The 72,089-nt window shown below is 40.0% G+C and overlaps 1 protein-coding gene and 1 pseudogene across 1 annotated transcript; one reads left to right on the top strand and one right to left on the bottom strand.

Annotated features, from left to right (window-relative positions):
• The first annotated feature begins 15,863 nt into the window (after positions 1–15,863).
• LOC121930189 lies at positions 15,864–16,018 on the top strand (annotated as a pseudogene).
• Positions 16,019–36,669: 20,651 nt separating this feature from the next.
• CTH (cystathionine gamma-lyase) lies at positions 36,670–66,218 on the bottom strand. The gene is made up of 12 exons (XM_042461954.1): positions 65,951–66,218; positions 59,719–59,800; positions 58,836–58,931; positions 54,531–54,640; positions 52,101–52,232; positions 49,019–49,076; positions 47,131–47,208; positions 45,048–45,200; positions 43,975–44,096; positions 41,614–41,666; positions 40,061–40,199; positions 36,670–38,060 (listed from the first exon to the last, which is right to left on the bottom strand). The coding sequence occupies exons 1-12, from the start codon at positions 66,122–66,124 to the stop codon at positions 38,034–38,036; spliced, it is 1,224 nt and encodes a 407-aa protein (XP_042317888.1). The 5' UTR covers positions 66,125–66,218; the 3' UTR covers positions 36,670–38,033.
• Between the last annotated feature and the right edge of the window lie 5,871 nt (positions 66,219–72,089).

Genomic DNA, 72,089 nt, shown 5'->3' with positions numbered 1-72,089 from the left:
CAGAGCTCTCTGAAAGAGAAGGCTAAGTGTCTCACAAAACTACAGTTCCCAGAATTCCATAGCATTGAGCCATGGCAGTTAAAGTGGTGTCGAACTAAATTATTTCTGCAGCATAGATGCAGCCCAAGAAAGAAGAGGAAAGTGATGACGAGGACTATCCCAACACATTTTGAGACCTGGGGTATTGCAACAAATGATACACAGTATGCACCCTATGCAAGACACATAGTATACCAAACCACCCAGGCTTTTTTGGAACATGAGGCTTTCTGCCCAGTACTGGTTTTCTTCAGTCCAGAGGCACTCTGAAGGACACACTTCATATCTATCACAGCTGCAGCATATAGCTGAGCCCATCCTGGCTTGAAGATCTGGTTGCATGGTGTGTGTATGTGTGTGTATCTTCAAGTCATCTTCGATTTAAGGTGATCCCATGAATTTCATTGGTTTTTCTTTCACAAGGAATATTCAGAGGTTGTTTTGTGAGTCATATCCTCTGAAATGTAGCCTACAATATTCATTGGCAGTCTCCACCCAAGTACTAATCAGAGCTGACCCTGCTTTGCTTCTAAAATCAGATAGGATCTGGTGTCATTTTAGGGTACTGTAGTTGCATTATAGTGTTTCGTTATTCCATTCTTTCTCACAATAACCATGTAGAAAATGCTTTTTTCCCATTACACAGACAGAGAGGGACTTCCCTTGATCCAAATCCAATATACTATTGGCTGGTTCTCACACGTGGCTTGTTTTTTTTCTCCGAAGCCTTTATTTACTGAAATATGTGTTTCTCTACCTATCTACAGCACAAAAGGTGAGCTGGAATTTCTGGATCTTAATTCACTTATGTTTTCACTGCAACCCACCCAAATTCCAGAGGGGCATATGCAGTTTTCCAGACTTTTGCATCCTGTGCTTTATCCAAACCTATTGTTTGATGTCCATGTTAAAGTTAATGTTCTGTGGTGTTCTTCAGTGATTGCCTTTATATTGCTCTGTTATATGCTGTTTGGAATTTATTGTGGCGTAGTTTTTATGGCTTTATTCTTGTGGCTTTATTTGTTTTTTGGTGTGTTGTTGCCTTTTTATCTTCACTGTAAGGTGTTCCTGAAAAGAATTTTTGAACAGAAACACAACAATATGTAAAAGGCCTTTATAAAATGACAGAAGATCAATACCCTCTGTTTTACTGCTAATAGTTGTACACGCACCCCTCCACATTTGTGGCTTTGACTTTTGCGGATTTGATTATTCAGGGATTTTATTAATATATTCTCTCTAGGAATATCTAGGTCCTCCAGCACAACTCTATGGCCAACTTAACTAAGAATCACACTGAAGGACCTAGAGATTACTAGAGAGAACACGCCACTAGGCATTTGTAGGTCCTCCAGCACAGTTCTGTCCCTCTGCTCAGAGCCCCAGACCACTAACGGGGAAGGAGGTAAGGGATTCCTGCCCCCCGGGACACACTGTTGGGGTGCCAAGGGAGACTGGGCCAGAGGGTGCAGCTTGGGATCTGCCTTCAGAGATACCCTGATGTCTCCTCTGGACCTTCTGGGCAGCCCAAGGGAAGAATTTCCCCTACCCCACCCTGGCCTGGAGGCCTCTGACAACCACAGACTGGACAGCCACTGATGGGATGATCCTGGACCTTGGATGACAGGAAGAAAGCAAAGGGGTGGGCATGATCCACCCCTTGTGCATTAACTTCTCCCTTCATCTGCTCTGAATCTAAACAATAGCAAGTTCCCATTGGCAGCTGGCAGAACCACTGATTCCCCGTTTCTGAAAAACACAGGTTAAGAGGGATTTACCCCAGTTGCCCCCCCCCAAAAAAATCAGGTCAGAAAAGTTCAGCACAAGTGTGAACGACTCCAGTTTAAACTAGTTCACAAACTGGTTCAAAACGTAGTGTGAACGACTGCACTATTTCAGTGTGCCCTCCTTCTCCATTCTTCCAGTATTAATGCTTGCTAAAAAAAAAACAAAAGCAAACAAAAACAGCTAGACAGAACAAGGAGAAATGAGCTTGGGAAAGTGTTGAAAGATGTTATAAAAAGGAGTTACTTTGTTAGAGGATTTGAAAAATGATGTATGCCTTTTGTTTTGTTGTTGTCATTGCTGTTTACTGCATTGGTCCTTGCAAGGGAATTTTCTACATGCATTGCATCTTCTGCTTCTTTTCTTATCTGCTGGTGATAGATTATCCAATTGAACAGAGCCAATATATGCTAGGTCTTTGGTTAGCAGACCTTCTTTCTGTTCTGAGCTAGTAAGAAAATTGTTCCTCACCATATTTTGTTATTTGTGGAAGACTCAACTAATGTTGTCACCACACTGTAACCAAGCTGGACTTCGTGTACTGTTCCAGGCTCCTTGACTAGATAAGGGTCTCCCTTCAAAGGTTTTGATGTCTTAGCATTGCAGCAATACCATGTCATTATTTTCCTAGTTTACTTGGTATATACTGCTGGACTCAGAACTCAACTGGTTTTCATCAGTGGTAAGATCCATTCCTGGTGCGTGCTACATTTGAAGCTGCTCAACACACATATTTCACATGTCTCAAAAAGCCAGTTTGCCAGTGATTCTGTGCATCATGCTTGTTTCCCTGTTGTAAAACCTCAACTGGTTTGAGTTCCCAAAGCATCTTCAGAATCATAAATGATCTCTAGAGGTGGCATCCTTAGCCTGGATGCCACAGTTCCTCCACCCATGAAACACTCCTTCACATAGGCAGGAGGCCAATGTATACCTTTGCTCAGTGATGCTAAAGGATTTCCACTCTTAACTCTGGTAGTGTTCCTCTTGTTCCAGACCCTGAATGGCTATTTTCATGGTTTATGTAATGCAGAACACTTTCTGTATCCAGTACAGAATGCTTTCCTTAATCAAAGATTTCTAGCTTTGTTTCATTATTGGCATCTTCCATTGGCTCTAGGCATTCCCAAATAATGCTTCTGGTTGCTCTACAGTGAATAGTAGTGACAGTTTTTATGCTAGTTGTTTTCTGTCTGTTAAAAAAAATAACTATACAAGGCAGATGACCGAAACTCAGGGTAAATCCTTTACAACTCTTCAGGTGATAAAAAGCATATCTTATAAGTTAATGTGAATTCTGCAAGAAAACATGACTCTGAGGGAATAAAATGTCCCATGTGACTGGATGATGGTTTTAAAAAAGTCTCTAGCCCTATCAGTTCTTTACATAAATAGAGCCAAAGCTGAAATGCAATGATTTAAAAATATAAAAATGTGAAATTAATGTGCTACAATTTCACATTATGTTAAGGTGCTTGTTTTATATGTTTGATTATTAATCAATATCTATTAACATAGTATGAAAATTAGGATACCTAGATTTGAGGAACTGGAATATGGCAAACCTACCAAACTTAATGGAGAATTGCCTTTGTCTTTGTAGAGGTTTGGACTGAAGTTTGATTAAGATAATCCTTTTTATTGAAGTTCATTATTTTTCTGCAAAGGCCTCAAGCAGGAGATTTGGGTATCATGAAGGCAGAAAAATGCTGCTTAATTATGATTATGTTTTACCACCAGGAATGCAAGGAGGTGTTTATGAGATTTTCTGCCTCAGGTGCCAAAATAACCTGAATGACCTTGTGTATTACTCATGCCACTTTAGAGACAGGAATCATCTTTTTGCTCCACCTCAGACATCCAAATACCTTGAGCCAGCTTTTTTTGTGACCTAATATATGCATAGAAACAGGCTAACACGTGTGCATGTTGAAAGTCTTCAAACAAATCCAAATAAATGACAAACTGGTAAAAGACATCAAATTACAGTATTAAACAAAAAGAATCTTCTTCATTTAGTGTGCAGAGAACAGAAAGCAGCTGAGAACCAAAAGATAAATGTTTATTTACCAGTCAATGAGGTATAATGAAGTAATTAAAGCTAGGTTCCTCAATATATGTTTGAGATGAACGTGGAGAAAATAACATGCAATTCAGAAGAATGTGAATGCCGTTTGGAGTAATTGAGAACATAATTCAGTACTTGTTTTAGAACAAACAGCACATATATCACAATGTATTTTTCCCCAGCATACTGTTTGGTAAACACAGCCTGCAAGTATATACTGGGAGAATGGCCAATTTGAAGCTAATTCTTTTGGACACCAGCCACTAAGCAATTTGAACAAATCCATTGCACAGTCTTGTTGTGTTATTTTTAAGGGAAGGGATGCCAGTATTGGACTGGTTTGGTGCCAGTTTCCAGAACTGGCACCTTGCTTGACAACAATCTGCAAACCTGTTCTATTTCTAATTAATTACTGGCTACACACACACTGTCTGCATACCTCACCTTTGCTTTCTGTTTGTCTCCTGCATTCAAAAAGAATGTTAGTCTGTGTCCAAACTATACACGTGCTTCCTCTTGCCTCCATCTACCTGTTGCTTTTCTTCTGGTGCCAGAAAGAAATGTGAGGAATATGAAATGATTCTGTTTGTCTGGAACCCATTCAGACCCATAGAGGCCATATTTCCTCTGGAGGATACCATCATAACTCCCTTTGCTTCCTTTCTCACTTATATGATTTTCTTTTTGAACTGCAGAAGCCATTGGACTATTTTACACAGGAGGCTTCTCATGAGTAAATTGCCATGAAATCATTAGAAATAGTAAAAGGAGTGTGATCAGGGTTCACACCACCACGTGTTTCTCCCATGAGTAAATTGTCATGGAGGCATTGGGGCTCGCTTCTCCCATCAGTAAATCATCCTTGGAGGTGCCATTTGGTAATAAAGGGATCTTCCATTATTGCCAAATCGCAACTCCATTATGATTTACTGATGGGAGAAGTGAACCCCAACACTTCCATGACTCACGGGACAAGCATACAGGGGTGTGAAGCATGATCACACTTCTTTTACCATTTCTAACGATTTCATGGCAGTTTACTCAGGGGAAGCCTCCCATATCAAAGAGTCCATTGTTGGTGCTGCTTCACCTACCACAACTCAGCAAACTTTGGCTGCCTGTGTTAAAAACATAACCAGAGATGTGATTGCTCAGACCAAAGACTACTTTGTCCAGACTCTTGTTTCCCACAACGGCTAACTCAGGCCTTTTCACACTACACAGTTATAGCATTATAATTCCACTTTAACTGTCATAGTTCCATCCTATGGAATCCTGGGATTTTCAGTTTAGTGCAAGGTGTTTTTCATTCTCAGCTACAGAGGCCTAGTGCCTCACCAAACTATAAACCCCATGATTTTATAGGATGCAGCCATGGCAGTTCAAGTGGAAACACAGTGCTATAATTTTGTAGCATGAAAGGGCCCCAGAGACTTAAATGGAAGCCAATAGCATATCACAAGGGCAATCATAGTTCTATCCTGGTGTGTCATGTTCCCTTCCTGCTGAAACTTGCATTCCAAGACCTGCTATCTCTGATTCTGGAGATAATATATGGCTATCTTGACTGGTCACCATTGATAGCCTCGTCCTCCATAAACTTGTCTAATTCCATTTTTCAGCTATATACACTGATGACCACTTCCCAGTCTTCTTGTAAATTCCAAGGTGAATTATAGGTTATGTGAAATCCTCCTTTTCTGGTTAACCCTGAATTTCACACCATTCATTCATTCAGGTTCACTATATGACCTCACATTCTAGTATTATATGAGAGAGAGAGAGAGAGAGAGAGAGAGAGAGAGAGATTTTTTCCCCAGACTGTACAATTTTGCTTATCAATGTTACTATTCCAGTTTGTACTCTGCCTTTCTTCATAAGAGCTCAGGAACATTTTATTTGATATATTTTATTACATTTATAATTTCTATTATTAATATGCCTTATTAAAATTTGTTCACATTATTCAGTTCAAAAATAGGAAACCTGTATGTGTGGCTAAGAGAAAGTAGAATATTTCTACTATATACTACTGATATTCATAAAGTATGTGCCCTCAGAGGAGAATGCCTAACCACAGCTTAACACAAACAATGACTTGTGTCCAGCATTCAAGTAAGAAGGATGAGTCCCTTGGAATACATGCCTAATTGAAGTAAAAAAGTTTAGTCTTCTGACAAATGGAAAACATAGTCTTAATAATCTGAAAAATCATTCTATCCTCTTCAGATTTTGCTCATGTAATGAATTAGATTTACTGAACTTCAGATCAAAATGTGTTAGTATTCCCCTCATCCACTCACCCACCCACCCATACATTTGTTTTTCATTCTTGGCACTTTCTATCTATATTTTTCCCTTACTCAGATTAATTTTGCACTTTAATATAATCTGATACTCTTTGAGTTTTTGCTCATATAACTTGTGCCTTCCTGAAAGAATGAAAGGAAGTATGAGAACCGCATGACTTATTAGTTTAACTGTCAGCTGAAATCAAGAATATTTTCCGTTAATAATAACCAATTAAGCTTAGTTAATTGGAAAACAGTAAGATAAAGCCTCTAGGGATCCTCAGTACATTGAAGTATTGTATCCCTTATGGACTGAGAACATTCTAAAAAGATCTACTTCTTAGCTATATCAATGAACATATTATCCTTGTTAGGAGACAAGAGAATATATCTGGAGCAAATCCACAGAATTCAGTAAGTCTAGTTACCCACTTTGTAAGTCCCACTGATTTCAGTGAGTGTACTCTACTTGAGACTAACATTGGATTTAGCCCAGACAGTGGTTCCACATGCCTGGTGTTGAACCTAGAGTTATTACTATATAATGTGTGAAATGGTCATAAGATATTTGATGCTCAAGGGATCCAATATTTTTATAATTTAATGTGTCACATGCGAGATTTCCATCATAGTGCTATCTCCCACAATGACAGTTTTTTAATGCTCCCATGAGACAAGAGGCTGCATTGATGGTGCCATTGCTACTGGTAGGGTCTCCCATGTCAGAAAGGCTTTTGCCAAACACCCCAGTTCTGTGAAGTGAAGCAGCAATACTGTAGGGGTAACCCTGGCAGAGGATGTCTGGAACAGCAATGGAACTTTAGTTAACTCTGTTTAGTGCTGCACAGATGGTTTTTAATTAATTAATTAATTAATTTGTTTTATTTATATACCGCTATTCCAAAGATCATAGCGGTGAACAGCAAGTAAGCTAATTAGCAAGTAAGCTAATTTGCCCCCAACAGTCTGGGTACTCATTTTAGCGACCTCGGAAGGATGCAAGCCTGAGTCGAGCTTGGGCCCTTTTGCTGGTCTTGAACTCGCAACCTTGTGGTCTTGAGTGAATGGCTGCAGTACAGGCATTAAACCACTGCGCCACCAGGGCTCCAGAGGTTTTACCAATGCCAGTTGGTCAAACCATTTCTGCATCTCATTTACCATGAAAACCCTATGATGAGATATTCCAAACCGAAACAGGAGACAGTGCCAGAAGATGAGACTCCCAGGTTGGAAGCTACTCAAGTAGCTACTGGAGCAGAGCAAAGGACAAGTCTGAATGGTGCCATTTCTTAATGACTCAAATGGACTCAGTCTGGAAGGACATTTGGCTGCTTACATGCTCAGCTATGAAAAAATCAAGCCTGAAGTTGCAGAAAGTGTAAACCACATCCTTGAGTTTGGAAGACCTGACTATTAATAATGGAGTTTTTTCAGGGGTTCCCATTAATAGGATCTCCATAAGTTGAAGCAAATTTGACAGCAATTAACAACAATATAGAAAGCGTGGAGCATTAGAGTGTGCAAGGCTGCAAAAGAAGTGAGCTACATGATAGTTCCAGTTTTTAAAAAGTAACTGTTTTCCTAGTTCCCAACTGTAACTAAAATAGATACTTTTTAGAGGTTGTCCTTACAGGCTGAAAGAAATACCTCACCCCATTTTGGAACATATCTGTTGAAACAATGTACATGGCCTAAATGAGAGCAAAACAGACCCAAACTGTGCTGAAGGGCTTGATACTGGAGCAAAATATATCCTGGTTTGCTCCTCTCGGGCCAGAAAGAATGAACTATTTCACCAGCATGCAGACTGTGTGCAAGTACGGAGATGGAGGAAGGGGTAAGTGGCTGGTAGAAGTGATCAGAAGCAGGTTCTCTGGGAAAGGCAAGCCATCGATGCCATTGCTGGCCATAATTTTTTTTGTCACCTGCCTGTGAATCAATCAAACAAGTGCACAAGTGGTCAGCTGCACCAGTGAACCATTGCACATCCTGTGAAATGAAATGATGACAGACATGTCAGATAACCAACAATACAATGGATTTAATAAACACATCAACAAACTGGCTGGTCCAACAGGGGGATTTGGGGGGCAGCAGGGAAGAAAGTGGTATATGCAGGGGAAGCACCATGATCATGCTGTGCCAATGTGTCACTGGGTGCACCAATGTGCAGGATAGGCAGGCAATAAATCATGCAGTCAAGCAGCCATTATATTCCCCATTACCATGTATGTCCAATGGGCCGATGGCTGGCCAAATGGAAGGAATTAGCAGTTGCTGGGAGAGCGTACCTGTGCTAGCATACATACATTTGCAGAAGAATGGGGGGGGGGAGATAATGGAGCAATGCAGCTTGTAGCCACAAATGCTCCATTATAACAGATCCTTCCTCACAATGGGAGGGATGTAGTACAGACTGCATGTCAGTTGCTAGCCATTATGGAAGCCATCAGTGTGGTCAGCATATTCCCTTTGTAAACTGGGAAATCCTAGGAGTAAGCCAGCTGTTCCCTTCTGTCTGCTCCTGGCCATAATTACTTAAGACACACATATATATACACACACCTCTGACTGTTACAAGCTAATGCCCTACTGGTACAAAATACACTCTCCTCTTGCCTCAGCACCAGAGCAAACGGCAACAACGTAAGGAAGAATAGAAGCCAGCACTTAAACCTCCCCCACAATTTGTTACTTTGGAACACCTTTAATGTAATTTAATTTAATTTAATTTAATTTGTTTCTTTGAAACACCCCACCATTGTTACTGTGAAAGTAAAAGTATATGAGTAACTAATAAGCTAGTAAGTTACTCCCAAGCATAGAGAGCCAGTGTGATGTACTGGTTTGAGCACTGGACTGTGACTCTGGAAACCAGGCTTTGAATCCTGACTTGGCCACGGAAATCCATTGGGTGACTTTGAGCAAGGCACACTCTCTCAGACTCAAAGGAAGGCAAAAGCAAACACCCTCTGAACAAATCTTGCTAAGAAAATCCCATGAGAAGTTTGCCTTAGGATCACCATAACTCAGAAACGACTTGCAGGCACATAGCAACAACAACACCTCCCAAACTTATTTGTAAAGCATATCCTGATTCTTTATATTCCTTTAGTGCCTGTCTCCCCTTCTGTCCAATGTAAACCTAGGTTAGTCTACTCTTTGATGATCACTGTAAAATATTGTACATGATTGAGCAACAGATCTGTCACAAACAGCAGATGATTGCTTTTAGTGCTGACCATAGTTTGATTTACTGCTGTTTTCCTCTGTTTTATATGATTTCAGGTTGTTTTACCTCTCTTCTTAGAGTAGTTCAAACTATTGCTTTGAGTCATATTGTTTATTAATGTATTAATAGCACTAAATAGACCTCACAGAAAAGTGATATGAACTGGATTAATGACAAGATATTTTGCTATCTGAAGTCGTATAGATAAGACAATGATGATGGTGGTGATGATGATGACAATGATACCCTGCCTTTTCCACAATTTCGGACTCAAGGCGCCTTACAACAGTGTTTTAAAAATAGTTAAAAGTCCACAAAATACAAAAGTTAAAAAGTGATTAGACTATTAAAAAAAAATTAAAATCTGTTAAAAAAAAAATTGGCAAGTATTCTATATCAGCTGCTTAGTTACATATCCATAACTATCTCATGACCTGACCCCCCAAAATGTAATGGATACATCACTCACTTGTTCTTTGACTGCTGGACAGAATGGACCTCCTTCTCCACATGCAGCTGATGCCTGGAATAGTAGCTATTGCCATTGTGGCAATAGTGCTACAATTGTGACTAAGTAGTGATTGTGAATACAGAGGACAAAATCTAGATAATTGTTCAGTATTAACAATTGCTACTTAGTCACAACTGTGACTCTGTTGCCAGGATCATAACTCCCTCCCCAGCCTACTTTTCCAGGCATCCTGTATAGGGAGAAGTCTATTCTGACAGTGATCAGAGCATGGGTGAATGACATTTCCATCAGGTTTGAGGGGTTGGATCCAGTTCAGGCCAGCTGATATGGAATATCAAAATAATTAATATAAAATATAACATCTCTACAAGATGACACCTTCCTCAACTGCCAAAACACAGGAAACATATATCTGCCAACCTGAGTGTAAATGATCTCACTTCTCTTTTGATCAATGTATCACTCAATATTTATGTACATGCCTTTAAGGCACTTGTTGATTTATTGTGCCTCCATAAATTTTATAGGGTTTTATTAGGCAGGGAATATTCAGAGGTGATTTTGCCATGTCCTTCCTCTGATACCAGCACCTGGTATTTGTTGGCAGTTTCCCATCCAAGTATTAGCCACGGCTGCTTAGTTTCCAAGATCAGATCTGGTGCCTTTATGGTATTTAGGCATAGCTGTGTTAGTATCAGTAACAGCACTGCTGTGCAAATTGGCTGTGGGAAAGTTGCCATATTAAATAAAGTTAAACAGTGGAATTGTATATTTACACCCTCAGGAATGGATGGTTCCTAAAATAAGAATTCTCTTCTTGAAAATGATGTTGATCTTGTTAGTATTGCTACTTTAGTCTGCCATACTATGGATGGAGAATACAGTGGACCTTTGGTATTTGCTGGCGTTTGGTTCCAGCACCCCCAGTGGATACCAAAATCTGTGGATGTTCAAGTTCCATTAAATACAATGGCATAGTTAAATGGTGTGCCTTATATAAAATAGCAAAATTCAGGTTTGCTTTTTGTTATATACACACACACACACACACACACACACACACACACACACACGGAGTTGTGATATTTTCAAGCCATGGATGGTTGAATCTGTGGATAAAAAAGTCCATGGATGTGGAGGCCCAGCTGTGCCTGACCTTCTTGTTGTTGTTAGACTGCAGCTCCCATCATAGAGTCATTGAACTGGAAAGGGTCTCATGGACCATTGAATCCAGCCCTTTGTTCAGTGCAGGATCTCCATCTAAAACATCTCCACAGGTAGCTGTTCAACCCCTTTTTAGAAATGTCTAGAGAAGGAAACCCCACCACCTCTCTAAGCAATGGTTCCACCACAGAACAGCTCTTACTGTCAAGATGTTCCTTTCTTCTAATGTTTAACTGAATCTATCCTCCTGTAATGTTATACTATTAGGCCTGGTCCTTCCCTCTGGGGAAGGTGATAACAGGCCTGCCCCCACTGTGTGTGACAGCCCTTGAGGGTGCAATCACTCACCATTTACTATGCTGCCTAAAGATGATTAGATTTATAGTCTAGCACCCTCCAGAGGCTCTCATGTTCCCTATAAAAATCCTGCAATGGGATTATAGTGCAAAGACAGCCATAGGCATTTCTCTGGGCAAGAGGCTTCAGAGTAAGTCTAGGTAATTACACAGTGGAAGCTATTACAATTCTAGCTGAGGATGGGTTTTATTGTTTTAAATCAATCAGCCTATTAAATGTAAAAGGAAAAAAATCAGAATGCAAACCTTGGTGTGAACATTGAAGAGTGCTTCAATAGAGCCATATTTCTGTTTTATCTTTCTTTGAAAAAAAAATCAGCATGAAGTCTGTCCTAAGGTTTTCAGAAAGAGTGGTTTCTATTGAAACAGCACTCTGCATTTACATGCAAATGAGAGAAACTTTTACTTGCCTCTTAGCAATGTGGGGACTGAGACAAAGGACAGTAAAATTTAAACTCCATTAGCAGCAGTAAAGTCACTCCTCTTAGGATTCAGGGTCTCTCTCTCTTTTGTGAAGCCACAGGCCCCTTTTGTTGGCAGAGAACATGGAATTTCTCAATTTGTCTCTGCACTGTTACATATGGAAAAACTTTTAAGTGCTGCATAGGTCCAAGCCATTATATTCCCCATTACAATGTATGGATGAGAGAGTTAGACAATGAAAAAAAGCAGATAAAAAGAAAATCCATTCATTTGAGATGTTGTGCTGGAGAAGAGTGCTGAGAATACCATAAACAACCAAAAAGACAAACAAACAGGTCCATGAACACATCAAGCCTTAACTCTCTCTGGAATCCAAGATGATTAAACTGAGGCTGTCGTACTTTGGCCACATCAGAAGAAGGCACTGAAAATCATTGGAAAAAACAATAATTGGAAAAGACAATAATGCTAGGAAAGGTAGAAGGTAGCAGAAAGAGAGGAAGGCTGCATGCCAGATAGATAGACTCAATTAGGGAGGTCATAGGCATGAATTTACAAGACCTAAGCAGAGCCATGGAGGATAGGGGGGCTTGGAGATGTGTCATACACAGGATGACCATGAGTCACTGGCAACTCAAGGGCAACTAACAACAACAACAAAAAGGTAACCTTCAGTCAATTATAGTCCAAAAGAAAAAAAAGATTTATCTTTGCTGGAAGTACAACTTCAAAGAGCTGTATTCTAGTCCTTAGTTCCCTCTTATTTGGGATTCCTCTGTTGAGACTAAGGAGATTATTGCACCACCAATTCCCACCAGGATACACGCAGGTTGTAATCGTAACAGACAGATCTTATTGCATTGCTCTGTGGTCAAGCAGTAAGCAGCCTGTATCTAACCCAGGCTTCTCCTGCAACTTTTCAATAATGGGAAACTCCTGTTCTTGAAAAGCTGCAGGAGAAACCTAGATTGGAAACAGGCTGCCCACTGCCTGGCCACAAGGCAATGTGATACAATCCATCTGTTATGGTTACAACTTGCGTATATCCTGGTGGGAATTGGCAGTGCGATCATCTCCTATATTAAGTATTTTCAAATCTAGGAAATCTATTCAGGTGTATTTGTTGGCTCTATAACATGTGAGTGTTGAGTAATAAGTTAATGTTGATGTGTGAAAACAATAGATCTGCTTATAAAAAGTCGGTTTCCCTGGCTTCAGAACTCTCTTTGAGTATTTTTTGTGGGTTTTTGGGCTCTGTGGCCATGTTTTAGAAGAGTTGGCCACACAGTCTGAAAAACCCACAAAAAACTATGGATACCAGCCATGAAAGCCTTCAACTTCTTTCTGAATAGATTCCTTTTGTTATATGTGGGACCATCTAGATGTAAAAAAGACCATCACTCTTTCCTAGTTTGTAATAGTAACTCACCAACCTCAAAGGACTTTTTTTTGGGGGGGGGGAGAGCAAGAGAGAAAGAGAGAGAGAAGTAATTGGACAAAAATCCAGAAGAGTAATGCTTTGAGTAGACACCCAAGTGAGTAACACAAAATGGTTGGCTATTTACCACTTTTATTCATTTACTTAATAACAATTAAAACCTTCTGGAGAAACACTGATCTGAAAGTTCAACTTAAGTCAACATTTTCATTTTAATAAACAAATTTAATTGTTGACCTTTTCCATCTACCGATTTCTAATCTAGTTCATAAGTTAATTGATTTTAATTAATTAGTTCCTATCACAGTCCTGTTTGAATTATACTTGCCTTCATACAAACACATCCCAGAAGAGAACATCTTATTTGCCTGTGTTTTTAATTCTGTTTCACTTCTTATCATTGTCTCACATTATGTTTTATTAATCTATTCTTGTATTTGAAGATTTCATAGAATGGAACACAGCTGTCAATTCTGTTACATAATGAGAAATGGGATTCATTAGCAACACATCCGTGGGACAGTCATCTTGCCAAGCACATTAATATGGGATTGTGTCGCATATGGTGCTTTAACACACACCTGCTTAACTGACCTGTTTTAAATCTGCCTGTTTGCTTACACTTTTCTTGTGGGAACTGCTAAATTACACTACAGACATTTTCCATATGAGAGGCACATTTATCAAGAGGAAAAAAATAACAAAAACCATATTTATATAATTAAGATAAATATATCCTATGTGGTTAGTTTACCTGATCATAATTTGAACAGGAATATTAAAATCATAAATGCATTATTTATGTATGATGTTGAGGTTAAGAAATGAGAGACATCATGGTATAAATAAACTGGAAGTTCCTTTGAAGGCACACAAGAACAAATAAGGAGAAGAAGGGTTTCTAGAAATATGAACTTTAGAAAGGTAACTTGGCAATGCTTATAGGCAAACATATGATCATGTACTTGTGTCAGTGACCAACAGATAGCTCAAGCTTACTTACTAACTGACTAACTATCTAATTGCAACCTTTACCAGTGATTTCAGGGGAATTTACAGATAAAACAAAACTCCCTTCAGCCCAGTGTAGCATATTAGATTATGGCAATTAGAATCCAACATCATACAGAGGATTTCAGGTTGACTAACTTTATGTTAAAGTATCCCATGAACAGAGTTTCTTTTGAGGAGGAGTATGATTTGGTTGTAGACTACGTGTCTGGCCTACAGAAGTTCCTAGGGTCAATCACTGTTGTCACATAAAAAGCTTAGGTAGTAGCTAATGGGAAAGACCTATTATATGACTGAGACATTGGAGAAGGCTTGCCAGTATGAGGAAGCAATGCTGGGTATAATGAACAAGTCATTAGACATGATACAAAGCCGTTTCTGATATTCCTTTCACCACCACTAGAATATTGCTTCAGTCTGCCAGACCTTCTTTTTCTCTTACTTTCTTTAAAGCAAAAATGTGCCTGATTTACTCCACAACAAAAAAGACCTGGCAACTCTCAGCAGAGGGTTAGGCAGCACAGGAATAGTGCAATAAATCAATGGCAAGACTTGGACGTGGCACATCCAGTTTCAAATCCCAGCTCAGTTGTCATGCCCACTGGACTGCCCAGGGAAGTCATTAAAGTTCAGTCTGTCTTAGCATTATCTGGTGGTGTTGATGTGGAAAAAAAAAAAGACAGGGGGGAGAATGTAGACACACAATTGAACCTTGTGTTCTTTTGCATGGCTTAGATGTCTGGAAAAATGTTTTTCTAGAAACCTAAAAAAATTAAGTTAACTTAAATTTTAAAATGAAATTAAAGAAGATTAAATTATCTCCTGACTTATCAAATTATATTTTGAGAAGTCAGGTAACATTGGCATCAATCTTTTTCCCAAGGAAATGAAAGAAATACAGCTCTCTCCATTTTAATGGACCTGTTACATTTTCTTCATAATCCTGTAGTCAGTTAAAAGCAAACAAAAATATTATTACAGTACTAGCTACTTTTTTTAACAACAATGCATAGGAAGGTTTAGTAAGAATCATGCACTTAATAATTTCAAGATATGATTAAAGCCAAATTCAGTCTGCTCTTACTTTCATGATCTTTAATATGTAAAAAATCCTAAAACTGATTCATAGCAAGGACCTTAGCCAAACCACACTCTACACGTGAGTACCATTGCCAAACACTACTGAAATATAAACACTTTTTTTTAAAAAAAAAGACACATTTTATTTTAGATGTCAATGACTCTTACAAATTCTCTCAGGATGCATTTGGATGGCTGGCTTCAACTGTGAATAATCAGTGTTCCTCTGCTGTAAGATATATGTGGCAGTAGAACTGTAAGCAACTTTCTATGGTATTAGGGGACCTTTTGCTTATCTCATTTTCATACCTCTTTATGTAGCTGCTGTGACAATGGAATGGCCAGGGCCAGTTCACTTGAATTTCAGCATGCATACATTACAACTTTTACAGTAGACACATTTAAGGGCAGTTTGGACATCAGTTCTTATTTTCACATTGTCCTTTGGGAGGGGATTCTTTAGGTGCTTCAGGCAGTTGCATGGCTGAAAGGAGAAAAACTCACATCGCTTCTTGGCCTTTTGGCTAAGATCCAGTGTAGAAAAACTCACATGCTAAATGTTTTATGTTTTAAATGTTTTATTTTTCCCATTCTTTTAAAAAAAAATCTTTTTATGTCACTGTGCCTCTGTTTTTCTCTCAGAGTATAGTGGAGTCTCCTTCCTTAGAGGTCTTTAAACAGAGGCTCAGTAATGCAGTGCCATCTGTTGGGGATGCTTTGATGGAGGGTTCCTGCACAGCAGGGGGTTGGACTGGATGGCCCTTGTGGTCTCTTCCAACTCTACAATTCTATGATTCTATGATTCTATCTTCATTCTCTCTTTATGTTTAGCAAAGCCAAGAAATCTGTCATGGCTTTTATAAACCAAAGGAAAAAACAACATCTAAATCTGCATTTTGTTTTCCTCCAGTCTACAAATGTAAGCTGAGGCCAAGCAGAAGTGAAAGGGCAGTTCTGGAGCATGGGGTTCAATTCATGAGAGAGTGATTCATGAAGGCTGGTGCAGAATTTTGTCTGCACTCGATATATTAAAAATGCACTGTGACACCAGTTATGCTGAAGGCATGCAAACTGTGCCAGTTCCGGCTCTGTCTGCATGGCCAAATAAAATGCCTCATCCAACTTCTTAGCAAAGAATCAGAATGATGCCTGGCCCAAACCCCATGTCTTCTGGTAACAGACCTGACAATATCTGGTCTGTTCAGCACCAAAGCCAGAGTATATCCTTCTTAAAATAGACTGTAAAAACTTCCTGTTCACTGCCACTCTTCCTGGAAGATCCAGAACCTTCCATTCCAAAGCTGGGAAGCTATTTAAAACGTATCTTGCTGTGCTGTCCAGTGTGGCTGCCACTGTAGCAGATCACTCACCCTGGTGTCAGAATGAGGCACACAGCCATTTTACTGATGATGGATGCTTCCTTCTGTCTTCAGAACAAGCAATTCACTGCCACCACAGCCACATCAGGCAACACAGCAGGACACATGTGTGAACAGCCACCCAGCATTGTAACAAAAGGTCCAAGGTAATGGGAGGAGGTCAGAGCAGCTCTAGGGCCAGGATAATCCAGGAGCATCCCCAAGTATCGTGGCCCATGCAGACACAATCAAAATTATATGGCTGGTAAGATATTTTGTATTGTATCCAATGGTGCAAATATAGCCAGTGTAGTGTAGTGTTTTCCAGATTAGGACTGTGTGATCAAGTTTAAAAGCTCTGCTTATCCATGGAAATCCACTGGATGACTGGCAAGTCACTCTTAATCAATCTCAGAGGAAAGCAATGGCAAATTTCCTTGGAATAGTAAATCTTTCCAAGAAAACCCAATGTCACTGTAAATTGAAGTTAACCACAATGAAAACAATCCAGTGGTATTCTGTTGCCCATGAGAGCACTAAAGGAAGAGAAAGAGGCATTATTTTTTCAGATCCCCTTTTTCATCCTGCAGGCTCTGATGACACCTTCCATTAAAGTTTGACAGATCCCTCAGTCCTCTGAAATGGATTGTAAGTAGTCTGTAGAGTGAAGGAAGAATAGGTGAAAATCACATCCTCCTTTCTCAGATTAGCAAAAATGCATCCTGGATTAAAAACTCCAAATGGAAGGGCAGTGTTGGTTTCAGACCCTCTTTTCTGGCCCTCATTACTAAACTGCCCATCTCTCAATAATGCAATGCCAGAATAAATTGTTCTAGTTTAGAAGGTAATATATTTTGGCACATACAGAACTGACTAGACACAGCCAACAAGTATACAGCTCATGGTTACAATATACAATGAAGTGTAAAAAGAAGAAACAATGCAGGTACATTGTTTGACCTTCTTTGGTTTTAGGATTTATGAAGTCTTCCACCAAAATTATCATAAGATATAATGCAGGTAATGAAAATTCCAAATTAAAATCCAAAATGTTCAGGACAACAATGTATTCTATTAAAAATGCCCATGAAAACAAAGCTACTTGATTCAATATATTAGTCCCAAAAAGTCAACAGTGAGCAAGAAAGCCTGGCTGTTTTCCCCTGAGCTCTTTGAAAAACCTATTTATCAAATACAAAACAAGCAATAAAATTTTTTATTGTTATTTTAAAATGCTAATAATTTGTAGCTGTAGCCTTCTCAGACATGTACAGCATGTAGTGTGAAAGAGTTCTACATTAATAAATCTATCACACTGTAATTGTTCAAGGTGATTTAAAAAGTAACAAGAACTGGTTATTCAGGTAGACACACTTGGAGTTTCCTTAGAAGTTGCTTATGAGGTATGAGAGGTATGATAAGCAACCTCTAAAGAAACCTCAGCTTTTGCTTCATGTCTTCCAGAGTAAAAATAGCAACACAGACAACATCTGAAATATAATGCCTTTTCCACAAATTTAGCCCTTTGTTGCAGTATTATCGGTGGAATTATGCTTGAAGAGGCAAATACACAATTGTCATAGAGCTACAATCCTATGCCCACTTGCTTATAAATAAGAGTAAATAAACTCATTGAGGCGTGCACAGGATTTAAATGCATGCTGTGTATTATATCTGCCAGTATCCATGTATCCTCAGCTCTTAAGGACAGTTTCTTTTGAGGTATCACCATCATCATCATCATCACCTCTTCCTCCTCCATGTTCACCAGCTAGTTTCTTATTTGGGGCAGTGCTACTGAAACCAGGATAACAGCTGGTTAGTTCACAGAACCTACATTGCAGAGTTCTGCAATCTTAGTTCCAAAAGAGAAAGAATCTGTTTGATTAACATCATCAATACATCCGCAGTAGCAGAAGCCAGAAGCTAGAAAAACTGTGCTGGGCTGGTTCTCATTAAGAGTCATTAGGAGTAAAGCTCTGTGTCTCTAGTTTATTGGATCTTGGAGATCAGGTATGATCTCAAAGGCTATGGAGAAAAGTTGTCAAAGACTTTTCTGTCCAGGATATTCTCCTTGCCATTGCCACTAATACAATATTCAAGATGTGTGCATCCCATTTTCTGTCATTATCTGTATGCTTATATATGCAGCCAGGTTTTCCCCTCCAGTTTTATTTCATTCAACTTGGGTTGGGTATAGAGCAAGGAAAAGAGAGCCAGCATGGTGTAGTGACTTGAACTATACTTCAAAAGAGTAATTTCTCCAGGCTCTAATTATTATTCAGAAAGCTGTATTCTCAATCTTTGTATTCTTTGACATAAGAAGTTGGAATTCCTATAAGGTTATTGAGAAGATGTGGACTCTAGTGCACCTTAGACCTGTTCTCTGGTAGATTCCCAAAGCTCACCAGCACTGTAAAAACTTCCCTACAGTAAATTAACATTACCTGGGTTCAAATACACAAATTGCTTCCTTTGCATCACACCTAGCATCAGCAGCAGAATCTCCACGTCCAGTCTTCTTTTTTGAAAACTTTTGTTTGAACTCTGCATCTCATACTAAAGGGACAGCAGCAGCTATCTACAAACATCTCGTGGAACATATGTATGGGAAAGGACAATATATGCACTCATTTTGGCAAGGAGAAAGGAAAACCACAGTTTCAAACACTACCTGGGCTAATGTTTGGTCTTCACCCCCATACAAATCCCATTCAGCATCTTTGACGGAGAATACTTTGAAAACCATCCATAGACGGTATCTCACACCTGTAACACTGTCTAAAATGGTTAAGACACTCTCTCCAGATTGCCGGAGGGGTTGTAAATCTAGAGGCTCTTTTATGCATATGTGGATTGAATGTCCTAAAGTGAGCAAAAAGTAACTTTTCCAAACCCTGAACAAACTCAGCCGATGGGATTCTGTTCATACTAAACTGGGATTCATACCAACTCAAATTAAGTGTGATAATCCAAACACTATAACACAAAGTTCTTTCACACTACTGTACAAGCATCAAGGTAACACTGCATTGCAGTGACTGAAGGAGTAACAAATCAATCTTCCTTGCTTAGGCTTGAGATATACGGGATGGAAGATCCATTGTCGGGCTGAAACTAGGGTTTGGGAGCGCGCAGTGTTTGCACACTCCCAAACCCTAGCGTGCCACGGCAGTACCATCATGGTGGCCACCCATCCACACACCTCATCCACACATGGCACAGCGTCCACACATCATGGTGCCACGCTTGCATCATGAACATGCCAGAGTGTGCTAATAGCACACTGGTGGCAGTGTGTGTGTAGCAAAAAGAACCCGCTTTTAGCAGGTTCTTTTTGGTGCGGAGGAAGCTCATGTGGTTTGGTTGCTGTGGGCTCCCTCTGGAGGAAAAATGGGTGGCTCCCGACTGCCTTTTTGGGGTGGTCTGTCAAGCCCCTAACTTTCCAGAATAGTCTATCAAATGAAGAGACACACATACAATGGAGGATTGTCCAATAGGCCAGTGCAGCTAATAGTCCCATATCAGTGGGGAGATGTTATATCTTTATCCCACTGACCACAATGAGCATGAGTGGCCTCTGCATATACAAGATATAAACAAGAGAATTTTGTTTTAAGCCTGTGCTCATGTAGCATTGATCCAGGGCCAGCCCATGCATTAAAGAAGGACAGTCTTTTAAAAACAAAAGAAATAGGAGTGTGTTGAAATAATGTGACACTGGCGCAGTGAGAGGAAGAGAGTTTTATTGGTATTGGTTGACCACTTTGTACATGGGAGAAGACTTATATCAGTCATTAAGGGCATCTGCACACTATAATGGATATATTAGCTCAGGGGTGGGAAGCCTATAGCTTTCCAGAACTTTTTGGACTAGAACTCCCATCATCTCTGACTTTAGGCTTGGGTGGGCAGGGTTGATGAGCTGCAGTTTCCTTCTCACCAGACAGTGGAGGGTACTTTCCTCACAGTGAAAAAAAGCTCTCCCCCTCCCCAAAAAACAGCTTTGGAGAAAGATTGTTCTGTCATCCTGGGGAAAATATGACCATCTACTCTCTGACAAGCAAGCAATAGTTGCATAATTACTGAGTTTACAAACTTCAACACTAAGTCTGCACTGTATTTAGTATATGAATCCATCTAGCAGGGGCATGCTGCAAAATATGAAATAATGACCATCTGTTATAGATTTTTAACCACAGACTGGAGCATTGCCAGTCTGCTTCACCCCAGTGACATTTGAACATTTCCACAAAGTTCCATGGATGAAGCAAAGTGATGACATTAATTCGCCTGAAAGTACCATTTCAACTTCTCTTCAAGGAAATACATTCTCAGGTAATGTCAACATGAACCCACATAAGGAGATATCTTATTCTTCTATACAATTTTGTGAAATAGTCCTCCTAATGGAGACATCCTTAAGAAACATTTTGAGCAAGGTAGCAGGGCCCTTTGTAGAAGTCAGGCTAATCTTATAAAAAAGCTAATTCCATTTTTTAAAAATTGTAGGGGTGATACAGTTTGCTACCTCAGTACTCAGCAGAGTATACAGAGGAAGGCAAGCTTTTTCAGATTATATGCTGTACTTCTCTATTCTTTCAGTGAAAACCAAAATGGGGGTGGTAGGCTTTGTCCCTTCTTACTGTTCTATATGAATTTACTGGCTGTCTGTAGGATTCTCCTCTAGGGGTACCATTCCGGTAATCCCAGGCATAGCTCTCTTTCTGTTGTTGTTGTTTACCTTCAAATCATTTCCAATTTATGGCAACCCCAACTATCATGCAGTTTTCTTGGAAAGTTTTTCAGAAGGGGTTTGTCATTGCCATCCTCTGAGGCTGAGAGATTGTGACTTGTCAAGGTCACCCAGTGCGTTTACATGGCTGAGCCTGGATTTGAACCCTGGTCTCCAGAGTCATAGCCCAGTGCTCAAACCACTACACCACTCTGGCTCATAGCTCTACCCCAAATGCATAATCTAAAGAAAGGACCATCACTTTTCTCTTGTCTCCCCATACATGAATGCAGTTATTGCAGAAGACAGTCCAACATACATCTAAGCAGTTAATTTAAGTCTCACATCTGAAAGCCATAAATAAGGACATGCTAGCTAGCAAGTTCCATTATTCGAAGTGAAACAACCTGCAAAATAACATCCCTCCCTTGGGAAATTGAACAAGACATGATAAACTGGCCATGTGAGTTATCATCTAATTGTTGGAGTTAGACCTATAAAAAGAGGAGCAATCAATAATTTTATGGGAAGCAATATACAGGAAGGAAGAAGACATTTTATTTCATTCTTTTAAAAAAACAGGATGTCAGAAGCCAGGAAAGAGGTGGAAGCAATGAAACAAAAACTTGATAATGTCTTTTGACATAATATATCATTCATTTTTAGTTTTGACAGAGCCATGAAAAATGTAGTTAGAGAACTGTGGAACAATACCTCATCATCTGTTCAAATACTGTAATCTGTTTTAATCCAGATGTTTGAATCATAAATATGCTGGCTGTTTAAAATGACTCTCCTGAAGTTTTAGCCTGAAGCAGACTTAAATTGTTATGAAGAAAATAAAGCAGAGCTATGCTTCTGATTAGTAGTCTACCAGTGACAGTCTGCTATATGCTAGACCAATGGGTCTCCTGGCTGAGATGGAAAGTCTGCGCTATAGTGGTTGACAAGAGCTACATAAATAATCACCATTTCATTATGACAAATAATCTTTGCATTTCTATTTTTGAAGCTTTCCTGTAAGTCAGTGAAGCATTTCTAAGAACAAGAGCTGACTAATATGGTCCAAGGGATTAAAAGATAGGACTATAGAGTAAAAACAACAGTCTTCTTTCTAAAGGGAGTGGGGGGTAACCAAAGAGGAAATGAGAAGTGTATCTATTTTAGTATGTGTTTTGATTTCTTGTTTCACAAGTAGATGATGATAATGAAAAAAAGTTGTAAATGGTCTTTCTACTTTGTTTCTGCTGGCCTTCTCCTAAAAAGGTGATGGGAAGCACAAAAGACACAGAATGGTTTGGATTCTTGTGTTGTTGGGTCCAGTGGCAGAGAGTTTGGCTTTGAATATTTTATCCTTTCCTTTTAAGATACTATTATTCTGTACAATATTCTGAGTCACTTGGAGGCCTGAAATGTTGTCTTCTTTAAACCTGGGTTTAAATATAGAATCCATTTCAATGGATACTTCCAACAAGTTACTTTGACAATAACTATTAGGAACACCAAAATTGACAGTAATGCAGCCTTTATTAGGAATAACCAAAATGGCACAAAAGAATGCAAATTGTTGGGTTGTCCAGAACTTTGTATCTGGTAATTTTGTAACAGGTAGCTGATACAAATAATAGATGATGAGAAAGATTTAAAACAATCAAACGGGGAAAAAAAACCCTTTCCGCTTATATACCTCCCAGAAGCACTGGGAACTATTGAAAGTATCAGATTACAGTACACTATCTCTATGAAACCTTTTAAAGCCATCTAAGCTCATACCCATCTTCAGAACTTATGGCAATGAACTCCATAAAGACAATTATGGCAGAAGATAATCATCTTCTTCACTGAGCGAAACCAATTTCTAATGTTCGACATTGAAGTGACAAATTTCTTTATTCTAGTCACAACTTTGAAAAGTTCTATTAAGAACAGAAAAGGTGTAGATAATAGATCTATAAGTAATCATTTCCCTGCATGTCTCTATCTGCTGCGTGGCTGCGGAGGCGGGGGGGAGGGGGACTCTTTACCAGTGTGACAAACTCCTACATTCTGCTTTAACTCAATAGCCTGCAGAAGTATACATCTTGTGCTGTCCATTTAAATAGACACCACAAATGTATGTTCCTTGATATTTTAATCAGTCAGCTTTTTTGAGATAAGCAGGGGCCAGTGATGGATCCATCATTGAGAGCACAATGACTCTATTCTGGATTTTACCCACAGGTATTCTGCTATTCTGTGTCAGCTGCTCTGAGTGGAATGGAGGGTGTGCCAGCTCTGGACCCTACTTTAGCAACTGTTGGAAGAACATAGGTAAAATCAGGAGTGGGTTTACTCCAACCACAGTGAGGAAGCCACTAGCTGCTTCTGGATGTTAGTTCACCATTACCATTGCTGCCATCATGGTCTTGTTTATTTAGACCAGGTGCCTAGAGATCAATCAGTCTTGGAGAATTGAGACCAGTTTTAGACTAGGCTTTAATCCTTCTTGTAGTTAGAAGTCACTATATAGCTGATCTGTCCTCCGTCCTCTTAACCCATTTTCTGAACTGAGGAAAAAGCCATTGAAAACAAAGTGAGGGTTGTGCCTGGACGGCTGGAGATGGGATCCTGCACTGGGTGATGCAGGTCTGGCATATAGCTATGTCTCTGTAGCCACATCTCTGAGTCTTGCCCCCACAAGCCACTTTTTAGGAGATGCAGTCCCCCAACACAGCTATATCCATGTCATTGGAGGGTGTGATGGGGGAGCAAGGGAAATGTATCTAACTTTTTTCTGTAGCTGGACTCACTGCAACTGGCATCTACAGGGACCTCTCAAGGGTCCTTGGGAAGCCCCTGCAGGTGACCTACTTGCTGCATGTGTAGCTACAGGATCATAGTTGGAAGCATTTCTGCCGACCCCTCTCCCACTCTCCAATGACACAGAAATGGTTGTGTTTGGGACTGTGCTGTTCCAAAGATAAGTTGGGGGGGGTTGTTATTGCACAGTTGGTAAATCATCCCAAACTCCACAATGACCCCAAAAGTGAGTTGCAATGGTGTAACTATTCCATTGTGATTCACCAACAGGATTATGTAAGGCAAAATTGCCAGTATACTTCTGATCAAAATCTAGATTCCCAGTGACAACATTCAATGCCTTAAAGTGCTTGGGAACTTGATAGTTGAATGGGGGCTTCTCCCTACAAATGACTGCCCAGTAGCTGAGGTCTCTGGAGGGGCCCTCCTCTATCTCCCAGTACACTGCAGGAGGAGGACATGAGGGAGGGTTGTCCTGTTTATAAGAATGCCTTCCCCTTGAAAATCTGCCTGATGCTGCTCTTCATTTCATTCCAGCTTCAGGATAAAACATTAAAGCTAACCGATCCCCCCCCCCCCAAAACATTCATGAACATAGTTCTAAACAATTTTTAAAAATTAAGCTCTGTTAACTTCTTCAATTGTGTAACATGTCTTTGGGCTATTTAAAATATGTTTTCTTGTAATACATTCTGAATTGTTTTAAGCTGTTTAAATTGACTATAGTTGTATGCTGCCCAGAGTTTCCACCATTCAGAATGGGAGATAAATATATTAAGAAATAGAAAAAATAAATAATGCATGTATTAAATTCAGTCAATGATTCTGGGCAGTGCTATGCAGAAAGCTTTATTTGTAACCGAGCTTAGCATCTGTTTCTTTGTCTGGCCCATTTTTCAGACATATAGGCCTGTTACAGACTGCCAAAATAAAGCTGCTTCGGGTCTCTTTGGAGGTATGCTGTTTAAATGACGCATGCACCCTAAGAATCCGGAAGCTGCACCAAAGCTGCACTCCAGTGCTTAGGAATGGAGTGTGGCTTTGGTGCGACCTCCGGACTCTTAGGACCCATGCATCATTTAAATAGCATACCTCCAAAGAGACCCAAAGCAGCTTTATTTTGGCAGTCTGTAACAGGCCATAGAGGCCTAGCCACCCAGAAAACCAATTGACCAAGTGGTTGTATGCTTGCCTGGAAAGTTACTGTTTAATAAATGTAGCTACAAGAGAAGATTAAATCAGGGCATTTCCCTCCAGATAAGAATTATGCTCGCCATCCTGAATGGACTCCTGTATCAACTCATTATCAGCATGGTCAAAGGGTAATTACATATTCCCAAAGCTTGCCTACACTGGTGAAAAATGCTGCACACAGTCCAAAGCTGGTGCTATTAGTCTCCACGATGTATAGCTACTTCCAGAAAGAATTCATGTTTTTTTACTCTTAGCCCAACTTTGCTCCAAGGTAAACAAAGTTAGAGAGAACAAACAGGGAACCTCTCAGCATTTTGGTGATGTGGACAGTTGGATTGGGTCTGATTCAGCTAACCCAGTTGTTCACATGCCAAGAACCATGCAAACCCATTTACCCAGAGCTGAACAGTGCAAGGAAAGGGATGGATCCCCTTCAGATCCACCACTGCCACATCCTCGCCAGCAAAGTTGTTCCATATGAGTGCCTGCTTGGCATCCACTGCATCTGCTGAGGTTATAACAGAGTGCCCATACAATTAACAAGGAAGGCAGGCATGCTCAGAGTCAACAATCTGGAGTACCAGTTTGAAGCCACATGAGAAAAGGTGTATATTTTTTACCCCTTGCATTAGTAGTTATAAGGTAGCTGCAGCTAGTCATTCCCTTGCTCATGCATTCTCTTCAGTAATGAAGAACAGAGAAGAAGCAGTGGAGTGGGGAATGGAGGTTTATGGGTGGATTGAAGCCACTGTCGAAAGCCTCTGTAAAATTCAGTGAGTGAGCAAGGTATGGCATGATAAAAACTTTCTTTGAAACTGCTCTGTGAACAGGAGATAAAGATAATCCACAATAGAAGGATATGAACTTAGAAATGGCATAGACATATTTCTTAGTGCAGTTATTTACAGAGTAGTTCCTTAGTTTTAAACACAAGTACCATTGAAATTCCAACTAATGTATTTGGAATCAGAGTGTAATATGTAGCATCCATTACTTCATTTCCCTGTTTATTTCTTTACTTATCAGTTCCAAAAGATGCAGAAACAGAAAACTGTATGTCTTAGGCATTAGTTATGGATATACTTCACAAACTCTGGAAGTTACAGCATTGCTGCACAGGTTGCACAGATGGAAGCTTACTGCAGTACAGTCTACTAACTTTTATAGAGCAATGTTATAGTTCTCTGAAACATAAAACACACTGTGCACTACAAGCAATCGAGCTGTCCCATAGCCAAGGGCATCAGGGTTGTTCTTCATTTTTAGTAGCAGAACAGAATGATTAAAAAGCCAGATTTCATTAAAAAAAAACCAGTTGTTCCACTGAGAGAAGTGATGGGCCATCCAGTTCTATTGCTACACCATTACTACCTGTATACCAGTGGGAAGCTTAGGCTCTTTTCTAGTTTTAGCCTTAGCAATAGCAGTAATAGCAGCTTCATTTATACCCCACTTCATACTGCCTAAGCAGTGTCTAAGCAGTTTACAAATTATAAGCTAATTGCCGCCAACAAGCTGGGTACTCATTTTAGCGACCTCGGAAGGATGCATGCCTGAGTGAAGCTTGAGCCCTTTCACTGGTATTGAACTTGCAACCTTATTGTTTGTGAGTTGCTGCAGTACAGGCATTTAACCACTGCACCAAGCTATTTCCTAGTTTTAGCCTTACCATAAGGCAAAACGGAGCAACTTCTTCAGGCAGCACAACTGTTCCTCATAAAGTCTCTGCTTGCTATTGGAGGACAAAGCCTGTATAAGGAATACAATTTGTCCTAAGACCCTTAAAATAGCCCATGGTCTCTAGTGTGTTAGAGGATACTGTCCTGTCACAAGGACTGTAGTATATTCAACTTACTCCTATATGGGACATGAAATGGGTCTCATCTTTTCTTCCTCTAGTGGTTGCTGGTGGATCCAATGTCAGAGGGGCAGTGGTTATTCCAAGTTTTGCTAGTTTTGAAGGAACTGTCCAAAGTGCTGCAACTATTTATCAATAGGGCTTAGCACCTAGAAAAGTTCCCTTAAAGCCTGGAGTGAATTCATTACCCTACTGACATGGATTCCAGTAGCCACAACTGTTGTTCTCTTGAAGCAGTAAAATGTCTCAGCGCAGCCCTGTTCCCTCAGCAGCAAATCAAATGTCTCAAGCAAACAGGCAGTTTTTTGTTTTTTGTTTTTTTAAAAGCACTAACCAAGGAACAGTAGTTAGCTACTTGTCCCAAATCACTGGAGATAATAACTGCTTAGGAGTTATGAAGCATGGTTTAACTATATGCAAGAAGGAAGGGAATCTGCTAGATTCTGTCCCCTGTCTCAGTGGTTTTTGATGGGAGACGCCTGATAGGAAAAGATCCTCTTAGTATGTGAAAAAGATTTTATTACAAAACATTTTTAGCTGGGGGGAATGTATGTGGCTTTCTTTAGGTGCTGTTAATACAGGAGAAAGGATAGTGTACATACATTACTAACTTTAAAGACAATGTGAGTTGAACAAGTACAAAAATCACCTGTGCATTTATGCCTCAAGGCAGTCAAGTGAAACATAGGCGCCTTACAGACGGGCCTAAGCGGCGCCGTCGTTGTGCCAGGAATACGCACGAGGAGCAGTGCTTCTGGACGCGCCTTGCCCCTCGTGCGTATTCCGTATGGCAAAATGGCGGCGCCCTATACAGATGGGCGTGGCCATCTTGACGTAACGGACGTGCAGCGTCTGGACGTCTAAACCCGGAAGAGCCATCGTGAGTGCGCGCTTTGGCACTTGCGACGGCTCTTCCGGGTTGCCGGAAGGAGTGCGATTTCTGCACTCCTTTTTTGCAGCGCAGAGGAGTCGCGCGGTTTGGCTGCTGCGGCTCCTCCGCGCTGCAACCGGCAGCGGCCCAAGACCGCCCCTTTTGGGCGGTCTGTAACAGGCCTTAGAATCACAGAATCATAGAGTTGGAAGAGACCACAAGGGTCATCCAGTTCAATTCCCTGCCATGCAGGAACTCTCAATCAAAGCACCCCCAGCAGTTGGCCATCCAGTCTCTGTTTAAAAAAACTCCCAAGAAGGAGACTCTCTCTGAGACAGCATATTCCACTGTAGGATAGCTCTCACTGACAGAAAATTCTTCCTAACATTGAAATAGATTCTTGTTTCCTGTAGCTTGAATCCATTGTTGCTTGGCCTAGACTCTGGAGCAGCAGAAAACAAGTTAGCTCCATCCTCAATATTACATCCCTGCAAATATTACAGCATGGCTCTCATGTCACTTCTTAACCTTCTCTTCCCTACCAATTGAAGTCCCTCCTCATAGGGCATGGTTTCCAGACTTTTTACCATTTTGGTTGTCCTCCTCTGAACATGTTCTAGCTTGTCCACATCCTTCTTGAATTATGGTGGTTAGAACTGGACGCCATATTCCAAGCGAGATCTGATAAGTTGCAACTTCTTTGCTTGTGTGTATGAACTTAGAAACTACTGGTGAAATCAAGGAAGCCAAACAATAAATTATGCTGTTTTAAAGGAGACGTAATCATAACCAGTCATCTCTGAATTTAGGAGTAAAACAGCCACTTGGTTCAAGCACTGAGGCTTGAACTTAAGTTTCTCAACTGGGGGGGGTGGGCGGGCGCTAGGGACGATGTCCTATGGCCACATGTGTATTACAGATATTTTCTGGAGCAGCACCAGATACCCTCAAAAGCCCCCCAAGTTCCTTCACCTCCACTAGCACTTCAAAGTCCTCCCTCCCTGGTGTATGTGCCATACTTTTGTCCTTGTCATGTTTTTAAATGCTCTTACATTGTTCTAAATCAGTGTTTTAATAGGATAGCTCCTTTGACTGGGTTTTTTAAAAGCTCTTTTCTATCATCAGGGTTTTAGATGAACTCTATTTTAATCTCTGTTATAAACAGATTGGGGCAGGATATTAAAGAGAGAGAGAGAGAGAGAGAGAGAGAGATCTCCAGCATTGACTCCCACACCCAAAATTGTCTGATGAACAGGTGGAAGTGGAAACTGCAAATAGATAGTTTTGGTTTCTTCTTTCCTTTTCCTTGACTGATTTTCAGGAGACCTTTGAAGAGGATGAAAATTGGCCCCTGCACTTTCCACAGTCACCTACCTTTGCCTTAATTCTTATTCCACTTTCACTGCCATAGTTCCATCCTATGGAATTGTGGGGTTCATGGTTTGATAAACCTGTTATGCTAGAGACAATAGGAATCTGTCTTTATACCAAGTAAAACTTGTTAGCTCAGCATTATGAATGGAAGTTGCTCTCCAGAATTTGAGGGAGAGGTCTTTCCCATGGCCCATTATATAATTACAGTATACCACAATGCACTTGTACTGCTTTGGGTGCATCCCATGGAATCCTGTAGTTTGTCCCTGGCTGAGAATTATAAACACCCCTCCATGCACTGCAAATCCTAGGATTTGGCAGACAAATGGAATCACAGCTCTGTAACTGTGTGGTGTGAAAGGGTTTCAAGAGTGCTTCCTGCTACCATGGGAACCATGTACCGCCAGCTTCATTTTCAAACCAATTCAAAGACAGTTTATCTAGGTTACCTCCAGCAATTTGTTCACTAAGAGGATGCTGTGCTACTCAGCTGTAAAATACTCATTGGAGCATGATGTTCATTGAGCCATAACAGAGGTTATGGATGATGGGAGGAGAGGCAAGCCTCATTACCTCTGTACGCTTCAGCAAGCAATTAAAATGTGATTACACTTGCACTGTGCAAAAAAAAACCCCATGTAGCATGGCAAATTACAGCCAGTTTGCAGTATCAAACCCCTCACTAATCTCACTTCTGGCCAAAGGATTATGAACATTTTTGTATTTGTAGTTCACATGCTTGATATTGTTCAGCATCTCTCTTAGAGTGGCTTGGCATCCTGACATTGCCACTTTGTGGGAGTGAATGCAATTTAACTTCATGTTTTAAAGTATATTGCAGGGGGTCATTAAGTGATGCTGTAACCTCAAGTAGGAAAGGGACATATCTTAAAACTTCAGTATCCTAATAAAATTAACTCACTCCTCCCATTTCTAAAAGCATACATTGTTGGTCACTGGTGAAAATGGTAATAATGAAGAAGTAATCTCCATAGGCTGCTTTCACTTTCTCTATAATAACCTGCCTTGCACTGATTGTTGAATCAGGACACAAGCAAAGGACAAACAGGTCCCATCTTTAAAAAATACTGACATTTATAAGCAAGAATATTGATTGCTGGGAGGCAGAATCTTTAACATTGTCACTCACCCTAGCCTTTTTTGCTGCTACACTAGGAAAGGGAGAGAGGGTTTAATCATGGCTTCAGGTAGTAACATTTCCTTTGGAATAGATGATACTCTTATGTCAGAAAGGTTTTGCTGTCCAAACTCTGAGTCAAAAATAAAGAACCATAAGGAAGGAAATTAATGTTGCCCATCCACAGCAGACTCAACAGGTGCAGAGGTATATGATCTGGTCACAGATTTCCCACTGAAATAAAATCTACTTATAATTCTGTTTAAATTCTAACAATCATTTCTAATTTTCCATTAGTATGTATAAATTAGCACAGGCAGTTTATCACAAATCAGTGGTGCAGCAGACAACAATCTTGCTCCATCTTCAGTATGACATCCTTTCAAATACTGAAGCACGGCTATCATCTTTTCCCTCTTAATCTTCTCTTCTGGAGGCTAAATATACCCAACTCCCTAAGACACTCCTCATAGGGCATAACATTCCAAACTAAGAACTTGAATTTGGAAAAGTTCCCTTGGGGGACTATAGCTGCTAGGATTCCTGAGCCATCATGGTCACTGGTCATGCTTCCTGGGAAATATTGGGGAAGTTATAGTTCTCAAAAACCTGCAACTTTTCTAAGGCTCTGCCAAGAATACAAGAATTTTCTCCTTGATCAGAACCATAAGGCCTATCTAGTCCAGCATCCCATATCTAACTACATCCAGGCAGACACCATCTCTGGAAACTTCTCAGATGAAAATGAGTGTTTGATTTCCCTCAAAGTAGGGGGAGATTCATATCTGGAGGTGGACAGCTTTATTCCATAAATGTTTAGCCATGAAAATCAGTTCCCTCATCTAGCCCTATTTTTGTTTCATCAACTCCTCCGAGGATTTCCCCAGAGCATGAGCAGGCCAGAATGGCCTTCCAAATATTGTTGGACTTCAACTCTCAACATTCATAAACATTGAGTATGCTAACCCAGACTACTAGGAGCTGCAATCCAACAACATCTGGAAAACCACACTTTGCCACTGCCCTGGAGAACCCACCATTGCCAGACTATAAATCTTTCCATCCAAAGTGTCTGCAGTTATCCCTTTCCAGAACTAGTTGAAACTCTACCCCTGAGAAGTCACTTTATCTGCCTTGTTTTGTCTAATTTAGATTTTAACTAGTTAACCCTTATGCAGCCCATTATTACTTCAATTCATCAATTCAGGGAGTCAGTGGCTAGCTAGAAATAAATGAAAAATGAAGGTAAAGCTGAGTGTCATCTGAACATTATTTACAACACAATTGGGACAAATTCCTTTATGGGGTTCATATAGACAACAGGTTAAACAGCACAAGGGATGAGATAGAATGCTGACAAAACAATGTCATTTGTTTGGTCACTCAAATGTCTCTGAAATGAAACCTACAAGGAAATCACACACACAAAAAATATGTCTCAAGAAAGTTTAGTCCATAAAACCACACAAACCTTTGTAGTTTTCCCTCAACCTAAGGATCATATTGCTCCATCAATAGGTTTTTCTTTCTTTTTAATGAAGGCAACATTTCCTTAAATGCTGTCCTGTAAATTTTAAACACGGTTCATATTAGAACTTTGTGTATCTCTTTTAAAAACAATGGTTTTACAGTTGCATGGTTGTACTTTTCATTCCTTATTTGTTGCTTACAGTTGTAAAGCGCTTAGACACTGCTTAGTTCAGTATGAAGCAGTATATAAATGAAGCTGCTGTTGCTATTGCTATTGTTTATATATTGCCTAGGAAAGGCCTTAAAGCTTGAAAGGCAGTTTGCTATAGTTTTGGAATTGGCTAATAAATGATAATAAAAAAGAAACCAATATAAATATTTAAGTGGTTGCACCTGGTAATCAAGCAGATGATTACTGGCAAACTGTATTTGGAAATAATGTCTGTCCTTCCAGATTTGGTATGTTTACTGTGGGAAACTGCTGATATGCAGGGGTAACTACATCAACTATGCTTGGAATGCAAAGGCACTCTTTCAAGAAATGTGGTTTTATGTCATTCCATCTGTTGTTTTCTCCATACAAATATTAGAGACTGAGAGTGATCTTGTCCAAAATGAAGGATTGCTCCTCAGGCTCTTTCACACTTCACAATTATAGCACTATCATCCCACTCTAAGTGGATTCCTGGGATTTACAGTTTTAGGTGTACTTAAAATTCTCAGCCAATGACCTGGAGTGTCTCACCAAGCTACAAACTCCATAGGAGGTAACCATGGCATTTAGAGAGGAATCATAGTGCAATAAAATTGTGTTGCAAAAGGGATTTTGGTACTCCTCTTTTGCAGCACTTATTCAATAACAGTGAATTCTTTGAAAAAAATAGTTACATTCTTTGAAAAATCGTCATAGCTACAAAAAAATGAATTTAAACATCTTTCTTGTTTAATCTTGTTTGAGTGATCACTTGTTTTTCAGTACCTATTTTAAATCTAGGCAAAGATGGAATAGCTTAGCAGGATACGGTGCCATTAGGTAAAAAGATCCCACAGCTTATTGTCTAGGAAGCAGTGTCTGCAGTTCTAAAAGTAATGGTTTGGTTTATAGACCAGCTGTGCAGCAATTTTGTTTGGTAAGCCTACGGCAACTGATGTTAACAGAATTTTTAATTTGTAAGAAGTACAAAATCTCACTCAGATGTCTGTAAATTTTCAGATTTGGTTTAACTGTAGCAGTCTCACCAATGCTGTATTCTATATGGTCCAAGGTGAGTGGCTTCCTTCCCCCAACATGGTAATATATATTCTACAAATTGGGCTCCTACAAATGGAGTTCTACAATTTTAATCTTGTTGGGAAGAGCTGCATCTGTAGATTAGTTCTTAATTTGCCTTAAAATTTATTTTCTAATAGAAAATTAGCATGTTAGAAAAATGATTCTAGACTCTCCTTTTCTTTGGACTGCTATATTTCCACATGCAATGATCACGTGGAAGCAATCCAACTAACATTCCTCCTCTTTGAGACTTAAAATTGTACAGTCCCAGAGGGTCCATACCACATGATCCATCTCTTCATGTAAAGCAGCTCTACTTGGAAACTGTATATAAAGATACCAACCCAGCTGCACCCTATACCTTTTCTCTGGGAGCAAGCCTCTATTGACCTCTTAACTGGGAATACATAAGCCCCATAGGACTGAATCATAAACCACCTGATCTTGCAACCTTTTTGGATCTTTGAAACAGGCAATTTTGCTTACAAATACGGGGCACCTTTGATACTGAAAGAATAAGGATAAACTTTTGTGGATTCTTCATCAGATACAAAACTGGAGTACACAAAAGCTTGTGCTAGAAATCTCAAAGGTGCTATAAACTTTATATATGTTTATGCCAGAACTTACTAACATGGCTATTTCCTTGAATGCAGTTTTGCTATATACTCAAACACAGCCGGATGAAAGTGGTGAAACTTTATTAGTGGCTGTGAGGTATGAAACTCAGGCCCAGCTGATAAGTTGGACTTTAATGTCAGAAATCCAAGCCAGGATGGCCAGTGATAAGAAACTATGGGAGCTCCAGTTGAAACCATCTGGAGACCCAATGATTCCTCATCTCTGTTTTAAGGCAACTGCTTATACCATATAACAGATGAACTCGTATCAAAATAGTCAAGTCAGAGAGAACGCAAGATACACCAGAAGCCAGAGCACAAGGATTGTATTCCAGAGAGCTAAATAATACAACATTAAACGCCTGGTGCCCTCCTGAGCAATGCAGGACTGTTGCATGTGGAAAGGACAGTAAATTAGTGTTCCATGAACTCCCTTAAGTTCACTTATTTTAGGATCTAAGCCAATGTCTTAGAGATTGTTGGGTGCTGTTAATGCCTTTCTAAAGTTATCCTGTGAGCAGAGAGATGCTGAGTACAGACACATACAACTTTTCCCAGAGACTGTAGTCCCAGGACGAAGGATTAGGTGGATCAACTAGTGACATATACAAACTGATAGGGTGACTCCAGAACATCAAGTGACACACAGCAAATATTACTTAAGAAATGGCCCCACATCACCCAGTCCACAGTGTTAAAGGTTCAGGGCAGACAGTAGCAGATGTGATCCAGCTATAGGATAAATATGCAGTATGTGTGGCCTTTCAGATAACACTCAAGGTGACTAAAAAAATCAAAACACATTACCTTATAAAACCATCACAGTAAGCAACAAACATAAACTGTTTAAAAAGCCAGTTTGAAGAGATGCTTTTTTGTACTCTTAATGAAAGGAGTAAGAGTAGGAACAGATCACAATTCTGAGGGAGGTACATTCTACAGTTTGGAAGCAACAGAGAAGAAAATTATTTCCCACATGACTGTCAAACATAGTGTGGTGGTTTGGGTTTTGTTATGTTTAGGTTTGTGTATATGTTATATATATATTATGGCATCTGAAGATGATAGTACTGCATGAAGGCTTCCCCTGCATAGGGCTGAAAGGAACTGCAGTCCCAATGCACGTAGACGGCCAGCATTCCCCATTCATACTATAAAAAAAACCCATAGGTTTACTTATGACCCATCCACATACTTCACATTAAAGGCTAGTTGCATATCTTCCTTTGGACCCAACTATAAGTTGATGTTCCTTTTTAGACAAGCACTCTCCCACCACATACACAAAAAATGAAAGGATGCAGGAAACGTGTGCTTCACACCTAGGGCCAAAACAGTCAGCTCTAAAAGGACAACGTGATGCCACCCCTTTGAGCGCCAGATCAGGGCTGTGGCAACTGCATGAAGCAGCACGGATCTGGCTATTTGCCAACCCAAAAAAGAGGTGGCAAAATGCCATTCCTTTTTGACCCAGCAAAAGGGTGCCCTTTCAGACACTACTGCAGCTTTACAACACTCCTGAATCATGCGGCTTACAAACACTGTGCCGCTGGACCATCACACTGCCCACCATCTGGTCAGGCAGGCGGCGTGATGTCAGCTTGGGGGCGGGCATCATCTAAACACCACGCCCACATGCCACCCCCAAGCTGGCACTTAGTACCGGTCTGTTTGGGACCTTAGTTTCATCATGCCTCTGCACCTTATGAAACGGAACAGTTTCCTCTTCCTTTCTGTGAGTTGATCAAGCTCTCACCAAGATTAAAATATAATTTTGGAACTAGGTGGAGAAAGTGACTTTTTGGACTATAATACACAGAGTCCCCAATATCTGTGGCCATGCTGATTGGGAGATACCCACAGCTATAGTCCAAAAGGGTACCTTGTCTGAATGTTGGTGAAGTATTTGTACTTTCTAGTCTTCTTGCATCTCCACTGAACCACAAAGCCACTCTCAGTATTATTTGAAACTAGGAAATGTATCTGGCATTGCCAAGGTTGATGATGTTTATTTCACTTATTGTCTAAATGAAAGAAACGTTTGACTGATAGACCTACAATCTTTAAAATCTGATTCACACTGAAGGTCATGCAAAATAAACCAATAGCTGCCACCTCTCCTTCTCCCAAAGCCAATTTGCTGATAGATTATGAATTTACAGAAAAATGTAATTGGGATTTCCGTGTCAGTATAAATATCAAGTGTGGTCAAAATCAGTTCAGAAATATTCATAGTAGAGCAAAAGACAAAACAAAAACAGAATACCAGACTCCTAGATCAGCTACTTAGTTACATATGCATAAATAAGATAGTCTGTCCTGATCACAACCCTCAGTCCACCTTAAGAAACAGCTAGTGGATCTGGTGAAGGAGGTCTGTTCCGCTTCTAATTAGGGCACAAGGAGGAGGATATTTCCAACTGGAAGCTGAACAGACTTCTTTTGCCTCTTAAGGTGGACTGGTTCGCTTTTAGGTAGGTTTTCAGTAAGACTACAATGCCTTAGTGAATACAGAACAGTTATGGATCTGTATTTTTAGGTTGGAATCTGCAATATTAAACACCAGCCAAAGTGTTTTGTAAAGCACGCAGCTGAAGTAGTTAATAAGTCAAGACCCAACCTTTATTATGGCCTTTATTAGAGAACATATTGTGTGATTCTGGTCACTTATGTGACCAAGCATGTGCATTTGTACAGCATGACAGACAAAAGATTTTTTAAATTACAGTATAGGTGAAAGAGCAGTATTAGCTACAATCCAGTGGTATCTTGACTGTGGGTTCCTCCACATGGCACCCTTACATGAACACAAATTTCCCTTCAGTGTCAGGAGCTGTTCAGTCTATTCCCTAGTCTTCTATAGAGTAGTAGTCCAGATTCAGGAGTGAATTATGGTCCTGTCTTGTATGGGAGTCCCATGCAACCTTTGATTAGGAGTGAGCTGCATTTTTTCTTCTTGAATTATAAAATATTTGGCCTATGTCATCTCGAGCTTTCACTGAAGTGTCACCTATTTGTTTCTTCAAAATAATTCTTTTTAGAGAAAATGAAAATCAATCAACTTTATATAATTTATGAGAAGTGTAAATTGACAGAACATTTGTGTTACTTATGAAAACAGTTCTCACATATCAGTCACAGGTAATGGAACAAAAAAATTGTACTTCAGAAAAAGAACTGTCCTATTCAAAGACCAGAAATGTAACCAGGAGAAATTTTATATTCAAAACAAAAAATAAAGCAAATTCAAGAGCTTTTTAAAAAAAATTATGCAACTGACATGGTGCCATGCCATGCAACTGACTTTGCTTCATTCTTCAGTATTACATAGAAGAGAGAAATAACATTTGGTCCCAGGGAGCAACTTAAAGCCACATTTTTCATTTGAAGCTGTCTTTTTCTGAACCAGATATGAACTCTCTTTTGTTTTAATTCAGCATCACAAAAAAGGTAGAGGGACTGACATAATAGTAGTATTTGTCTAAATGTATCTGGTATTGTACTGCCCTTTCTAAGATTTCAACCTGCTCCAGATGCACAATCTACTTGTAATCCATTGCCATTGTATTCTATATTGTAAATGAGAGAACTGAGGCTAAGAAGAGTAGTGTCACCTGGTGGACTGCCTCACTTGTAATTCAGCCATTATGGTACACCAGCCTAAAATGAACTAATTTATGTATCATTTAATGAGACACAATATCCCTGAGCATGAATCATAATAATCCAAAATCTGATGCTGTAAATAAAATTAAAATTAAGGTGTCTTAATTTTAGTGTTTTTTTAAAAAATAGGAACATCCGAAGGCACTTGCTCTGTCAGTGGGCTAAGGACAGCAAGTACCCTTGGTTTGCTTTCAAAATGTAAGTTCTCATTTTTAAAAATTCAAATCCAGTGAAATTTCATGTGTAGCTCAACATCAAGTTAGTTTTCTTCACATTACACCTGCACTGATATCAGTTGCCATCCGAGTCCTAAATCTCTTAGTTACGGATTTTGTAATCAGGAACCTGTGGTAAGAGAGAACAAGTAGAAAAGTATCACTATTTTTCCTGAAATTGCCTGAATTTTCACAGAGCTAGGAGTACATATACCTTGAGTCTCCCTTATCCAAAGTACTTGGGACCATAATTCTTTTAGATTTTGGAATTTATTATTATTTATTATTATTATTATGGAATACCTGTATTTGCATATATGTACATATAGAAATATCTTGGCAATGGGAGCCAAGTCTAAATACAAAAATCATTTATGTTTCATGTATACCTTATTCAAATAGCCTGAAGGTAATTTTATACAACATTTTAAAATAATTTTGCACATGAAACAAAGTTTGTGTACACTAAACCACCAGAAAGCAAGTGTCACTATCTTAACCACTCATGAAAAAAGTTTTGGTGTTCAGAATATTTTGGATTTTGAAATTCTGAATAAGGGAGACTCAACCTGTATTTTTATATTTTCAGGCCCCCAGTTGCTTTTCCTTAGCTACACTGAAAGAAGAGCAATGCAGTAGATTCTATTGAGCTTGTAGAATAATGAGGAAGTTTTCAAGCAAAATTTCATTGACTTCAGAATCACTTGGGCTACTTTGCAACAGATGAAGAACACCAGTTGTCATTAAAATGTCAAAATTAAAATGCAGCTGCAGCAGGGGCACATTTTCCACCTGTGGGGTAGACTACATCCTCAACAGATGAATAAACTTTTAGTTCCCACTTCTGAGCTTTGGAGGGAGGTTTCAGGTTAAAATTGGGGTTTGAGACATGGTGTGTGTGTGCTAAAAGTGAACTTCAGCACTTTTGAATATTTGAGGGTGATTTTTCACCCACAACCTCCAAAATCATTAAAAAAAATGCAGAGGAGGTTGCAGGACACACTTTCCCCACTCCTAGGCAGGAGAGACTTGTGAAAATTTAAGAAGAACCTTGCTGAATCACATTGAAATTCTACTTAGACCATCATTCTGTTTCTACAATAGACAAACAGATGCCTCTGCAATGCCCAGAGCCAGGACCTAAGTATAACAGCATCTTCCCGTTTGTTGTTTGCCCAGAAACTTGTATTCAAAGGAGTGATGCCTCTGATGTTGGAGGATATATATAGCCATTGTGACTGGCAGCCCTAGACAAAGTTAGGATAACAAGTTGGGCAAGGGAGAGGGAACTGGCAAGCCATAAATAGATAAAAATTTAATACATATCGAAAGACCCTAATCCATATCTGAAAGCAATATTTTCAGAAGGGGAAATAAAGAGTGAAGGTTCTAATTAAGTGGTAAGGTAGACATGGTTCATGAGGGAAAATGCCCCAGGTTCACTCATTATATGGCCGGGTAAGGCTAGGGACCCTTTCACACTAGAGAATTATAGTCCTATAATTTCACTTTAACTGCCTTGATTCCATCCTAGGAATCTCAAGGTTTACAATTCAGGGAGCATCATTCAGACTTTTCAGCCAGAGAACATGAATTTGCCAAGGCCCAATTCAACCACCAGGAGCCCTGGTGGCGCAGTGGTTAAATGCCTGTACTGCAGCCATTCACTCAAAACCACAAAGTTGCAGTACAGGCAGTTCAAGACCAGCAAAAGGGCCCAAGCTCGACTCAGGCTTGCATCCTTCCGAGGTCGCTAAAATGAGTACCCAGACTGTTGGGGGCAAATTAGCTTACTTGCTAATTAGCTTACTTGCTGTTCACCGCTATGATCTTTGGAGTAGCGGTATATAAATAAAACAAATTATTATTAATTATTAACCCTCTAACCACTGAACCATAAAAACTAAAGTACTTAGACCCTAACCAGTCCTAAGCATCTTAAATTAAAGCAGTGCATGTGCGTGCACACACATAAGCCATATTTCATAGAACAACTGTATGTTGTCATGTGACAAACTGAACTTCAGTATTCATCAGAAGCACTATTATTTCTAGATAACAGAAAGAATAAAAGGCCAAAAGAGGAAGGGAAGAACACTCTTCTCACAATGGACTATGAAAGTGACTTACAGCTGCCTTCAGAGCTTGGGCCAGATCCTCTAGTAAGTCTTCTGGGTCTTCTAAACCAATAGACATGCGAATTAACGTATCAGTGATTCCGAGGGCTTCTCTATCTGCCTTGGGAACTGAAGCATGAGTCATGATGGCACTGAAAAAGAACAGATAGTCCAGGCTTTGACATTCATAAATAGAAAGCAACAGACCAGCAAGTACAAGAACTGTAATAACTAAAAGAAATACATATAGAAAGAGGTGAGGCAGTCACATTCTGCACTACAGCTTCAATCCACAGGCATGCAATATTAACCCACTTGAAAAATGTCAATGGATTCACTTTTAACAAGCAGGTCCCCCATCCCATTCAATCATGGGTTGGCATTGCAGATTGTGTTTCAGAACTATTGACTGAAATCAGTTTTAAGATTTTTTTGGACTGTAATTGCAGAATCTCCAGATCAGCATGGCTGCTGGCCACGTTAACTAGAAGATTCTGGAAATTGGATATTGTTCATGTGTACCTTCATGTCATTTCTGACTTATATCAACCCTAAGGCAAATCTATCACAGGGTGTTCTTGACACGATTTGTTCAGAGGGAAGTTTGTCTTTGCTTCTATCTGTAGTTCCACAAAAATCATTTTTCCAAGCTTTGCATGGAGTCCACATCACATGTTCTGGGGGAAATTATTATTCTACTATGTAGCAATTTAAGCAAATTAAGACTGAAGTGAACCCTGAAAACCTGGTGTACTGTATGGAGAATCAAACATGTAGGCCATCAGCAGGCAAGGAATAACTGCAGGCACAGGGAGACAAGAAGCCCAAGAACATAACTCACAGGAAATTCTTCATAAACAAGTCCAAATTTATACCTGTAGTTGCAGATATGAATAGCAGCTGAGCAAAACATGCATGTGGTTATCAGTCTAATCTTTATGTAAGCTGTTTGTCTTTGTTTTAAAAAGTGCTTTTAAAGTGACATATGAAGGTTCATATACTTGTTCCTCTTGATTTTTCAGAAAACATTTGATCATATGAGTGTATGTGTATTTGGGAAGGATGATGCTTCTTGGCAGCACTGTGGTGCGGGTGAAGAATATTGGTCATTCAATGTCATACCTAGCCAACTTCTACTTAAAACTTGCAGGGCCACCCCCTCACCTTTGACCAATCACAACAATTACCCTCTGTATGTAGGTTAAACAGCAGACTAGAGTCTTATTGGCAAGGCTGAAATAAATATGTTGATAAGTGTCTCAGTTTCATGTTCATTAGGAGCCCTGGTGGTGCAGCGGTTAAATGTCTGTAATACAGCCACCCACTCACAAACCGCAAGATTGCAAGTTCAATAACAGCCAAGGGCTCAAGCTCGACTCAGGCTTGCATCCTTCTGAGGTCACTAAAATGAATACCCAGCTTGTTGGGGGCAATTAGCTTATGCATTGTAAACTGCTTAGGGAATGCTTAAGTGTACTGATAAGTGGTATAGAAATGTAGTTGCTATTAAATAGTTATTTTTAAATAAACTCATATCAACAGAGATTTCAGATAAACTTTACTTACGGATGCTCTGCTAGACTTTCATAGCCTCCCAGACTTTCAGCCAGGGCAAAAAGCTAGAGAGAAGAATGGAGAATGTTATGTTTTTTCATTCAGTTTTCCATATCTTTTGGTCCTAGCAGAATTGGGTAGGTGGTTAAGTCCACTGGTATATGTTTAAACAAAAATGTCTTCAGCTGCTTGTGAAAAGAGAGCAGTAAGGGGCTGTGGAAGGGAATTCCACAGTCTCAGAGCAGCCATGGAGAAGGCTCTCTCCCAAATCCTCACCAATTGCATCTGCAAAGATGGTGGAGCATGCAATTCTCTTCTGGCTGTCAGAGAAGTGCTGTTCTGCATAACAAGGAAATACTATGCAAAACAGAGCTTCTACCACTAGACTAGGGGAAAACATTGACTTCTCAAGGCTATTTCATCCTGCTGGAGGATGAGGCTGCAGTAGTAGGATATTCTCCCCAGTGCTCTTACTTCTGTTTCCCTACTGTGAAATCTTACAGACTACAGGGTCTTGACTAGAAGAACATAACCCTATGCTGACAAACTAATGATTAAAGGAAAAGGATATACTTGGATTAAGAAGTAGCACTGATTTGGCTTCATTTGCTTGTGATAAAAATGTTATTGTATCTGCGTGTTTCCAGAATCTCCCAGTATCTGCGAGACAGCAAGCTATTGTCTATGCTGCTATTACTATAAAAGCTTCCTAGACCAGAGTTTACAAGTAGTGATATTAACAAGGTAGCAGAGAAACTATCTCTGGTTTTCTGTCAATTTCTTTTACAGGCAAAAGATGCCCCAGGAGGGCTATTCCTACTGCTACTGCCTTTCCAGGATCAACTGAAAGTGTGAGCAATGGCATATCAAACCACAGTCTTAGGAAACCTGGGATACAAACTTCTTTTCTAGGTTCCACGAAACCCAACAGATAGATTAGAAGCAACTTGTTAGGTTTACCACCTCCATGCTAAGATCAAGATGAACTCTTGATCTTAGCATGGCAGGCTGCTTCTAATCTGTTGGGTTTCACTGAATGTAAAAAAGAAGAGGAGAGCAGGCAAGAGAAGCCCGGAGGCCTAGACCATCCCATTTTCAGCTCTTCTGAAACTTTGAAGGGCTGCACAAGAACTCCTTGCAGCTGTCATGTTGGACTATTCAGGGGAGGTGTTTTGCTGTTTCAGGGCCATTCCCAACCTTGCTACCCACAGACATGCTCTCTTTCAGGAAATTCCTTTCCCTTTTCTTACTCAACCTTTTTACCCTGGAGGAACCCTTGAAATAATTATCAGCTCTCAGGTAATCTCTGCATAAAAATTATTATATCTACAGTTCAAAAAAACCCCATGGTTTTATTTTTTATAATTTCTTGCTGAACTGCTCGTGACTTTTCACAGAAACCCTGGTTGAGAATGCCCTAAACTGTCTGTCTATAGAGCTTTTCTTGATTAAGTTCATTACTCCAGTTGTGCTAACAGAAAAAGTGTGTAAAACTCCCTGGATCCACATGTGACATCCCTGTCCTAGTCTGGAGTTTGGGCACCTTCTTGCTATCAGCCTGAATTCTATTTCAATTAGAATAGACTCCCTGAGTTAGCAGAAATGGTAAATTTACCAAATTACCACAGATTCAGTAGGGAATATCCTAGCTGGGATTAACAACAGGATTTAGTTCATTGTTATTAAAATGATTTCCTAGTGGCCAGGAACAGAATTAGGACAAGATGAGAATCTTATTACAATTACAGTTATTAAGGTATCCTATCATTTGGGATGGCATGGAATGCAAAGTAGAACACACACTCTCCCAGCTCTATTTTTATGGCAGCTTACCCACAATGACAATTATAGAACAGGAAGAACACTTTGGCCATTTTGCAGGTTAATTTAGTTGCCAGTCATTGGGGAAGTGACTGCACACCTGTATTTACGGTGATATGTATTGGTGAGGAAAAATTGGACAGAGTTTTCTGAACTCAAAATCATTTGAGAGGCATTTAAGAAACATCATGCCTTTGTTACATCAGCAAAACCAGCCTTGCCTTAAAAATTCATTTATAATTGTGGCACAGGGTGAGCTGGCAGCTGGCATGGGGTGGCATTACTTGGCTCATATTGGTGATGCAAGCACTAATCACTTGAATAATTGGGCCATGTTAGTTTGTCTACACCCTTTCCCTTGTTTCTCATTACTGCCACCTATATGGATGATTTATATTTTGAGACTCCTCACAAAGTCTTTGACTATAATTTGCCCTGCAGGCTTGAAGGCAACTTCCTCCTCCTTGTGCTAGCATCCAGAACATGGTTAGATCACAAGGTGGTGCTGTTCTTCTTTATATAGGAAATGTACATACATTCAGAGGTCTTTACCTTTATGCTTTTGAGAAATGTGGAGGCGTTTTCAAGATTTCCTTTAATGTAAAAGGAAATCATCCCTGGGCAGCCCGTACACTGACGTTTTACTACCTCATACTGTGGATGTGATGGCAAACCTGAAATGAGTCATGCATTATATAAACAACTTGATTGTTTTAACACACATACATTCACTTATACACTCAGCCTGCTAGAAACATGAAGTGGCTACCCAAAAGAGTGAGTTTGGAAAAGTTGCTACCTTGAGCTGTAACTTCCAGAATCCCCCACTATCAATCCTAGCAGCCAATGAACAGGCATTCCATTTATATCTTCACACAGCTTGGAAAAACTGTTTTCTTGAATTTCAGGTAGCAGAATTCCCCAGGAGGTTCAAGAAAGAAACTTTTCTGAGTGGCAAGAAAACATAAATGTAATGTCCCTTTGGGGGCTACCAGGACTATACTTTATATAATACTTTGACCACTTAGCATTGACCAGTGCTAAGATTCAAACTGCACAAATTCCAAAACAATATTTGCCAGGGGTGGGGAATCATAAATTCCTTTTTGAAACAGTTTAGGGTTGGTACAGTCCTCACAAACAGACGTGAGGGGGCCACATGTGAACCCTGGTCTGCTATACACATATACAACATAGGAAAATATATAGAATTTTTGAATGCATTGCCTGGAATGAATGGTTGTGAGAACAGTAAGGAAATGATGAGTGGAATAGATTATGAGGAAGCTCATGGAGGTGAAAACAATATGGAAGAAACTATTAACCAGCACTTGTTGCATCAGGCCTTAATCATCCATTAACTTAATCAGCTATTAGCCAATTTGAGCCTCTGGCACTGAACTGGAAGAGTGCACTTAACAGCATATTCATCTATGCACTTACTCAAAAATAAATCTATTTTAAATGGGGCTTACTAACAAATAAGTGGATATAACTTTGCAGCCTTATTCATGCAATGTGGCTGATGTTCCCTGGCTGCCACCAGTTGCTTTTATTTTATTTTATCATTTTACATTTTGACAAGAACACTTTAGCTACTGCCAGGTTCTACACAGGTAACTCACCAGGGAAAAGGACTTTTTCAACTCTAGGATCTGACTCAAGAAACCGGGCAACAGCCAGTGCATTTTGGAAATGTTGTTTCATGCGGATTGGCAACGTCTTTAAACCCCGGTTGCAAAGGTAGCAGTCAAAAGGAGATGGAACTGCTCCAATGGCTACAAAACAAAACAAAGAAATCACCTACTTTGCTAATGACTTTGTCACTCCCACCAAGCTATCTATAAAGAGCCAATGAATGCCATTGTGGGAGAAAGGTGGGATATAAATCTTTGGAATAAATAAATAAAATAATAAATAAGCAACACAATTCTGCATTACTGTCAAAATATATTCCCTTGTTCACAATACGGTAAGTATAAAACATAAACAGAGCTTTAAGTTAAAAGTTAAATTATAGCTATCTGGTAGCAGAGTACTATTAAGTGATGCTTTGGTGTGAATCAAGAACCTTATAGTCAGGGACTGGAACTTTGGGCCCAAACAGACAGGCCAAAATAAAGCTGCTTCGGGTCACTTTGGAGGTATGCTGCTTAAATGACACACACATCTTAAGAGTCCAGAAGCTGCGCCAAAGCTGCTCTCCAGTCCTTAGGACTGGAGCGTGCATTTGGTGCAGTTTCCAGCCTCTTAGGACGCATGCATCATTTAAACAGCATACCTTCAAAGTGACCTGAAGCAGCTTTATTTTGGCCTGTCTGTTTGGGCCCAAAGTTTCAGTCCCTGACTATAAGGTTCTTGGTTCACACCAAAGCATCACTTAATAGTACTCTGCTACCAGATAGCTATACTTTAATAAAGCTTTAAGCAGCTTTATTTTGGCCTGTCTGTTCAGGCCCTAAGTGAAGTTATATATTTTGTCCACATTTCTGAATACCTTTCAGACAAAGAATAATTAAATATGCTGATATTCTCCCCTTCCTCAAAACATTTCAAGATAGTGTAAGTTTATCTTCCCCATCCCTTCTCTCCCATATGCCACATTTTATCCTCACAGAAACTCTGGGACAGATGATAAGATTAAGAGCCTGAGCAGATGGGTAGGATACCACAAGACAAGCCCATGGAATCCTGCCCCTGATTCCGATCCAGGTCAGTCCCCAGGCCAGCACAGTGATGGGCGAGCGTTTATACATTCACTTGCCTCTGCATCATAGATCTGCTGCCACAATACACTCCTTACCTGCCACCCCCATGTCTTCTCTGAAGACCTCCCTCACAGCCTGTAAGGTCAAAAACAGGGTGGTTGTCTATACTCACATGGCCAGGCACCCCCATCTGATGGCACACGCTGTAACAGGGGCCTTCAGAGAAGATATGACAGTGGAGGCAGGTAAGGGGCATGTGGGTACCCATTGTCACTGTGGAGTTCTCAATAAACTCCACAACAATCAGCTGGTCTTTTTACTCCACACTAAGACTGCTTTGGGCCAGGATCAGGCTGGGACCTCCGGATTGGCATACTGACCTTCACTGTCCATGCAGGACACGAGGCGAGGGGGAATAAAGGCCTTTTGGTCCATGTGTACAGGCTGTCAGACATGGCAAGGCAGCCACTGAGCTAGCAAACTGGGTGGATGAGTGAGATTTCAATCTATGTCTCCAAAGGCCAAGTTCTGTATGCCATATTGGCTGATATACAACTCAGGCCCTCAATAAGGCAGAATGTAATAGTGCTATGGATTAGACAGTCATGACATCAACTTTAAGAAACAATGCTTATACCTTTCCTGAGACAATATGATACTAACATTTGTTTTCTGAACTTCAGAATGCGGTTTTTTCTTTTTGCTAAGATTACAGCTTGTTTACTGTTCCTCATCTTGTACCTACTGTAGACCAGCATTAATCCATTAAACATTAAGAAGCAGTTGTAACTTGCCATGAAACAGCTGGTTTATGATGGAAGATTGATTCAAATGTTAAAATATCTTTACTGTAAGGAAAGTAGGGTGGTGGTAAAGCAATCTCTCCTTGCTGTATCTCTTTAGAAGTAATTTAGGAGTGATTTATAGGTGCTTTATATTGGTAGAGATTTTAGAGAGAGACATCACAGACTATTTTGGGGTATGTTTAATTTATACTTACCATATTGCAAGAATCTGAGTTTTTCATGGACAGCATCATCATTTAATGAGACCAGTCCCATTACAACATCACTGTGGCCTGAAAATACAAAGAGGAAAATGGAAATGGAAAGTGGGGGGGGAGGGGGAGGAAGAGATTAATTGTAAAACAGACACTTTTCTAGTTGTTCTTTTATTTTTGGCTCTATATTGCTCCTATATACTTTTAGACCATGACATGGGATTTCTCCTTAGTGGTGCCACCTCCCTTGAATTGGTCACTCTGAAACCAAACCCTGGTGTTAGTTACTCTAAGACAAAATCATGCAGTCTGCTATCCTATGGTATGCTTGTCAGTCTTTCCATATACAGTGCCATTGAGATGCTGACTGGTGATGATGGGAATTGCTCCTGTATGCACCCCCCTTTCCAGCCTTTGGTCCTGCCTCTGAGGTCACAGAGGTCTTCAGTCCATTTAGTGTTTATGCTTTAGATGTGAACATCTGGAGGAGGGAATGTTTGCATGTCTGCACACTTAGGCTGCATCTGCACTATAGAAATAATGCAGTTTTGACACTATTTTAACTGCCATGACTCAATGCTATGGAATTTTGGGAGGTTTAGTTTTGTGAGAAATTTACTATTCTCTATCAGAGAGCTTTTGTACCACAAAAACTACAGATCCCAGAAAATAATTCTTCATTCAGCCTATTCACCCCGAATACTGCCTTGAAGCATTAGTGTAGAAATAAAGAAACATCAAATAAATTCTGCAGAAGGGAAACCAGTCTAGAGACTAATGATTTGTGCACATATTCTGTATTGGAAGGGAAGAGGCTTTATATAGTTATTAATACCACTATAAAAACAATTAATTTGCTTTCTTTTTCCAAAGTACCATGACAAAGATAAAAATAATGACCACAGGGGATTTACATAGATTTAAAAGTGGATAACAAGGACATTTAAATAGTTCAATATTTCCTATATCTCAGCTCAGTCATTAATCAAAACAGAGACTGCAGTCAACAAATCAGAATTTGACCAAGATTTCAAAAGGTAGCCATGAAGGAAATACTAGATGTGATCCTCCTATATAAATACATATCATTAAATACCAAATTCAGAATCATCCAGGTTATGTTGTCATTGTGTGCCTTCAAGTTGTTTCTGATTTATGGAGACCCTAAGTCAGCCCAACCCTATCACAGGGGTTTCTGAGGCTGAGAATGTATGACTTGCCCACGGTCACCTGGTGGGTTTCCAAGGCCACACAGGAATTTGAACCCTGGCCTCTAGAGGCATAATCCAGTGCTCAAACAACTACACCAGACTGGTTCTGTATGACATCCAAGCCATGCTATTTCCAATTTTTATCGTTCCTAAGATGGACAGTGAAGAAAGCTGGCAGCAAGAAAATCAATTCATTTGTAAAGCAGTTCTAGAGAAGAGTTCTATGGATACCATGGACTGCTAAGAAATACAAATGAATGGGTCTTAGAGCAAATTAAAGTAGAAACAAAAAAAATGAGTAAACTAGGGCTGTTGTACTTTGAACATAGCATGAGATTACATGACTCACTAGAAAAAACGATTATGCTTAATAAAGTGGAAAGCAATAAGAAGAAAGGAAGTCCACATTACAGGTGGATTGATTCAGTGCAGGAAACCACAGCTCTGAGTTTGCAAGACCTGAGCAAGGCAGCTGATGTCCAGGGAACCTGGAGGGCTCTCATTCATAATGTCACCATAAGTCAAAGTTGACTTGATGGCAAAAAACAACAAAAGCAAATAATGAAGAATATTAAAACTTGACAATGAAAAGGAATCACATACTGCCAGATACAAAAGAGATTTTGACTGCTTGTTAGAATATAAGCATAAAGTTTCATGTTTTACATAGCACTTACCATTCATGTATTTAGTAGCTGAATACATACAGATGTCAGCTCCTAAAGCTAAAGGTCGCTAAAACAAAACAAGAAAAAGTCAGCAAAGGGTGAGGGCTTAATTTTTTTTTTCTGATGAGAAAATCAACAGGAATTAAAAGACAAGTGCTAAAGCACAATTATATATTTCTGTTCAAAACAAAAACCAAGCAGCAATTTCTGCTGTACAGAGGTTAAGATGGAATAGCAAGAAAAATGCTCTTAGGTTCCAGTAATATTTTGTGAGACGCTGCTCATGTAACGCATGTAAGCAGGAAAAGATCTTGCCTGGAAAAGTGTGGAAAGGAGAAGTGGAACAATGGCTGGGGCAAGGACAAGCTGGGGATAAAAGAAGAGGTGGCAACGGAGTAGAATCCAATTTCCTCATTTAGTGGAAACAAATCCTCCATGAGTAAATTCATGAAACCTAGAGGAATATTCGGGAAAATATTTAGGGAGGGAAAAGCCTTATTACATGAACAGAAGTCTATTCATGTGATTTGCCTTCAGTTCAAGGTGTTAGAACTCAGTCCTTCAAATACTATCTTTTTTCCTAGGTTACAGCCCAAGGTTCCTTGCCTAGAAGAATGCAGCCCAAGGCTGAAGAAAAACAATGTGCTCTAGCAGCTAAATGTGCTAGACTTGAAATGAAAGTATGAAGGTGTAATGCTCAGTCGGTCATGAAACTTGCTCAGTGGGTTTCGGAAACTCATTCATGTGTAGTTTTACTTTTCTCATATGCAAAGGGATCCTGCAGAACCTTTGAGACTAACTGAAAAAAAAAGAAGCTGGTAGCATGAGCTTTTGTAGGCGTCAGTGTACTCTGTAACTCATGCTACCAGCTTCTTTCTTTCAGTTGGGTCTCAAAGGTGCTACAGGACCCCTCTGCGCAGTGATTGCCCAGACTACCATGGCTTTGTCTCTTAATTTTTTCATATGCTTCAGCATAAAATGGGACAAGCTACAAAGAGTGCTTTACAGGAAGGGTGGAATACAAATCTGATGAATAAAGTAAGCTAGATTATATTGTGGTTTTACATGATTGTATCTTTGATGATGAAAGAGCATATACAGTCTATCTGTAGGGAAGGGAAGATATTGTTTTTCATTGCAATTAGCTAGAAAATGCACTAGAACACCTTACATATACTTCTCTGTATACTAGCTAAGTCAAAAGTTGTACTGTCAAAGACCAAAACTTCCAAAGAAAATGGAAAAAAGTAAATAAACTATGGGAATGAAAATTAAAAGGAAGAGGAATAAAGGGAAAGGGAAGGAAGGGGAAAAGGAAAAGAAAGGGAGGGGAAAGAGGATTGAATATTTTTTAAAAAAATATATATCCCTTATTTATCTTTTGGCTGGAAACAAAACAACAACAGTCCTAATGGCAAAAATAGACATGCTGCATTTGAACATAAAAACAACAGATGACAACAGAAAGTAAATGTCGTACACCCGTTCTAACAGCTCAGCCATGTCAGCAAAACAGAGGAACAATATAAGTATGTTTTATATGGTTTTTTTTTGTCTTTTAAATGTTTTGTATGTCATGTTAAGTCAAAATAAAATTAAAAAATCGTTGTACTGTCAAGAATTCTAAACTTTTTTATTATTATTATTATTTTTCAAGCCATCTGGCCTGTTTTTACAAAGAGTAGTTCTTCCACCTAACAAGATGGTTCATTTACATATCTCAGATTGACAGCAGTGACTGGGACCCTGTTGCAGTCCAGATATTGTTAGACCAAAGCTCCTAGCATTCCTCACCATTGGCTATGCTAGCTTGGGCTGCTAGGCAGTGCAATTCAAAATCCTGTTCTCACCTCTGCCCTAAAGTGTTTCAGGATGTGATAAACTGATACTGCATAGTAACCCTTCCACAAACATTTCAACACAGGAAAACTGAAGCATAGAGGTAGGGTAGTGGAGAGAAATCACCTCATGGTGGTGTGATCTTTGAATTGAAAAAGATTTATTTTTAAGCAAACCTGACTTTAGTATCTTTTGGGAGTATTTGATGAGTATATTAATAGGTGTTAGGAAGGCAGAAAGAGATGTTACAAGAAACAGGCTATTCCCACAAGATGTTTCCTTCTCCCTTTCCCGTGAATTTTCACAGAGAACAAAAGCAAAATAATCTCTGTTGCTCATTCGATAGGGTCTGTCCTATTGTTTTTCAATTAACACAGCTTTCCTTTGGAAATACTGCAACTGTCAGAGTGTTTTTTTCTCTCTGTGCTCCTGCTACATGACAATTTGGATCACTGAACATTAGTGTCCTCTTTTATATTGGCTAATCTATTAGGAATGTTTCATCATACTGGATTAGTTTGGCAGAATGGGCTAGATTATAGTTCGGCACCACTGCCAGAGTTCTAATTCCACAGAATTAATGGTCTTCCATTTTCCTTCTCTGTTTTCCAGGGGCTGTCTCAGTGTAGCACTATGATTAACTATGACACCTTTTCCTGCTTTCAAGTGAGTTACTAAATTATAGACTCTGAACTTTAAAAATCAAAGCATATATTTTGTTTGCTCACAATGCAACCACATGCGTCTTTACTCAGAGGTAAACTGCATTTTGTCTAATGGGGCTTGCTCTGTAATAATTGTTCGTAGCTGAGTCAAGGACTAACCTATGCTCAAAGCTGAGTCAAGTATTAATGTATTTTATATGCCTTTACACTCAAACAAGTTCTTGCTTTTTAAACCCTCTCAGGTTTTATGTTAATTGTTAGCTAGGAAGAAAGCATGTACCAAACACCATTTCTGACAAATGGAACTATTAAGGCAAAATAGAGAACTGGATAGATTTGGAAGTCTGCATTGTGTTACCTTCACCAGAACAACCCCCTTTCCCCATCTGTAAAAGAGACTATATCGGTTCCATGAGACCAAAACATATCAAACAATCTCTCTCTCTTAATTTTTGTCTTCTTTTCCTTCCTCCTAAAAAGATTTCCTCCAAAATTCAGGGAACTCAGTGCTGCAGGGGTTGGCAGAACCCACACAAAACACCCTTTGGAAAAACTTAATAAAAACCAACACTGGATAATAAGCTCACCTGGAAATATGCAGACATAAAGGTGTTATCTACTGCTAAAATAGCTCCTTTGTGTTTATGGACAATCTTGGCACATGCTTCAATATCAATAACTTTCATCATTGGATTTGTGGGAGTTTCAATCCAGACAAGCTGTGAGATTAAAAAGATGAAAAATGTTATAAAATAGCAAGATGTTTATTTGATGGCATTACCAACAAAATAGGCATCACCATATATTCCTGTATGTCTATATTTTATCACACTTATAGAAAGTACTAATTTAAAAGCTATATATCTGAGTTTCATACACTATAGAGACCCTTTCATTAATATTTCTTGAGCAGATTTTTTCAGTTATTATGGTAAATCCATTCTTTCACATTGGTTAGCCCAACAGGTCTAGCAGAAACTGACTTCCAGCCTCCTAAGCCTGTGTGCCAAATGTTTCAGCTTCATTTGCTATCACTCAGATGTACACCTGAATTGTGAATCCATGGAATGAAGGATGGGTGGACAGCCCTGCCATTTAAGCATACTGCAATTGATAGGAACAGGTGACCTTTGGATTGCTATTCGTCTATGAGAAGCATCTTAGACTTGAACCCTATTGCTAGACCCAAGTAAAGTAGATCACCTAAATTAGTGGAAGTTACATATGTGTTGACTTGTTCAGATTCCATTGATTTAATGGATCTCGTTTAAAACTCTTTTCTTTGTACTTCCAATGAGGACATCATCTATTTTTCTTTCCTATTGCATTATCTGCCAGTGCAGAATACTTTTTGGTAATGTACTGAAGTGGAGCAGAAGTCACAGTCAAGGCTAGAGTCTGCTACAAGACCGAGAGCCTCTGGGCCTGCTGAGGGACTTAGCAGAGACCTTACTCCCCCTTGCTTTACCCTATCAGTTCTGCAACTAAATTACTGGCTCGGGTCCTGGCTACTTGCAGGAGCGTCTCCTTCCATATAATCCATCCCGTACGCTTCGAGCCTCTGGGTAAAATCTGCTATAACCTAAGAAGACTAGACTTTCAGCAGTGACCCAGAGGTCCTTCTCATCAGCCACTCCCAGGTTCTGGAACTACCTGCCGGACAAGATCCATCAGATTACCAGCTTGGAAGCCTTTAAGGTATTAAAACGGCTCTCTTCTGGCAGGCCTTTCCAGACTAGACCAGATCTACTGACTTGCCTCCCCCCTACTTTCACCTTTAAGCCATCGTTGCGACACTGGAAGTGTTATTGATACCATCGCTTCCGACCCCCCACTCCACCCAGAAGATGACTCATTTACTGCCCAAATCTGCCTGAAATGTTTTACTTTATTGGTCCTGGAATGTTTTAAATTTTTCCTGTTTCTTTTTAGGGATTGATTAATGATTTTATGTTTGGGGGGAGGGTTGGGGGTTAGGGGGGGTTAACTGTATTTAAAAATTGTATGTGATTTTATCCTGATATTCCTGTAATCCGCTTTGACTCTTTTGAGAAAAAGTGGAATAATAATATAATAATAATAATAATAATAATAATAGGTTTCAGGTCACTCAGACTGTTCCACCTTCCCAGCCATAATCTCTAATTGGGAAATGGGGAGGGGCAGTATTGGAACAACACCACTGAGAGCCCTGCTAACACTACTGTTGAAATTTAGTAACTGAGGTCCAAAACACATTGCAGAAATAATGCAGTCTGAGGCAGCTTTAACTGCCATGGCTCAGTATTAGAGAACACAGCACTGCTACTTAAAAACAGCTGGAAACAGAAGTGCAGGTATGGTACAAGCTACATAGTAAAAGGGAAGGCTGAGGACCATGGAAGCCTTGACAACAAATGTTCCAGTATTTTTAAAATGGGTGAAAAATTCTGTTCAATTAACTCCTCACTGGGACTTTTAAACTACTGAAAATCTTGCCTAGAATCTTCAGAGTGCTTTGACAAGGCACTGTAAGAAAATCTCTCTGCTCCTTTGATCTTAAGTACCATATTATTTCTTCACCAGTTTTATGGATCCCAGCAGAATCTCCAAGCAATCATGAGAAGACAGGCAGGTTCCAAAAAAATCTAAACTATCCTGCTCCTATTCCTATTATGCTTCACTTGGGGAAAAAAAAAAAAAGAGAGAGAGAGAGAGAGAGAGAGAGAGAGAGAGAGAGAAGGCATTCTATTTATGTCATGTGCATTTACATCAGCAAACACTTTACCAGCTATCTACCTGAGAGATCAGTAGTTATGTAGTCCTGTTGACTTCTTGTATCGAAGAGCTAGTATAAAGATATATACACACTATATCACCTCAGTTTTTTTCTGCCGCTTATGCTTTTGGCAGCTGGAGCAAACATATTATTTCTCAAGTTGTTGTATACTAAGAAGGGATTATGGGGGGGGAAGTCATTCCAGACACACTGATAAAAGCACTATTTTAAGAGCATTCAATTTTTTTTTTAAATGTACCTTCGTCTGAGGTGTCATTGCAGCCTCGAGGCATTCCAGTTTAGTACAGTCAACAAATACAGCTTTCAGGCCCATCTGTGTTGCTATATTTCTGAAATATCTATTGGTACCTAGAACATAAAGAAGCATCATACATTAATTTTAGTTGAGAGATTTGCTCAAGTTGGCACACATCTTCCTCTTCATGTTCTCATCACAACAACCCCCATGAGGTGAGTTAAGATGAAAGAGGGTGTCCAAAGTTACCCAGTCAAATTTATGGCTCATTGGGGACTTGAACCTGGATCTCCTGAGAACTAATCCAGAACTCTAATCACTACCAACAGTGGCTCTCATATTACCCATTTGGAATTTGTGATGCAAAAGCACATGATGGTTAACCACAGCAATACCTTGCGGGTAAGTAAACAGATAGTTGCACTGACAGTAAATCCAGGAGGCTTCCATGGATAATACCTCTGTGTAAGCAGAACAAAATACTTTACAGCCCACTCAAGATATTTGATTGTAAAAATACTTGCCTCTTGATCTTTCTCTTAAAAGGTGCTATGGATATCAGATTTGCCTAATATGCACCAAAAATGGCCTCAAATTAGAAAGGGCAGAAACTAACATTTTGGAAGAGACCATAGTTCAGTGGTTAGATTACCAGCTTTAACCTGCAGAAAGTTTGAGGTTCAGTGTTTGGATACATTCCTTCTATTTTGTTTAGTATTGCAATCTGTATCTTTAACATAAGCTATAATGATCACTGAAATTTTATCAGACAATATTATAGATACAAATGGAACTTTCATCAGTGGGCACTGTCTTAACATCAATTTTTCAATTGTGAATACCATGGTTTAATTGGGCACTATGAGAACAGGTATTTATTTTGAGACCACAATCCTATATTTGGGTCATTAGAAGTGCCATTGAATTCTGAGACTTACTGCTTACAGCAAGGCCTGGCAAAATGCAGCCCACACGTGTCAAAATGCTCCAAAATGATCGCTAATGGGTGTAAAGGGCATTTCCACTATGTGTGAAAACCCAGTGGACCCCCAAGGGGTCAAAATGGAATTTTTCAAAAATTTTCAAAAATAAATTGTTTTGCCTCAGAATGCCCAAAAATACCCGCTAGGGACCAAGAAGGCCCCAAAACATGCCCCTATGTCTTTTTACAGGTCTTGGAAGCAGCCATGTAAGGGCAAAAATAATTTTTTTCAGGAACAGATGTGTGGGGAGTGCAGCACACCAAGGTCTCCTAGAGGAATAATGTGCCTCACTAGTATTCCAGAGTTGTGCACCCCTGTGTTACAGGATTGCATTCACAGGATTGTACTGTCACCCAGTTAAATGCACTTAACTGGTAAGTAAGGAGAGGTAGAAGAGATTACACAAAGCCACCCTCCCACACACATTTTATTTGGTAGTAGCATAGGCTTCAGCATAATACAGATTTTCTTGGAAAAAAGCATTTATTTATGGTGGCAGTCAGAGCCTGGAAAATATACCTTTGAATTACAAATCTCAGAATCCCCAACCAGATGAGGATTTGGGGGTTTATAGTCAAAACATAATTTTACAACTTTGGTGGTACTTCCACATCCAGGTGAACAAGCACAGGGTTGTGCGATTAAAGATGTCTCTAGTGTTAGGGCCCACTTTTTTCAAATGAGTACTGTGACAATTTCTTTAAAATAAATAAATATAATAAATTACATTCATTATTATTATGTAATAATGATTGTTTCAACCATGTGTTATCTTCACTACAGAAAATTATGTGCTAAAACCCAGTCCTACAATAAGTTGCTGAAGTAGTACAAAATAAACCAGTCTTGTATTAATACACACACTCACTGTTGCTCCATTTTTAAATTAACTATTAATGCTCTGAGAAATATGAAATAACTACTAGTATACTACCGTTTTTGGTTGAAATTAAAAAGGGAACAGTTGGTACACAGTCATGTCCGCCTTGCTTTCGTAGAAAACATGTTTACCTCTTCTCACATGAAGGCAGTCACATTACTAACATGTTACTTAGCTATCGTAGCTGGGAGCTACAGTAAATGGACACCTATTTTGCTTATGCTAAAGCCACCTTTGGCTGCTGTCCCAGGAAAAGCAGAAAAGTGAGAAGCACACAGATGCTTGGAAAGAGAGGGTCATCTTTACCCAGAGAAATAACCGAGAAAAGCCATGGAGTGGTTTATTGCATATGGGTTATGTGTTTTCAAAGAAAAGGGTTTAAATTCAGCAAAGTAAAACCTTATTGTAAAAAGAAGTGTTTTAACCAGCTCTTTGCATAGTTTGAACCATTCCTGACATTGTTGTAAAATTATACACAGTGGTTTGGATCCAAGATATGCTTTTAGTGGATGGCCTCCACCCAGTTTTTAGAAATTCCCCCTCCCTTTCCACCATAGCTAATTCTATTCCCTGACCATTTGTGTAGTGTTTTCTGTTGGCTACACAGGCGAAACTGTTCCAGGGAGGTGGGGTAGGGAATTGGCTTCTACCAGTCCTGTTGCCCACCAAAGTTATTCCATTTCCAATGGTGCAAAACCATTTTAATTGCAAATAAGTCATGCAGAAATAGTATGCATCTTGAAAGAGCTGCTCCAGTCCCTAAATACACCCAGAGGGGACCTAGAATAGGAACCTTTAGGACAGGAATGGTTATCTATTTCTGGGCTGCAAGTCCCAGCAACCCAAGTCAACAGAGCCAATAGCAAGAAACGCTGGGAGTTGCAGTCCAATAACATCTGGAAGCATGTTTTAGGAACAGCACAGTGAAACATGGGCTGATTAGTAGCTTTCTATGGCTCAGGGATACTGTGGCACAGAACCAAATGACAAGTAGAAGCAACAGAAGTAACGGGTTTTTGCTTACAATATCTTCTCAGCTATACTATTTCTTCTTTCTAACAACCCTAAATTTATCATTATAGCTGAACCACAAAATGATGGTTTGCTTTTGTTCTCCATTTCAGAACTGGAATCCAGTTTCAATTATAACTTGGGGATCAAGCAGAAACAAGTTTCCTGGTTATACTGCAACAGCTGACTAAGGTATAAACTAAAGAAGGAAATGTGTGAACATAGGAAAGACCCTGTGGCACATTCCCTATCTGCTAAACTTGGGTTTGGAGGATTGGAGTATAATATGTGAAGCAACATCACTATCTGAAGAAACATACATCTAAAGCAAGAGTGGGGTAATTTGTCCCAAGGCTGTTTTGGCATCCCTCAAGGTCCCCCATGTCCACCTCCCAAAATTTTGGAGTCCACCTTTTTGCCCCCAAATGGCAAATAGTTGCATGTCGTCTGCCCCTCACTCCGAGCACCTCCACCTGGGTGCTATTGCCCTTTCACTGCATTTTCAGGTCTTCTATCATGTTGTTGTGGGCCTAAATCCTTTCAAGTATTTGGCAGTCCTAAGGCAAACCTATCACTGGATTTTCTTGGCTTGATTTCTTCAGAAATCACTACACCATGTTTACCCTCACCCTTTTGTAGGGCCATAAAAAACAGATAAACAAAAAGCAACTGGCCACTTCCTGTTTGTACAAAAGACCTGGGTAGACCTGAAAACTGGTGAGGGATGCAAACATTCCTAAAAATATAACCAAGTGACTAACAATGGCTAGAGAGGCTTAGCAAAAGCTATTGGCTTTTTGGGAGTAAAGGTTTTTTGAACCCTAGCGTTTTGGGAGTATGTGAAAGGGATGGGGTGAAGAGGTATATTAGTGTGTTAATACAGTCACTCATCCCATCCCTGGCAGTTGCCCATTCTTTATCTAAGGACTTAGCGGTGTTTTTAAAAGTGCATCAGATAAGGTACACTAAGTGTCGCTGTATGCAAGAAAACATGTATGAGGGAGGACCAGTTATTACCTGCTGCCAATATAACTGAAACCATTAATACAGCCAGGCAATTGTAACTCAATCTGTTGAAGGGCTCATAATTGTCGCTTTTTCAAGTACCTAGGCTTTCTTTAAAAGGAGAAATGGGGACACTGACCTTACTGAGACATAGCTGACTCACAAATACAGGAAGAACAGCAGGTGAGTCACAGCTGGATATGTCAACTACCTGAGCCTAAAAATTACTGTGCCTAAAGAGATATGAAAATGCCACCTACACTATCTAACCAGTTGGGGCCGTTTAGGTTACCCTCAGTGTTTCAGCCATCAATGAACATAAATGTGCAAATTCAGGTTAAATACATGTTTATATGCCTTCTGTGTTACAACTCAAGAGATTACACCCAGGACACTTAAGACCTACCAAACATGAGAATGTCCACTCACCTCCATAGACATCATCTGTACAAATAACAGTATCTCCTGCCTTTAACAGATGTGCAATGTTCAGGGTAGCTGCTAACCCAGAAGCATATGCTAAACCTTAAAGAAAAGAAAGAAGAAACACAAAGCAAACTTGATAAAACAAACAAGTTGACTCTTCACTGTATTTAAGCAAAGCATGAAGTAGGGCATAACCTGGGCCCTTTGGACACTGACTTGTTTACAAGACGCAGCTTGCTGTGAAGAGTGTTCAAAATACTGGTTTGGTCTAGAGAGGAGTGTCAAAAGTTGATATAGTATCTAGAAGCAAACATATTTATCTTGAAGCACAGGTTACACACAAGCCCAACAGGACTCTACTGTGGAGGTACACACATCTATAGTGTATGAACACTTGCAAGATGAAGTACTTCACACTCAAAAATTTAGGTTAATAAATGGCTTAATGTCATGAACAAAAAGTCTAATTCGGTGTAACCAAAAATAAAATAAAATAATGGACAGTGGGTCTTCCACATTCACTAGGATTAGGGGCACAGGACCCCTGTCACAAATAAAAAAACACATTTTTTAAAACATGAGAACACCTCTAGGTATCTCTAGGTCCTCCAGTACAACTCTATGTTCATCTTCTGGTAGAGTTGTGCTGGAAAACCTAGACACAAATTATAATCAAATCTGTGAATAATCAGATACGCAAAAGTCAAAACTACAAATATCAAGGGCTGACTGCAGTTTCATCACTGTATTGCATAATAATAAGATTAACCATGGATCTACAGTTTAAAATTACTGTTTTTCTAAAGAAAGTATGTTTATATATATATATTTTTAGTCAGCAGTATGTATAGAAATAGTTTTCATAATGAAATTATTAATGACTTACAATACTTGGCACCATCCAGGGCTGCCACAGCCTTTTCCAAACAATCACGTGTCGGATTTCCACAACGGCTATATTCAAAGCCCTATGAAAAAGACAAAAAAGTATTGAAACCTCTTTAGCAACAGCAGACAAATACTTAGAGCAACTACACAAATTTACTACAGTTTTGACAGATAAATAGTAACTTTACTGTCAATCATGACATTATGATTCCAGAAAATCTGGAAAGACATTAAAAAAAAAACACTTTTAGGACCAGATCAGTTTAACATAAGGCAACATTATGCAAGTACCAAGAAATTAAGTACTGTCTGAAACTGAACACACAAAATGCCAGCATGCTTCATAGGCGGCCACACAAGTTTTCCCTAGCCTTCATTTCCATATTAGTGGGAGGCAGTTAGAATTAAACCAAAACATAATTAGAAAGGAAGAGTTTTCCTCCCTCCCAGTTCAAGACAGATTCCAACCAGACTTACAAGCAGCACATACTCATTTGACAACATACTTGATATTCAACAGGGCAGTTTTCCTAGCAGAACGAGTCCAATAGTGGGATACAAAAAGGACCTAAGTTCAGAATGCCAAAATGGAATATAATGCCAAAAGGTAGTCCCTCAGAGTACAAGTCCAACATTCAAATGACTATGCTGTGCTGGCTCCCACAAATTATCCATCCTTTAGATTTAGATGAGAGTGGGCAAGTATGTTTGGTCCAGGTGCCAATTATCTGCCTGCGATCATCCAAGAGGCACATGGACTGTCAAAAAATGGGTTCAACCTCCACATCTGCCAAAAAAGAAAGAACAAGGCTTGTAGGAGAGACTTAAGAGACTTTGGAAACCTAGCTACTTGTAGGAGAGCAATACATCCCTTTTTGGTGATACAAAGGACTATTCAGGGAATCTGGAAGGTTTAAGAATAACAGATAGAACCTTGTGAGGCACATGCAGTCTCAGGGGCACAACTCTGCCCATCCCTGCTTTAGATTCACTGTAGGGATTTAAATTATTATTATTGTTTACTTATATCCCATCTTTCTCCCAATGCAGGGACTCAAGGTGGCAAATAATACAAGTAGAGCCAGTGTGGCATAGTGGTTTGGGTGTTGGACTATGACTCTGGAGACCAGGGTTCAATTCCCAGCTTGGCCATGAAACCCACTGGGTGACCTTGGGCAAGTCACATACTCTCGGCCTCAAGAAAAGGCAATGGCAAACCTCCTCTGAACAAATTGTGTCAAGAAAACCCCGTGATAGGTTTGCCTTAGGGTCACCATAAGCTGGTAATGACTTGGAGGGACACAAAACACACACACAAACCTCAATTATCTTTCTTCTGTTCTTATAACTGGGTATGGTGGCTATATGGAGTTTAGCAAGAACACACTCCCTCCAATATTTCACAGACGAAAAACAGGACTTGTGCGGCCAAGCAACACCAGAGTATGGTCAAGACAGCAAATGTTACTAGTGAGGAAACACATTTAAAAACACGCAGCAGAGTCTGCAGCTGTTTTGTTCCCCCCCAAATGTATTGTGAAGAGTGGTCTCAATACCCTAAAGGCACCAAATCCTGTCTGATCTTAGAAGCGAAGCAGTTAGCCCTGGTTAATACTTGGATAGAAGACTGCCAATGAATATGAGGTGCTATAAGCTATATTTGAGAAGGAACTGACAAAACCACCTCTGAGTATTCCTTGCCTAAGAAAACTCTATGAAATTAATGGGGTCAACATATGCCAGCTGGTGACTTATCAGTTGCACTCTATAAAGGACAAGATTTTTCACTTTCTGCTCCCCCACCCCAGCTGAATTATGAAGCTGGTACACAGGCACACAGAGGTGTGTGCATGTGTGCGTACACTCACACCTTTGGCAGTCTGAACTCAGTTTGCAGCAACTTAAGTAAAGGGAGAAAGTGGAGAGAGAAATCAGGATATTCTAAAAACAGCACCAAACATGAGATGAATCAGGACTGTTCCTACCAGATTGGAACAGCTGACAGATACAAGAACTACAATCAAACTGTACTGTAGCCAAAATAAATAATAGCCTTATTCAATTAAAAGCAAACAAGCCCACAACCACATTGATTTCTTGCCCTTGAGATCTATCACTGCAAACATGCCTTAGGACTCTTTACACACACATTTGCGTTGCTTTATTACATCAAAGCTTACAGTCCCTTCACAGGTTTGATAATTTACAAGTTTCCGTAGATCTGCTGCAAAAATGACAAATTAGGGCACAAAGCCAATTAACCTTCAGGCATCAGAAGTAGACCTCACCATTCTTTTGGAACAAGATATACTGTACTGTGCAGATTCCCAATTGAAACAAGTCATGTGGAAAAAAGGAATCCTTCTAGTTTTGTATCTTAAGTATACCCGCCTGGCTAACGTCTCACTCATTAACTAGTAAAGTATTAAATATCTTACTGAACATTAACAGATAAGCAATTGTTAACTCTGCTCCTGCATAATGAACAAAGTTTCTTGTGGCACCACAGAGACAATAAGTCCATTTCAGCTTTTACTGAAAGCCTCAGTGGGTTTCACTGAACATGAGGCTTCGTGGCATTTAAAACACAAGTGCTTTTTCCTGCTCAAATTTTGTAATGAGTCATCTAATACTTTGGGAAGTGCCCAATCGCTTTTGCAATTTTCATATTGTGTTGTATCATGCAGTGGACAAGGTAGAAAGGCAAGTTTCTTTTGTCCTGCCCTTTGAATCTGCTGAGTTTAAATGACTGAGCATTTCCTTCTAACTTGGAATTACTCAAATCTATGATGATTATTCTACACTGAATGAGTCACAGTTAGATACATACAAATCTTGTTCTGGACTGATAGAACTTTCTTAATTTGTACAACTGAAACACATACACAAATAACATGCCTATCTTCCATATCAAAGACAGAGACTTAAAACAGGATCTGAGAAAGGAAATAAGGAGAAAAATATTGCTAGCCCAGAGGGGTGGATAAAGAAACAGCTGAACAGTGGGATTTTAACTTTCAGGAAATAGACAAGGGGCAGGTACAGAGACAGACAAGATATGTAACTTTGGTGGTACAAACTAGACAATGTCAAACGTATGATTCCAAAAGATGGAGCTTCACTAACCATGTCATGAGCTGTCACTGATCCTGCCAGCTATATACACAATGCTCAGCAAATTCCCATTGCTGTGAAAACCTTGCACTGCATTTGCACTGAAAGTTAGGCCTAAACTACATACCACAAATAATGTACAGTTAGGAGTACTTAGGGGGGTTTAATACACACACACACACACACACACTCTAATCTGGAATGCCAAATCAAATTTGGCCCATCGTGTGTGGGTTATTTCACTCACACACACCACATGGACTAAGAAAAAAGAGAGTGGAGAGTGTCTTAATTGGAGGACATGCAGGTGAAATCTGAAATGAAAACCAGCTTGGAGAGAGGAAGAGAAACAGATACGTATGCTTACTTACTTGAATACAAAGGAAGAAAAGTAATCTTAAACTACACTAAGCTTTTTAACATACAGTTGGCCTTCCATGCCCATGGATTTTTATGCACAAATTCAAACATCAATGGGTTGAAAATATTCCAATATAACATAAATTCCAAAAAGCAAGCCTCGATTTTTGCCATTTTATATAAGGGAGACCATTTTACTATGCCATTGTATTTTATAGGACTTGAACATCCACTGATTTTGTTATCCACTGGGGGTCATGGAACAAAATCCCAGCGGATACTAAGGGCCCACTGTACTATACACTGCACATTTACAGCACTATGATTCCACTTTAACTGTCTTGGTTGCATCCTATGGAATTCCAAGGGTTGTTGTCTGGCATAGCATTAGAAGAACTCTCTGACTGAGAAATCTAAATGCCCTTCTCAGAACCGCAAATCCCAGGGTTCCATAGGATGTTGCCATGGCAGTTAAAGTGAAACCATACTGCCACAACTCTGAAAGAGGCCCCACATCATTTCAGGATACCGTACTCTCAAACAGCTGCTACAGTCAGCACTACCTATCACAAACCATTTTGTGGTTGTTCTCTTTCCCTCTTTAACAGGTATGTATGTATGGGGGGGGGGGGGACCCGTAGAAGAATCAATAAGGGGGGAATGTTTTACAGAGGGATGATAACATCTTTATCCCCACTGGGCCTCAACATTTCATGAATAAGACATGATGATTGCATAATATGAGCCTTTCTTCTTGTTGCATGCCTTCAAGTCGTTTCCAGTTATTGGTGACCCTAAGGTGAACCTATCATGGTATTTTCTTGGCAAGTTTCTTCAGAGGGGGGTTGTCATTGCCATCCTCTGCGGCTGAGAGAGTGTGACTTGCCTAAGGCCACCCAGTGGGTTTACATGGAACAGAACTCTGGTCTCCAGAGTTGTCCAACACTCAAGAAACAAACTCAATCTATTAGCATTTTGATATGAGAAAAAATAGTAATTATTATTATTATTATTATTATTATTAAGTGCTGAAGCTATGGGCAGAACAAGGAGAACTTTAAACAGTAAGTACACTGAACCCCAATATGGTTTAGTGCTCTAGACTGGGCCTTGACAAAACCACATTTTAGCCCCCACAAGTCACAAAACAACCAGGTAACCTCTTTGGATGCATCTAGACTGTAGAAACAATGCACTTTGACATTGTTTTCAGTGCAGCAACTCAACTTTATGGAATCCTGGGATTTGTAGTTTCACAAGATCTTTTACTTTCTCTGCCAAAGAATGCTGGTGCAGCATTCTGTAGGATGCAGCCATGGCTGTTAAAATGGTGTCAAACTGCATTATTTCTACAGTGTAGATGCTCCCCTTTGTTAGTCATTCTTCTTTCCCTGACCCATCTCACAAGGTTGTTGGGTGAGTAAAACAGGGAAGGAGAAGAGAAAGCATGTCCTACGCCTTGAGTTCACTGGAGGAAAAAAAATGGGTCATAAAAGGTCCAAAACACACTGCAGAAATAATCCAGTTTGAGACCGCTTTAACTGTCCTAGCTCAGAGCTAGGGAATCCTGGGAATTGTAGTTTATTGTGGCACCAGAGATCTCTGACAGAGAAGGCTCAATGTCTTATAATTACAGTTTCCAGGATTCCCTAGCACTGAGCCAGGGCAATTAAAAGGTGTTCTCAAACTAGATTATTTCTGCAATGTGTTTTGGACGAAAGTTAGCTTTATATAATATAGAATTCAAAAATATGGCTGTGATCGTCTGTAGAATCAGAATGTGGCGAGATCTTGTATGTAGCACCTTTGAGACTAACTGAAAGAAAGAAGTTGGTAACAAATAAAATGTGCACATGCACAGCGGAGGCAGGTTGCGATTAAGGGAAGTGGGGAAAAAGGAAACTTGATTTCATAAGGTAAGATGAATAGTCATGAAAAGGATGATGTTTGAGTATAGAGAGCAGATCAAGCGTGAATTCTTCCTGGAAACCACAATGACTAAACTGAGATTGTCTTACTCCGCCTTCATGAGAAGGCAGGATTCATTAGAAAAGACCACAATGCTAGGAAAGGTAGAGGGAAGCAGAAAGAGAGGAAGACCATATGGCAGATGGATAGACTTGGGGCTGACTCCAAAGTCACTGGAGAGTGAGCCCCTGTGGCGTCGTGGCCTGAGTGCTGGACTATGACCCTGGAGACCAGGATTCGAATCCCTGCTCACCCACTGGGTGACCCTAGGCAAGTCACACCCTCTCAGCCTCAGAGGATGGCAATGGCAAACCTCCTCTGAAGGAAACATTGCCATGAAAACCCCAAGTTAGGGTTGTCTTAACTTGGACAGAACCTGAAGGCACACAAGACCAAACCACAAGAGTCCAGTGCTCAAACCACTGGGTGACCCTGGGCAAGTCGCACCCTCTCAGCCTCAAAGGATGGGCAAGTCACACTCTCCCTCCCTCAGAAAGGGGTCTGTGGTCTGCCATGGAAGCCTAGTGGGTGACTCTGGACAAGCCACACTCTCTCGGCCTCAAAGGATGGTACATCCTCTCAGCCTCAGGAAGGGGTCTGTGGTCAACCATGGAAACCCTCTGGGTGACCTTGGGCAAGCCACACTCTCTCAGCCTCGGAGGATGGTCAGGTCAAACCTCCCCTGCGAAGGAAACCTGTCCCTGAAACCCCCAGGATAGGCTGGCCCTAAGTCAGGAGGGCGCGAGGGGGTCCCCATGCTGCCCATCCCTCCCTCCCTCCCTACTCACGCTGTGCTTGCCGGGCGCCGCCTGCTTGAAGGTGGTGGAGAGGGAGATGGGGGGCACGACGGCCAGGGACCTCCACTGCTCGGGCTCCTGCCCCGCGTGCACCGCCTGCGTGGCGAAGTGGCGGAAGGGCGCCAGGAACCCGGCCCCGCTCCCCTCTGGCTGCCCTTGCTCCATCGCAGCCTCAACACAACAGAGAAGACAGACAGGAGGAAGGCGGCTGGTGCAATGTCTCCCGCGATTGCTCCTGGCCGGCTGGGCAGCAGCAGCAGCAGCCCTTAAGGCCACGAGGCTCCGCCCGGGCGCCTTGGTTGGCTGGAGGGAGCCGGGCCGCCCTCTCCGGCCCCGGCCTCAGGGATTGGCCCAGCAGGCGGAGGCGCGCCCGGGAGCCCGGCCTCGGAGGAGCCAAGCGGAGAAGGGAGACCCAGCAGCAGCAGCAGCAGCAGCAGGCCAGCCCCCCAGCATCAGCTGCAGAGACGCCTCCTCTTCATTTAGACAGCTGCTTCTTTGAGCCTATCATTTATCCACCCGGATGGAGAGGCAGGGTCTCATTGTTATTATTATTTCATTTCTATTTATTTCTATTATTTTATTATCATTATTGCTGTTGTTTAGCTGAAGGCGTTTTTTTAAAAAAAATAGGCATTTACTCGTTTTATTTTATTTAGCTGAAGACATTTTTTTATTGATTGATCTGGGCTCTGTGACTTTGAGAGAGAGAGAGAGAGAGAGAGCACGCCATAATTAAAATTTACACACACACACAAATACACGTATTTAAATATATATATAAACAACACACACACACAAATACTAAATATATATACACACCCTCATATCAATATAAATAATATATATAAATACACAACGCAGACATATATATATATATAATAACAGATATATATATATTAATATATAATATATATAAATATAAATAAACATATAAAACATATGTAATATATACAGGTATAAACACACACACACATATGTCAATATATATAATATATATAAACACACACACACATATAAATATGAGCAAGTCACACTTTCTCAGCCTCAGGAAAAGGCCATAGCAAACCTCCTCTAGGAAGTTCTTGCCAAGAAAACCCCTTGAGAAGGTCACCATAAGTTGGAAACGGCTTGAAGGCACACAATTGTTATGGTTATGTGCCATATATATATATATATATATATTTAACTAGGCATAAATTGAGGGCACAAAACAAAGACATTAAAAATCTAAGTTCAAAAAGCACAGCATAGTTAAATCCATTGAAAAGGGTGTGTGTGTGTGTGTGTGCCTTCAAGTCGTCGTCCCACTTAGGGCGACCCTAAGGCGAAGGCGAGTTTCTTTCACTACTAGTTTTGGGTGCCTTGGTCGAGCCACACTCTCTCAGCCTCAAGGGGAAGGCAAAGGCAAACCCCCTCTGAACAAATCTTTGTCAAGAAAACCCCATGATCGGGGCGACAGAAGTCGGAAAAAACGAGTTGAAGGCAAACAACAACATTAAAAAAAACAACTTTTTCATGTTTTAAAAAAAAGAACAATAACATTGTGAGCCGCCTGGCATCCTATTTTGGGAAGAGGGCGGGCTAGAAGTCTAAATCAATCAACCAATCAATCATAACCAGACCTCCTCCTTCCATTATGGACTGAAGGAGCCCACAGAAGGGAATTCCTTGGACTCCAGCTCCCAGCATCCACAAGCAGCCAGTCCCCAGAATCCACACTGCGAAAATGATGCAGTTTGGTACCGCTTTAACTGCCCTGGCTCCATCCTACAGAGTCCTGGGGTTTGTAGTTTTGGGAGGCGCCAGCCCTGTTTGGGGCAGAGGCAGAAGACCTTGCAAAACCACAAATCCCAGGATTCCCTAGGATACAGCTGCAACATTTAAAGTGGTGCCAAAAGTGCATCCTCTCCCCCCCCCCCCTTACAGTGTAAACACAGCCATGTGGAGCCTCCTTTTAATGGAGGGGAAGCATTGCCCGTTTTTGAGAAATCTCTACTGTGCAGAAGATAAATTGCCAGCCCTTGGGATGATCTAGCTGCCAAGGGATTTAGGAGGATACCATCTAAGCCCACCATAAAAAAATAACGAAGCCATGCAAGTTGGGCAGGAGTACCTTCCCCATTCCTTGGCTCAGATTAGCACTTTCAGTAGTGTGTGCTCACAAAGGAACTCAGGTTTTGAAAAGGAATTGATTGAATTGCTGAGGATGGCACCCAACAGGACCCTTGTCTAAAGGTTTCCCTGGGTCTCTGAATCGTAAGATCTTAAACAATTTGTGGGGGAAACCCACTGACTGAAAGGCATACTGTGAGGTTTCCAGGATAAATTGACTATACAGTCTATGAAGGTTCATCTTAAAATATCCTAAAAGAAAAAAGGCAGGCTGTTGAATGGATTTCTAGACACTACATTTTCATCTGGACAACTGGGCTCACGCTTTTGAGTCTTCAATTATTCTGCCCTGTTCACAAGATTTTACAGGAATCCAAATACTAAAGCTTTGTCCCATTCTTGCTGTCTTCCGCTTCCTATTCTATTAAATGGGATCCATTAAGGAGGAAAAGACTGGAATAACTTTGTAATGACTTTTAACTGGTAGCACCGAGAGTCTTCAATCTGGAAGCACTTTTAACCTATCTGTAAGGGGTGTGAAATGGGTAACACAACCTCTTAAACACAAACACTTTAGTCAATGGGGACAACAGTGCAGGACAAGCGTTGCAGTAAAGAGCTAAAGTACAAGGAGTTCAGGAGAAATTACAATCAAACTTCACACTTACGGGTTTTGTTTTGGTTTTTTACCTCCTAAAATACAGTCTCATAAAAGCCAGATGTATGATTATCCACTGAAAAATAAATATACCGACAAGTACACTTTTGAATACCTGCGGATTACAAAAGACAATATAACAATAAAATACAGTATAATAAAAAATAAAAAATCACAATTATAAACAGTCCCATATCCCAACCCTCCCCCTACTTTTCTCAAAACTATTTGATAAACTCAACAGCTGAAAATCCACGTTTGTGGAGCTTTTCAAACTGATATGACAGCAAGGTGTTTCTGTACTGTGAAAGTCTGGGCTCAGTTGTTTTTTTCCATCCACCCTAATTTTTTTCTCGTGATCTATATAAATAACTTGAAATGAATATTATTTTTTATTCACTGCAGAAAATATATACAGTACTGTGGGAAGGTTGAAATAAACATTTATGTCTGAAAGAACTGACTTGATGGTGGATAGAATCAGAGTTGCCCTTCTCCTTCTCCATCTTTGGTTGGCAGTTTAATTATGTTGCACAACAGAATGCAATTATCTTGCACAATTTTATCTAGTATTAACAAACATGATATCAGACCTTGAACTAGAGTTTGCATTTAACAGAACGGTTGCAGTAAAAGGGGAAAAAAGTCAGACTAATGGATTTCTAGACACCTGTATTTATGACATGATGTACTCACATTTTGTCCTCCGTGTTCTTTCCCAGATGTAATAAAAATTAGTAATGAAAAATAACAGAGCAATCTCACCCATGCTAATTCAAATGTAGACTCATTGTATTCAGTGGCACAAAACTATCTAGTAATAATAAGCTTGCCAGTTCAACTGGGAGAGGGGCAGACATATTGCCTTACTCCTTTACCATGAATAGACACTTTGTTTGCAGAAATCCACATGAGATTTTTTGTGGCATTATCAATTGCTTGTGTGGACTTTGTAGTCAAGGACATTTACCTCTAAATAAATGTGTTTGGACTTACACTGCACGACTACAATCCTATGCAAAAAGGTGGTTGGTGCCAACTTTTTTACTACTCCATCCCAGTATACTTTGTACAGGGGTGGAGTAATAAAATGTTTGCACCAACCACCTTTTTGCACAGGATTGTAGTCATGAAGAGTAAGCCAGGGCATATTTATTTAGAAGTAAATGTCCTTGAATACAATGTCCATCTGAGTGTGTGCAGAGCAGTGGGCATAACTGCAAAAAGACTTGCACAGACCAATTGTACATGTGCTTATTATGAAATGCTTTTCCTTATCTAAAATGGGACTTAATTGTTTTGAACAATGTATTGCAGTTGTGTTGCCCTGTTCTGTCAAAGGGCCTGAACAAGACAGGCCAAAATAAAGATGATTTTGGTCACTTTGGAGGTATGCTATTTAAACGATACACAAATCTTAAGAGGTCAGAAGCTTCATCAAAGCTATGCTGCAGTCCTTAGGACTGGAGCATGGCTTTGGCATGGCTTCTGATCTCTAAGGAGGCATGCATCATTTAAACAGCATACCTCCAAAGTGACCCAAAGCAGCTTTATTTTGGCCTGTTTGTTCAGGCCCAAAGTCAGCTGCAAAGCCACATCCATGGTCAGGCCTACTACTGGGAAGTGGGTATTTATGTCTGATCCATCAGAGGCTGTAGGCTGAAAAGGATGTGGAATCCCTCCTATGAACATGGGGTGCTGGTGGTCAGAAATACAAGGGATTAGGATTTCTTCCACTTGAGTAGTCATTTCCCTAAAGCCAGTATGGGACCATTGTGACGACACAACTTTGACAGCAAGGATGGCCTTAACTGCAAGGAGATATCTATGATTTTCTGTAACCACCACCCCAAGCAATGTGGTTCCCATTGCAGGAGTTGACCAGAGCTTCAGTTGAAGAGAACAATGGAATGGACCATTCAGTCCGTTGCATGAGGAGTCTGAAAACCAAATCTATAAAGCAACTTGGACAAATTAATTTGACAGGTTCACCACTTCTATAGAGGTCATTAGTCTCTAAATGTCCAAGCGTTGTGAGATGAAGCAACACCCATGGAGAATCTTCAGTATTGACTCAAACAAGAAACCAAAAACCAAACAAAGGATGTGACCACCAATCTATATCATTCCCCAAATATGTTGGGAAAGACCCACTAATGGTTGCAATTAATTCATTATTTCTTTCAAATTAAGATAGCCTTGGGATGGAGTTGAACTTGTGTACCACCTCTGAGATACCTTCAATCAGTTTAGTAAAAAGTGGTCAGTACATCAATGAATTCCCCCTATCTATTCCCACATTTCAAGACCATAATCTTTCTGATGAACCTTGCAGCATAAAAAGCCAATTCAATATCAAATCTGTATATAAAACCACCTTAAAAGTAAAACAAAAACAAGCTGGTAACCATAAAAATACAATTTTTAACATCCATAATTAACTAATATTATAAACACTCTTAATTAAAAGCCAAGGATAACAGGAGTTTTAAAAACACACTTAAAACCGCCCTCAGTTTTCTGTCCCACAGCTCTCTTCCTGTATAGTCTTTCTAATAGTCATACTTCAGATTAACTAGGCTGCATCCACACTGTAGAAATAATCCAGTTTGGCATCACTTTAACATGCTATGGAATTCTGAGAATTGTAGTTTGTTGTGGCACCAGAGTGAAGCAGAGCTCCAAACTACAATTCCCAGAATTCCATAGCATTGAGCCACAGCAGTTAAAGTGGTGCCAAACCAGATTATTTCTGCAGTGCGGATATAGCCTAGGATCAAATAATGAACAACAGATATCATTTAAAGAGTTGATTTTGTGATTTTGCATTTTTTTTAAAAATTGAAAGCATATTATTTATTATATAATAGTATTTGACATGATTCTCTAGAAGTTTTCTCTACCAGACTAATGTCCTGTTTGTGACAGACTGAAGAATACATTACGTTCAACACACAACTTTTGGACAGCAGTTGACAGAGCTATTGATGTACTATCTCAGATTAGAAAGGGGAGTTTTGTTTGCACATTTCCAATTTGGATAGTCTGTTGACTAATTTCACAATGGTGATGTCTATAAGAAAGGAAGCTGTTTCAACTGTGCCTTAAGGCTTGATATATAATAAAACTGATATGTTTCATCTATTAGAGATTAATTAAAATATTTATCTCAATTTCTAGCTTCTCCTCTACCTTGGTGTTTCTTTCCAACTCCTTCTTTCTCTTTCCACCTCTCAACTTTAGCAATAGCCAAGAGCATGTACATTTCTATACTGCTTGTCAGTGAACTCAGCACTCTCTAAGTGGTTTACAATCTGTAAGCCAGTTGCCCCCAACAAGCTGGATACTCATTTTACCAAC

This window comes from Sceloporus undulatus, chromosome 4 (assembly GCF_019175285.1).
Source record: "Sceloporus undulatus isolate JIND9_A2432 ecotype Alabama chromosome 4, SceUnd_v1.1, whole genome shotgun sequence".
NCBI lineage: Eukaryota > Metazoa > Chordata > Lepidosauria > Squamata > Phrynosomatidae > Sceloporus > Sceloporus undulatus.
This window is presented reverse-complemented; position numbering and strand designations above follow the sequence as displayed.

Excerpts from the sequence above, each read along its gene's own strand:
- CTH (XM_042461954.1), bottom strand. The coding sequence starts at position 66,124 with ATGGAGCAAGGGCAGCCAGAGGGGAGCGGGGCCGGGTTCCTGGCGCCC. Across the intron at positions 49,077-52,100 it reads TTATGTCTGCATATTTCCAG|CGACCTTTAGCTTTAGGAGC; the intron begins GTGAGCTTATTA and ends GTTTTGTTTTAG. Across the intron at positions 38,061-40,060 it reads CCCAAGCTCTGAAGGCAGCT|GTTCCTGATTACAAAATCCG; the intron begins GTAAGTCACTTT and ends CTCTTACCACAG.